The 72,089-nt window shown below is 36.6% G+C and overlaps 1 pseudogene; it reads left to right on the top strand.

Annotated features, from left to right (window-relative positions):
- The first annotated feature begins 37,434 nt into the window (after nt 1-37,434).
- On the top strand, nt 37,435-48,632 carry LOC105036535 (putative clathrin assembly protein At1g25240; annotated as a pseudogene).
- Nucleotides 48,633-72,089: the final 23,457 nt, after the last annotated feature.

Below are 72,089 nucleotides of genomic sequence, written 5' to 3'. Positions count from 1 at the left end.
TTTTCGAAAGTCATGGCCGCCGGGGATAGGCCAATGACCGAAGAAATCCGTGGAAAGGAGGCGGTCCCCTGTTTTTCATTTTTTTTCTAAATCTCCCGCCGGCCGAGCCTCACCGCCGACGTTCTGTTGCTCCCTGCTGTCGGCCGCCGCTGCCGGACCATCGACCGTGCCGCTGCATCCCGCCGGACCACGGGCGACGCCCCTCTGATCCCCTCCCGTTCGGCCAAAGAAGAGGAAAGAAGGAAGAAAAGAAGAAGAGAAGAAAAAAAAAGAAAAAGGAAAAAGAAAAAGAAAAGAAAAAGGAAAAAAAAAAGAAAAGAAAATGCAAAATAGAAAAATAATAAAATAGAAAAAAAAATAATAATAAGAAAAGAGAAAAATTCCCTCTCTTCTCTCTTTTTCCCTCTTTCTCTCTCTTTTTCTCTCTCTATTATCTCTCTCTAAGAAGAAAAAGAAAAAGAAAAAGAAAAAAAATATATATATATATAAAAATATATGTGAGAGAAAGTTTTTCTCATTTCTCTCTTAAGTCTTTCTCTCTCTAGAATTAGACTTTCTCTCTCTACCTTGTCTCTACATTTTCTCTCTCTAGATTTTCTTCTTATTTTCTCTCTCTAGACCTTTCTCTCTTTTTATGGATTTTGTCTCTCTAGAGTCATTCTCTCTCTGATTGCATCACAGACCCTAGGATAAACCTAAGATGAAAATATGATGATCTGAGACTGCTCCGAAATTCGTGCAATAGATTAGATCCTGATCCGATCCTTCTTCGAAATTGATAACATCGATCATGATTAATCCATATTAAGTCACCCTGATATGACCTCTGATGATCTCAACCATGATTGCCACTTTTAAAGGATACGAAGATTCTCTCTCCACTTTCTCTCTCTACTTTCTCTCTCATGACCGACTTTCTCTCTTTAAAAAAAAGGGGGTCTATGAATCCTGTATCAAGTCATGCCTTCATCTTTTAGAAGCTTATATTGACTCTAATAAGATGATCCAAAATTGCTTTGATATCCGTACTAAATGTCAACCTCATTTGGCCATATCAAGTATTTTTCAAAACCATTATTAAAGAACCCTATTGATTGAACTTGATCTTAATTCGGTCTGTGTTTCACGATTTCTTGATCAAGTCACTTGAATCTGACCCTCAGATCAGAGATCCTGAATTGCCCTGGTATCTAGATGGTCCGACACATCCGGATAACAGTCTTCTTTCCTTATGATTTAATCTTGTTATAATTATGGAATAGAATTTGATAATGATTTGATATTTTAAATAGGATTAGCTGATTCTTCTAACGAAGTCCGAAGATCTAAGATGAACGAGGTAAGTAGATCTTATGCTCCTTATTTATTTTTAAATGATCATGTTTTTATGCAAAGAATTGCTATTGATGAAATCATAATTTTTCATAAAATAAGGATCGGCATATGTGATATGAAAAAGCATGTTTTATTATGAGCATTGATTTTATGAATATGTCTTATGAAAATAGCATGATTATGAAGCATGAATTTCATTGTTTTTCCATCTATGTATATGTATGCTTTAAGAAAAAGATATAATGATTTCAAAGGCTCTCAGATGGCTATGAATGAATCCCTTCGGGAAGGTCGACATCCGGAGCTAGCATCCACATGAAACATGGCCCTGCCAGCGGGTATAAAGTTGGCACATGAATTAAGAACTCTATCGATTAAGAAACATGGCCCTGTCACGGGTATAATAGTGACCTTAGCACGAATATCTGTGAGCAATGTTTTGAAACATGACATGAATACATGATGAAAATGATTTACGATTCATGATTGTGAAATATACATGATTTATGCATGCATGATGAGTTTATAATTTGTTTTGTTATATGTTCTATGAAATGCTTTATTTTGTATTACCTGCTATTTTCTAAATATTGCATTATCATGAAAAACTTATGCTTGATCCGATAAGGAAGTGCAAGTTCTACTTACTGGGCTAGTGTAGCTCATATTCTTTTTGTTTGAACAGAAAAATAAGGTTAGGATCGGCAAAAAGGAATCCAAGCTTGAAGATCGGCATAGCAAGCTGAAAAATTAGGCAACAGAAGTTTAATTTATTTATAATCATGAATTTGTAGTTATTTATGAATGTTGAGATTCGGGTTAGTACTTGCTTTTGGATTTAGATGCTCTGAACCATTATTGGTTCAATTATTTGATGAATAATAGAATTGAATCTTTTTATTTGACAGATATTAGGTGATTATGATGGATTGGCTTCGTGTTATCGTGGGCTCCATCCCTCGGTAGCATGGCCGTGTTATGTCCCGGATTTGGGGCGTGACATTTTATGGTATCAGAGCTTAGGTTATAATCTTTGGAGATTATGATATAAATAATATAAATGATTAGGATATGATAGATTAATATCAGAGCTTAAGTTTAAGATCATTGAGATTATAAAGTGATATCAAAACTTTATGTATGATCAATAGGATGTGACCGAGTGGAGTATAATGGATAACATCAGAGCTTAAGATTATGATCATTAAGGACGTGATAGAATGATATAAAGTTTAGATTATGATCACTAGAGAATATGACTTAAGTGGTATTTGAGCTTAAGGTTATCATTATTCGGGATTGTGACTTTAGTGATATGTGAACTTAAGGCTAAGATCATGAGGAACATGATAGATATAAAAGAAAGGATTCAATAATTTGATTTTGAATCAATAGGTATTATGATGAAATTTATGCATAAGTGGCATATGATGTCTATAATAGAATTGATGAGTTATATCTTAGATTTCAATTAGCAAGGTTGATCTGAGTACGAGAAGTGTTGACCCTAGAATGAAGTGGGAGGTATTGATATATTATATTAGGTATATTTGATGATATTGGAATGCTAAACCTATATGGATAAAGGACATAATAACTTTGCTGATTTTGATGTTAATTTTTTTGCAAAGAAAAGTTGGTTTGGAAGTTGTCTAAATGATTGTAAGATAACTCGAAGGTTAACTCAAATTAATTCTAGATATATTGGATTCTTGAGGAGTGATAAAGCTTATGTAATAAGTTCAAATATAGAAGGGGGATGAAGATTTAATTTTGATGTGCTATGTCTAAGAGATAGTAATAATAAGAAAATCTTAAATTTTATCCTAAATTATATATGAAATCTGAAAGTTGAATCTATCTTTGGTTGATTTAATATACAAAGATATTTTTATTTTTTTTATAGATTTAGATAACTTGGTAAATTGAGATCAGAGTGCGCAGCAAAAGCGTGGTGGTCTGAATTGATTAGAAATATTAATCCTTTAAAGCAAAAGATATTATGAAATACGTAGTTGTAAATAAGAAAAGATTTTACTGATAATAAATGGACGCTAGAAAAAAAAAAATTTTTTTCCTCCGAATTATTGATCGAAAAGAGCAAGTTCTAAGACGGCGTATCATTCCATATGTAAAGATTCATTGGAGTAATCATGAAGAGAAAGAGGTTACTTGGGAGCTTGAAGACGATATGAAGACGAGATATCCACACTTATTTGAAAATGAAGGTATGTTAAATTTCGAGGACGAAATTTTTTTTAAGGGGGGTAGAATGTGATAATCCGGCCCAATTGGGCCCAAAATCAGCTCACAAAGCCCACCAGAGAAAAAAAAAAAACAGAGCAGGAAGACTCCCGATCGAAGTCTTCCTCTTCCCCGATCAAGAATCGAAGTCCTAGGGCCATTGAAAGACCCTAGGACGAGCTCTATAAGAACCCTTCCCCTCTCCTCTATGGGTAGACCCTGCAGCCACCGATGATTGCCGGAGATTTTTCTCCGATTTTTCCGTTGAAGCCGCGGCCTCCTATTCTTGTGCTCGCCGGAAAACAGAGGTCGAAGACGCCACCGGAGCTCAGGTAAGGCTCCAACCTTTCTTCCTCTCCTTCTTCCATTTCCCCTCTGGCCCCAAACATCATTGTCGGTCGCCGACTTTGCCGGAAATCGAGAAGAAAATGATGCCCTGTTTTTCCCCTGTTCGGCCGAGTCATCTTTCACCCTTTTCCGACCATCGACGCCGTCGTTTGCGGCATCTCACCCTTAGATTTGGACCCCCACCCCTCTATCTGTCATTTCCGAAAGTCATGGCCGCCGGTGATAGGCCAATGACCGGAGAAATCAGTGGAAAGGAGGCGGTCCCCTGTTTTTCATTTTTTTTCTAAATCTCCCACCGGCCGAGCCTCACCGTCGACGTTCTGTTGCTCCCTGCTGTCGGTCGCCGCTGTCGGACCATCGATCGTGCCACTGCAGCCCGCCGGACCACGGGCGACGCCCCTCTGATCCCCTCCCGTTCGGCCAAAGAAGAGGAAAGAAGGAAGAAAAGAAGAAGAGAAGAAAAAAAAAAGAAAAAGGAAAAAGAAAAAGAAAAGAAAAAGGAAAAAAAGAAAAGAAAAGAAAATGCAAAATAGAAAAATAATAAAATAGAAAAAAAAATAATAATAAGAAAAGAGAAAAATTCCCTCTCTTCCCTCTTTTTCCCTCTTTCTCTCTCTTTTTCTCTCTCTATTATCTCTCTCTAAAAAGAAAAAGAAAAAGAAAAAGAAAAAGAAAAAAAATATATATATAAATATATGTGAGAGAAAGTTTTTTTCATTTCTCTCTTAAGTCTTTCTCTCTCTAGAATTAGACTTTCTCTATCTTCTCTCTATATTTTCTCTCTCTAGATTTTCTTCCTATTTTCTCTCTCTAGACCTTTCTCTCTTTTTATGGATTTCGTCTCTCTAGAGTCATTCTCTCTCTGATTGCATCACAGACCCTAGGATAAACCTAAGATGAAAATATGATGATCTGAGACTGCTCCGAAATTCGTGCAATAGATTAGATCCTGATCCGATCCTTCTTCGAAATTGATAACATCGATCATGATTAATCCATATTAAGTCACCCTGATATGACCTCTGATGATCTCAACCATGATTGCCACTTTTAAAGGATACGAAGATTCTCTCTCCACTTTCTCTCTCTACTTTCTCTCTCATGACCGACTTTCTCTCTTTAAAAAAAAGGGGGTCTATGAATCCTGTATCAAGTCATGCCTTCATCTTTTAGAAGCTTATATTGACTCTAATAAGATGATCCGAAATTGCTTTGATATCCGTGCTGACTGTCAACCTCATTTGGCCATATCAAGTATTTTTCAAAACCATTATTAAAGAACCCTATTGATTGAACTTGATTTTAATTCGATCTATGTTTCACGATTTCTTGATCAAGTCACTTGAATCTGACCCTCAGATCAGAGATCCTGAATTGCCCTGGTATCTGGATGGTCCGACACATCCGGATAACAGTCTTCTTTCCTTATGATTTAATCTTGTTATAATTATGGAATAGAATTTGATAATGATTTGATATTTTAAATAGGATTAGCTGATTCTTCTAACGAAGTCCGAAGATCTAAGATGAACGAGGTAAGTAGATCTTATGCTCCTTATTTATTTTTAAATGATCATATTTTTATGCAAAGAATTGCTATTGATGAAATCATAATTTTTCATAAAATAAGGATCGGCATATGTGATATGAAAAAGCATATTTTATTATGAGCATTGATTTTATGAATATGTCTTATGAAAATAGCATGATTATGAAGCATGAATTTCATTGTTTTTCCATCTATGTATATGTATGCTTTAAGAAAAAGATATAATGATTTCAAAGGCTCTCAGATGGCTATGAATGAATCCCTTCGGGAAGGTCGACATCCGGAGCTAGCATCCACATGAAACATGGCCCTGCCAGCGGGTATAAAGTTGGCACATGAATTAAGAACTCTGTCGATTAAGAAACATGGCCCTGTCACGGGTATAATAGTGACCTTAGCACGAATATCTGTGAGCAATATTTTGAAACATGACATGAATACATGATGAAAATGATTTACGATTCATGATTGTGAAATATACATGATTTATGCATGCATGATGAGTTTATAATTTGTTTTGTTATATGTTCTATGAAATGCTTTATTTTGTATTACCTGCTATTTTCTAAATATTGTATTATCATGAAAAACTTTTGCTTGATCCGATAAGGAAGTGCAAGTTCTACTTACTGGACTAGTGTAGCTCATATTCTTTTTGTTTTCTTTTTGTTTGAACAGAAAAATAAGGTTAGGATCGGCAAAAAGGAATCCAAGCTTGAAGATCGGCATAGCAAGCTGAAAAATTAGGCAACAGAAGTTTAATTTATTTATAATCATGAATTTGTAGTTATTTATGAATATTGAGATTCGGGTTAGTACTTGCTTTTGGATTTAGATGCTCTGAACTATTATTGGTTCGATTATTTGATGAATAATAGAATTGAATCTTTTTATTTGACAGATATTAGGTGATTATGATGGATTGGCTTCGTGTTATCGTGGGCTCCATCCCTCGGTAGCATGGCCGTGTTATGTCCCGGATTTGGGACGTGATATTTATAATCGGTCATCTTTCTCAGATGTCAGATCCAGATAATGGATCATCATGGAGATAGTGCTTACTCCCGGGTGATGGATAACTATTTTTGAGACTAAATTAGTCAAATGACTTAATGACTTCAGATAGTTGATGACGTTTTTTAGCTTGATCTGTCCATGAGTTGGCTCCTCGGGAATGGAAAACTGAATGTGTTAGCCCCAAGGACATGTAAGTGTCATTGGTCATGATTGGTGGATGTGCTTACTTCACCAAAAAAATGGAGTCTCTAAGTGTTTTATGAATGTCTGTATTGCGTACTTGTAACCAAGTTTCTCTATACCAGTACATACTACACCACACCAGGCATATCGTACCTACTAATACTGAGCCCAGTTTCAATATGGGGAGTGTAGCTGGTCCCGATACATTGACCTATCTCATACCAGGTGTATCAACACTGTACTACCATGGTGCCAGTATGGCATTTGGTACCATAATGGCAAACCTTGCTTGTAATATTATAATTTAAACCTAAATTTTCGAAATCAACCATCAAGATATTTGAAGTACTCAGGACTGAAGAATGGTTTCTGAAAATTAATTGGCAATCTAAAATAAGATGTCAAGAGGGCATAATGACTGAGCAGGTGCAGATGTCTGTCTTTATCTATCTCAGCGTGAATTGCTTTCCATTTTGAATCCTAGCTAAGTCTCGGGATTGGGCAAAGGGCTGCTCTGCATTTCTAGTATGCACTTAGTTGTAAATTTGTCATATATCTTCTAGTGATAATGTAACGATGTTTATCCTTAAGTAGGAATCCAAAATGGTTCGTGGTTTGCCAGAATGTACATAAGGTTGTTTCTGCAGTACATTATTTCTGAGCATTACCACATTTGATCCTATCAATAGATCATAGTAGTTTCAGTTTTCAGCTTGCTTTAGTCCTATTTCATTAAGTTAATGGAGTTGAAAGTCTTGATGACTGGGCAAAAAGCTTATCGCTGCCATTGTCCTAGTCTGAGTTTGGCTGTGATGTCTGCTCTTGAACTTGAAAATTGTTGATGTATCTTTTCTATAATATTGCAGGAGTGTTCAAGGAGTTTATCCATAGATGGTGATGTAGTCAGTGAATTACAAGCCATGGTTATGCACAATTTTTTCCTGAAAATGCCTACATCACCAATCTTGATCCATATTATTAGTGTTGGCCAACTGCTAGAATTGGTATGTTTTCCTCTGAACAAATCTGTGTTTATGCTTCTCATTGTTCAATTCTGTAATCCTTGATATACGAATTTTGGCATGGTTTGACGTGGGTAAAGGACAATGTGTCATCTATAGCTGCATTCTTTATAAACCATGTTTCTCAGCATTGCATATCCTGTGGCGATATACTCATTTGTGTATTTTGATATAAGCATTATGGTCAGACTGATCAGAAAATCATCATTACTTAGTGTTTTTTATTAAATTGTTTTGCAAGCTAGTTTTTTCTTTTTAGTGATTGCTTTGGAAGTTAGTCACTCCAATTAATTATGCTAGAATTTGGCAACTCAATGGCAAATTGCATAAGCTAGTGGCACATCCATTTCCATTTAGACAGTGAACAGAGATATATAAACAAGCAACCCATAGGGTTATAGCTAGAATGCTTGCATAAGGAAAATCGTTCTCGTCATCTTTTTTGCCTTAATTTTCTTTGATCACCCACTTTTTTCTTTCCCATTTTACTAGGAACTCCATGAATCTGGGAACATCTATCTTGACCTCTTCCCTCCCACACGGGATGATGGCTTACTCAGTGCGAGGCCCTTGGCATGGGCACAAGGAAGGAGCCTTTGAGTTGGCCATTGGCGGTCGTGACTTGATACCAGTGTCATTGTAGTGTGCAATGATATGTGAGTAGGCCATGGACAAAGAATATTGGGGTATGGTCAAGGACTTCGAGGGCCATGGCCATGTGTTGTGATGTGCGAATCAGAAAAGAGGACATCTGCTATGCCATATGAAGGGTCAACCAGTTATAGTTCAGGTACTCGGTGCTTGGCGGATATTATGCATAAATGATCGACATTATTAGGTAATTTTTCCAAATAAACAAATTCTGGCGAACTCGTGCATTGGTTCCCCATAAAATATTGTGCACGGTCATGCATGAGGTCATGCATCTTGAACATTGATATGTTAAGATAGGTAATAACTTCTAACTTGCTAAGGATCCTAAAAGAATGATCGCCAAGCCAATTCATCAGAAATAGATTGGCTATCAATAGTTGGATCAATATATCCTTCCGTTGGTATGCTTCAAGCTCCCTAAGATCTTTACATCTAATGGCACTTCCCAACATTTTAAAAATCTCCTAGCCCAATTTAATCTGCTCTAGATTGATGCAAGCTATAAGGCCTGACATTAGCTTCAAAGACGCCTAAAGGAAGAATAAATTAACTATAAAATCATCAAATAAATTAAATTACTTTAATGATCTAAGGGCACAAAAACTAAATGAATCCAGGGAATAACTAATAGTCATGCCGTGTCCAGGAGTCCAGCAGTGTCAATGCTTCTAGAAACATGAAAATTGGACTGTTCCAATTAATATACGCTAGCTCAACTTTTTCTTGAGACCTATTTGTGGGTGATGTTGGAGACTTAGTTAATATCTATTAAGTCAAACTGATGAGAGACTAAATTCTATGTCACAAAATAATGTAAATTCCTTTTTGCCTAGTAGGTACATATGTGCGCTAGAACATTAGTTGATCCCCTCCAAAGCATGGTATATAAGTTGATCAACATCACTCTAAATGAACCATATGAAGGAGACATGTTGATGAAATTGAGAACAATAGTAAAGGCATTGCTTAATTTCATATATAGCAAAGTGCTCAAACCAAAGTTCGCAATGTCATTGGACTCCATAGCAATACCATCTCGATACACTATCTATACCCCTATATGTGGGTAGGTTTGACATATTGATACCTTGTATGCCATCATACCACATACCGGCTCAGTATTGGTATTGTATGGTACATCAAGTACTCACTGAAATGCACTGATACAACATACCATGGTTCAAATCATAGGGCTTATTTTTATAAATAAAACCCTGCAAGTTCTTTTCAAGCAATCTAGATCAAACCCCAATTAGAAAAGCTGTTCTCAACATTTGTTAGTCAAGAATTAAGTCATATCCTTATATGGTTCTTGGATGGGAGAGAAGATCTTGAGGTAACAAGCAACTTTCATGTGAACATTTTGTAAAAGACTGCTCTTATGTTGTTCAACCTTAGCACTGGAGATTTTTTTGGTTTTGTAGTCTTATTTGCAATTAACATTTGTTTCCTTAGGAAGGAGTTCAACTAAATCTCCGATATTCATTGAGCCAAGTGGTGCAATGCGCCAAGCTGTAACATTAATAGCCTGCCCAGGCTCAGTTTGTTGCATAAAACAGTTAATAAAACTTATATTTACTGACTCAATAAAGAAAAAATTGTTGCACTCTTCATCAAGTATATCACAATGATTATAGGACCCAGCTATATAAGTTTGAATATCCAAACAAGAATAGAAATGAAGAAGTACAATGATCCAATTTAAATAAAAAAAATTATCTATAGGTCCTTAGATTAACTTGGACTTACTTTTAAGTCCCTGGACTTCTCAGGTGGAATAAAACTTCCTTGAACTGCTTAACTAGTTATTTTTAGATCTCTATCGTCCAATTATATAACCGAATAATAAAACTATGAGACCAGATAAGACAACGGTATAACCAAGGTATATATCTGTGTAACCAGAATATAAATCTGCATCACCAATTATTGAAACTAGGTAACCAGAGAATTGTGTAACCTGTGTAACCTGAACATAAACTTGTGTAACCTGAACATAAACCTGTGGATGGTAGGGATCTAAAAATAACTCCTTAAGTAGTTCAAGGAGGTTCTATTCCACCTTAGAAGTCCAGGGACGTAAAAGTAAATCTAGGTCAATCTAGAGACTTATAGATAATTTTTTCTTTTAAATATATGTTATGAAATGGTGACAATGACAAGAGATTTATGTCCTTTATAAAAGATATCTTTCTTCTGCTTTGCATGTCTCTAGTTTTTTCACTAATCTATCGTCTATCTCTTCCATTACAAATGATCTAAATTGTAAAGTTATATTCTTTCCTACTTATTGTGTTTTTTAGCAACTGACAATAGGGAAGATGATTGGGTATGGTAAAATGCACAATGGGCTCTACTACCTGGATGAAGGGGAGCTGAAGAACTACTATCGGAAAGCTGGTATAGTTGTTTCATCATCTAATGATGCCATGCATAAACTTCAGTTACAGCATCGCAGGCTTGGACGTATCTTCTTTTCTATTTTATTAAGATTACTTTCCAGTTTATATCATTCTTGTGCTAAAGAATAGTTAGTTTGTGATGCGTGTGAATATGCTAAGCACATGCGCAATACTTATCCGACTTCAAAAACTTGTGGTGATAAACCAATTAAGGTTATTCACTCTGATGTGTGGGGACCCTGTAGTACTGTCTTCACTTCTGAGCATCATTATTTTGTGACTTTTATTGACTATTACAGTAGAGTAACTTGGGTATATCTTTTGAAGGCTAAAGATGAGGTTGTATGTTGTTTCAAAGAGTTTTATAAATTAGTTGATATCCAGTTTAGTGCCAAAATTAAAGTGTTGAGATCCGATAATGGCACAGAATATATGCATAGGGAGTTTCATGAGTATCTAACTACTCATGAAATTATCTACCAAATTACTTGTGTTAACACCCTAGCCCAGAATGGTGTTGCTGAATGAAAAAATCGACATCTTTTGAAAGTTGCTAGATCCTTGTTATTTGCTATGTGAGTTCCAAAAATCTTGTGGGGCGAGACAGTTCTCACTGCAGCTTATCTGATTAACTGCATGCCTTTTCGAATTTTGGAGTACAAGGCATCACTTAAATACCTACAGGGGTTGTCTTCTTTTATTGTACCTTCTCGAGTATTCAGATGTGTGCTTTGTCCGGGACCATCATCCTATGATCGGTAAGCTTTATCCAAAAGCTCTGAAGTATGTCTTTGTGGGCTATCCTGCTACTCAAAAAGGACTATAAATGCTATTATCCTCCTGAAAGGTAGATATTTGTCAGTATGGATGTCACTTTTCAAGAGACTGAAGTCTTTTTTGATAGTGTTTTAATAATTAAGCTAGCTACTCAACTACCTTTAGCCCAACAGTTTATTTGCTCTCCTAGTATCCTTTTTAGAGCTACTGGTCGAGAGGGGAAGATTATGGTGACTGAGGAGCAAGAGGAAACTGATGAACAGCTAGACAGTGACTCTAATCGATAGGAGTCTTCAACTGAACCCATTATGCATTCTATCACTACCCAATAGTCTTCCTTTGACTCAGTTTTGGCATCCTTATTTGACAATGGTGATATTTCTCTTCTTGAGCCTATCTTGAATCTACCTATTGCTAATAGAAAAGCTTCTCATCCTAATTTTGTTTCCTATGAGTCTATTTCACCTGCATATAGGTCATTTATTGCATCATTAGAATCTATTTCAATACCATCGCACTGGAAGGATGCTATCACAGATCCTAAGTGGAGGGGAGCGGTGCTTGAAGAAATGCGAGTCTTGGCCAAAAATCAGACTTGGAAACTAGTTGCCTTACTTGTTGGAAAACAAACAGTTGGTTACAAATGGGTCTGTACTGTGAAACAAACCCCTGAGGATGAAGTTAATCACTACAAAGCTCGTCTAGTTGTCGAAGGTTATATACAGACATATGGCACTTATTATGATGAGACTTTCACTCCTGTAGCAAAAATCAACATAGTTCGGACCCTCATATTTTGTGCAGCAAATCTCAGCTGGAGTTTATTCTAACTAGATGTGAAGAATGTATTTTTACATGGCGATCTTCAAGAGAAGGTGAATATCGAGATTCCTTCTGAATTCACTAGTACAGAGACTGCTAGCAAGGTCTGCCGTCTGCGTCGGTCACTCTATGGATTGAAGCAGTCATCTAGAGCATGGTTTGATCACTTTTGCCGTGCCATACTCGAAATAAGTTATCACCAAAGTAATACAGATCATACCATATTCTTCTATCACAATAAAGGCATGGTTGCTACCCTAATTTTTTATGTTGATAACATCATTCTTTCTGGTGATGATCTCCTAGAGTTGGCCCATTTGAAGACTCAATTGGCACAATCTTTTGAAGTCAAAGATTTGGATAACTTATGGTACTTCCTTGGGATTGGAGTGGCCAGGTCGTCTCATGGTATCTTTCTTTCTCAATGAAAATACGTCCTAGATTTATTGACTGAGACAGAAATATTGGAATGTCAATCTATGACTACACCTATCGAGCAGAATCATCATCTTACTACTGATAGTAGTGAGCCAGTTGACCGTGAGCGATATCAGCATCTTATTTGCAGACTGATCTATCTCTCCCACATAAGACCTGATGTAGCCTTTGCAGTCAATGTTGTGAGTCAGTACATGCATGATCCCCATGAGCGCCATCAGAAAGTTGTATATAGAATTCTTCGATATCTTAAGAGTTGGCCAGGTCGTGGTCTTCTTTTCTCTCATCATGAACATCTCAAGGTTGAAGATTATTCTGATGCTGATTGGGCAGGCTCCATAGATGATCATCGATCCACCTCAGGCTATTGTACTTTTGTTAATGAAAATCTTGTGACTTGGCACAGTAAGAAACAAGATGTTGTCACTCGATCTAGTACAGAGACTGAATACCGAGCTATAGCTTAAGGCATTTGTGAGATCTTATGGTTGAAATGACTGTTTGTTGAGTTATATCTTTTTTAGTCTTTTTCTCTGTTTCTATTCTGTGATAATAAGGCGGCCATTAACATTGCCAATAACCTTATTCAACATGACAGAACTAAGCACATAGAGATTGACCGTCATTTCATCAAGGAGAAGCTGGATCAAAAAGTTATCTATTTGTCATTTATTAAGTCTTTAGAACAAGTGGCAGATATACTGACGAAGGGTCTTAGTGGTTATATATTTTTTTCGATTTATAGTAAGATGAGACTTCGTGATATCTTCGCCTCATCTTAAGGAGTGTTGACAACCTAGCCTGCCCTGATTTTTGTCCATGGTCTTTCCCAATTTAAGTAATAGCCAAAAATGGTCTTTCCTAGTTTAGGGAATAACCAAGAATGAGTTGTCACCTTCCTTTGTAAAGAATGAAAATCATGTATAAAAAGGGGAGGATCCCTAAGGCTAAAAGTAAGAAAAAAAAAAGAAAAAAAATCTTGTTCTACTTTCTCTCATATATCTCTTCTTCTTTTTCAACTTCTTCAATAATGGTTAGAGGATATTAACTGTGCACCAGGTCATATTAACTATGTGCCTTGCTTGTTAACTAAGAACTAAGTATTAAGGAGAAGAATGACCTTTGAGATTGCTATTCTCTTTGTGGATAACTTCTAAGACTATCTTTTTGCACTATAATTTGAAAGGTTGGGGTGGACAAAGATCTTTCCATCATGGCCAATGTAGACTTCAAGAAAATATCCTTGGGCGAGAAGGTAAATTAGAAACCTAATTGGTATCTTCGATAGAGCTTCTCTAATGAGTTTCTTATTTTACATGTCTCAGATCAATAAAGTAACAGAAATGAATGTAGCTGTAATAACCCAGATTAAAAAATAATAATAATAATAAAAAAAAAGAAGAGAATGGAAGAGGACTCCTGATAGAGTCCGTCTTCCCTCTTTGAATCAAAATAGGATTGGGACTCTAGGAGCCCTAGATCCCATCTATAAATCCCCTTCTCTCCTCCCTCCAAAGGATCCCAGAGTCCGGCCTCCTCTCTTCTTCCTCCCTCTTTCTTTCTCGTTTTACCGATTTTCTTAGACCCGTGCTCACTGAAAATTGAAAACGGAGACTGCCGGAGCTCGAGGTAAGCCCCTCCTCTTCTTCCTCTCCCTCTTCCCTTTCTCCCCTGGCCCAAGGCCTCGCCGTCGGCCACCGACTTTGTCGAAAATCAGTCGCAAAAGAAATCTCCTGTTTTTCTGAATTTTCCCTTGATTTTGCCGTCGTTTTCCTCTTCGCTGCCGGCCGTCCGCTGCTGGCCACCGCCGGCCGAACCCCATCGTCGGCCATTGTCGGATCTCCGACCAAGCCGCCACCCCGTCGGAGCTGAGCCATCGAGGGGGGGGGACCTCACGGTCTTCCCCTATTTCAGCCAAGGGAGGCTGCGGGAAGAAAAGAAAAGAAGAAGAAAAGAAGAAGAAGAAAAAGAAAAGAAAAGAAAAAGGAAAAAGAAAAAGAAAAGAAAAAGGAAAAAGAAAAAAAAAGAAAAAGAGAAAGAGAAAAATAAAAATAAAATAAAATAAAAAGAAGAAGAAGAGAGAAAAATTTTCTCTCTCCTCTCTCTACCTTCTCTCTCCAATTTCTCTCTTTAGATTCTCTCTCTATTTTCTCTCTCTTTACGGATTTTATCTCTCTAGGATCTTTTCTTCCTCTGTGATTGCATCATGAATCCTAGGATAAAACTTAAGATGAAAATAAGATAATCTGAGATTGCTCCGAAATTCGTGTAGTAGATATGATCCCAGTCTGATCCTATTCGAAATTTGTAACACTTGATTCATCCTTATAGGATCTCTGATGATCTCGACCATGATTGCCTCATCGAAAGGATACAAAGATTTCTCTCTCCACTTTCTCTCTCTACTTTCTCTCTCTAAAATTTTTTTTCTCTTCATGGATTTTCTCTCTCTAGAAGTCTTATGGATCAGTGAAGGATCCAGATACTTAGGTAAATCCTAATTTTGGTTGATCCTAAGAGAGATCCTCGATCTGTGTTATTAGGATCGATTATCAGTAATTTTTTCCATATATAATTTTTATATTTGATCAGGGTTATGAAGAGATGATTGTCTGCAAATGATATTGAGTGGAATATTTTGTTAAAAAAATTCATAAATCAAAGAAGAACATTGATTTCTGTGCTTGGATCAATCACCGGTAAAGGTAAGAATCCCTGTACATGATCACTATTATATATATGCTATTTTACTGTTGGTCTTGCATTGTTGGTTTTGCATCGTCGGATTTGAGATCGATAAATTTATCATACCTGAAATACTGTTATTTGATTTTGAGCATGAGTATGTTATGTCAATATATATGTATCAGAGATTGATGGCATGATTATATAGATATGACATATCTGAGTTGATCATAATGCAAGTCGGAATTGATTTGATGAAATCAATACATAATGATTAAATGAAAAAAAAGAGATATATGGTATGGACTAGCCTTGTCATGTGGAACAGCTCACCAGGAGCTTATACCTGGGACAGCCCCCACTGGCTTACAGGTGGATCAGCCGGCCAGGAGCTCATACCTGGGACAGCCCGCCAGGAGCTTATGCCTGGGACAGCCTCTCACGGGCTTTCGTACATGGGACAGCCGGCTAGGAGCTCATCCTGGGACAGTCTTGAAAGACTTTTTAAGTGGATTCGATCCGGATGATGACTGAGGTATAGACTTGGATAGTCCAGAGCCAGAAAGAAAATATTAAAAATCATGTGATTATGAAAAGAGAAATGAAAGATAAGGCATGAAACAATTGTTGAACAAAAGCGTTTCACCTGTTAACGTATGATGATGCATCTATTTTGACAAGACAGAAAATTTATGAATGTTTGCATTATTCTGGACATTGAACATGAGATTTTATATTTTATTGCTTATCCTTATTTTCAAACTATATTACTATATCAGTGTGATATGGAAATTTTTACTGGGCTGTAAAGCTCACACCCCTTCATCTTTCTTTTTCTTCTCAGAGTTACAGGACGTTCATGATTGGCTATGGCTTGGATTTACGGGTGAGCAGAAGAATAAATAGAGTGTCATAGTATTTGATCAGAGAATTGAAAAAATTTAAATTATAATTATGTAAGATTTTATGAATTATTGTTGAAATTAATTGTTATGGATGTTAAGGTTGTAGTGATTTAATTTGGCCTTGCATATTCTTTAGGACTTGCTCTAAGGAGTGTGCGGCCATCACGTATCCGACCCGGGTGTTGGGTTCGGGGCGTGACAGAATGATATCAGAGCATAGGTTATGATCATTAGGGATTATGATATAAGTGATCAGAATATTACAGAGTGATATTAGAACTTAGGTTATGATCATTGGAGATTACAATATAAATGAATAGGATGAGATAGAATAATATCAGAGCTTAGGTTTAAGATCACTAGAGATTATGAAGAGATATTAAAACTTTATGTAAGATCAATAAGATGTGACAGAGTGTATCTGAGCTTAGAGCTTAGGTTATGTTCATTTGGAGACAATGATACAAGTGATTAGGATATGACAGAAAGTTTAAGGTCACTAGGGATTGTCATATAAATGATATCAAAACTTTGGGATTATAATCAATAGAGTATGATTGATAATATCAGAGTTTAAGATTATGATCATTAAAGGTATGATAGAATGATATTAGAGTTTAGGTTATGATCACTAGAAAATATGATTTAAGTAGTATTTGAGTTTAAGGTTATAATTATTCAGAATTATAATTTTAGTAATATCTGAACTTAGGTTATGATCATAAGGAACATAATAGATATAAAAGAGAAGATTCAATATTTAGATTTCGAATCAATAGATATTAAGATGAAATTTATGTATAGGTGGCATATGATATCTATAATAGAATTGATGAGTTATATCTTAGATTTCAATTAGTAAGGTTGACCTAAGTATGAAAAGAGTTGACCTTGGAATGAAGTGGGAGGTATTGATAAATTATGTTGAGTATACTAGATGATTTTAGAATGTAAAACTTATATGATTGAAGATCATGATATTTTTTTATTTCGATGATAATAGTCTAATGCATTATAAATTTTGGATTTATCAAAAGAAAGTTAATTAGGGTATGGTTTAAAAAAAAATTTCATCATATGAGAGAGAAATATATATATATTTTTTTGAACAATGAATCTATAAGAGGATCATATATGAAACTCAATCTTAGATGAAAAATATATTTGAATTTTATTATGAGAATATGAGATACATATCTTGGTAAAATCTTTGGTCACTCAAAATATCATATTCTGAATATGATTCCTTGATCTTTCAAGTTGCATTGAATTTCAAGTTACAAGCTTACTTTTCTAAGTGGTTCAAAAGTATTTTGTTATTATTGTTAAATTAAAGAAGAAAATTTATTGTGTCAGAGAATGATATACAGATTATGATGAAATTTTTTTAATAATTCATATTACTATCTTTGGATTAGATTTTTTTTATGATTATTGAAGATGGTGAAGTGTATTAATTATTCAAGTCGAAGTTTGGATTATTTTTTTAAATTGAACTAAGACATCTTGTTAATGTTAAATTTTGAATGACTTATACAAGGGACAAGATTTTGTATGGATTTATCGATTAATATTAAGGGTTGTGATGAAGAGAGCTCTATAAGAAATAATCAAGTTGATTCTACTCATAAGGATGTTGGCTTGAGTTCTTCTAGTTCGTCAAGTTAGAATTAATTCTTTTAAAAAAAGAAAGATTGATTTAAAAATTATCTGAATGATTGTAAGGTAAATCTAAGGTTAACTCCAATTGATTCTAGATATGTTGGATTCTTGAAGAGTGATGAAACTTATATAATGATTTCAAATATAAGAAGTAGATCAAGATTTAATTTTTATATGCTATACCCAAAGGTAGTAAAGATAAAGAAACTTAAAATTTTACCGTAAGTCTTATATGGAATTTGAAGGTTGGATCTATCCTGAATTGATCTAACATATAAGGATATTTTTTTTATCTTTGATAGACTTATATAATTTGATAAATTAAGATCAGAGTACGCAGCAAAAGCGTGGGGGATTAGATTGATTTGAAATATTAATCTTTTAAATCAAAAGATATTATGATAGAATATATTAGTTGTAAATAAGAAAAGATTTTATTGATAATGAAAGGATACTATAAATTTTGATCTAATCTGATCATAGCCAGATAATTGTAGATAATACCAAGAAATTCTAGATGTCTCAAGTTTATTAACAGCTTGATAGTTCTGATATTAGTTCAAACTTAGAATGTCCTGACATAGATCTCATATTTTTTTTAAAAAAAAATTAATATTATTACTTGGACTGATATAGAAGATTGAGGTTTTCTTAAGATGAGAGTCTACATATAAAATTTGTTGGAAGGTCAAGAGAAGAAAGAAATCGAAGATTGTGAAGAGTGCCCGATGTTTGACCTTTATTTATTTTTCTTTCAAGGGTAGTCTGAGATAATTATGAAATTCGAGTGAAATGTATTAGACAAATAACGGTGGTATAGTAATACAAGTCCAAAATATTACAGTTCTTCAAAAAGTTAAGAAATCAATAAGAAGGGATGAGTTTGAGATTTCAAATAATTTTTATTATAACAAGATCATGAGAAATAAATAATATATAAGACATTATCGTAAGCTTAAGAATGATATGAAAAATGTATATTTTGAAATATGTATCTCGAACGACATAACTTAAATTTCGAGGATGAAATTATTTTAAGGAGGGAAGAATATAATAATCCAGATTAAAAAATAATAATAATAATAATAATAAAAGAAGAGAACGGAAGAGGACTCCTGATAGAGTCCGTCTTCCCTCTTTGAATCAAAATGGGATTGGGACTCTAGGAGCCCTAGATCCCATTTATAAATCTCCTTCTCCCCTCCCTCCAAAGGATCCCAAAGCTCGGCCTCCTCTCTTCTTCCTCCCTCTTTCTTTCTCATTTTATCGATTTTCTTAGACCCATGCTCACTGAAAATTGAAAACAGAGACTGCAGGAGCTCGAGGTAAGCCCCTCCTCTTCTTCCTCTCCCTCTTCCCTTTCTCTCCTGGCCCAAGGCCTCGCCGCCGGCCACCGACTTTGTCGAAAATCAGTCGCAAAAGAAATCTCCTATTTTTCTGAATTTTCCCTTGATTTTGCCGCCGTTCTCCTCTTCGCTGCCGGCCGTCCGCTGCTGGCCACCGCCAGCCGAACCCCATCGCCGGCCGTTGTCGGATCTCCGGCCAAGCCGCCACCCCGTCGGAGCCGAGCCATCGAGGGGGGGGGACCTCACAGTCTTTCCCTGTTTCAGCCAAGGGAGGCTGCGGGAAGAAAAGAAAAGAAGAAGAAAAGAAGAAGAAGAAAAAGAAAAGAAAAGAAAAAGGAAAAAGAAAAAGAAAAGAAAAAAGAAAAAAAAAGAAAAAGAGAAAGAGAAAAATAAAAATAAAATAAAATAAGAAGAAGAAGAAGAGAGAAAAATTTTCTCTCTCCTCTCTCTATCTTCTCTCTCCAATTTCTCTCTCTAGATTCTCTCTCTATTTTCTCTCTCTTTACGGATTTTGTCTCTCTAGGATCTTTTCTTTCTCTCTGATTGCATCATGAACCCTAGGATAAAACTTAAGATGAAAGTAAGATAATTTGAGATTGCTCCGAAATTCGTGCAGTAGACATAATCCCAGTCCGATCCTATTCAAAATTTGTAACACTTGATTCACCCTGATAGGATCTCTTATGATCTCGACCATGATTGCCTCATCGAAAGGATACGAAGATTTTTCTCTCCACTTTCTCTCTCTACTTTCTCTCTCTAGAATTTTCTCTCTCTTCATGGATTTTCTCTCTCTAAAAGTCTTATGGATCAGTGAAGGATCCAGATACTTAGGTAAATCCTAATTTTGGTTAATCCTAAGAGAGATCCTCGATCTGTGTTATTAGGATCGATTATCAGTAATTTTCTCCATATATGATTTTTATATTTGATCAGAGTTATGAAGAGATGATTGTCTGCAAATGATATCGAGTAGAATATTTTGTTAAAGAAATTCATAAATCAAAGAAGAACATTGATTTCTGTACTTGGATCAGTCACCGATAAAGGTAAGAATCCCTGTACATGATCACTATTATATATATGCTATTTTACTGTTGGTCTTGCATCGTTGGTTTTGCATCGTCGGATTTGAGATCGATGAATTTATTATACCTGAGATACTGTTATTTGATTTTGAGCATGAGTATGTTATGTCAATATATATGCATCAGAGATTGATGGCATGATTATATAGATATGACATATCTGAGTTGATCATAATGCAAGTCGGAATTGATTTGATGAAATCGATACATAATGATTAAATGAAAAGAAAGAGATATATGGTATGGACTAGCCTTGTCATGTGGAACAGCCCGCCAGGAGCTTATGCCTGGGACAGCTCCCACTGGCTTACAGGTGGATCAGCCGGCCAGGAGCTCATGCCTGGGACAACCCGCCAGGAGCTTATGCCTGGGACAGCCTCTCACGGGCTTTCGTACATTGGACAGCCGGCCAGGAGCTCATCCTGGGACAGTCTTGAAAGATTTTTTAAGTGGATTTGATCCGGATGATGACTGAGGTATAGACTTGGATAGTCCAGAGCCAGAAAGAAAATGTTAAAAATCATGTGATTATGAAAAGAGAAATGAAAGATAAGGCATGAAACAATTGTTGAACAAAAGCATTTCACCTGTTAACGTATGATGATGCATCTATTTTGACAAGACAGAAAATTTATGATTGTTTGCATTATTCTGGACATTGAACATGAGATTTTATATTTTATTGCTTATCCTTATTTTCAGATTATATTACTATATCAGTGTGATATGAAAATTTTTACTGGGCTGTAAAGCTCACACCCCTTCATCTTTCTTTTTCTTCTCAGAGTTACAGGACGTTCATGATTGGCTATGGCTTGGATTTATGGGTGAGCAGAAGGATAAATAGAGTGTCATAGTATTTGATCAGAGAATTGAAAAAATTTAAATTGTAATTATGTAAGATTTTACGAATTATTGTTGAAATTAATTATTATGGATGTTAAGGTTGTAGTGATTTAATTTGGCCTTGCATATTCTTTAGAGCTTGCTCTAAGGAGTGTGCGGCCATCATGTATCCGACCCGGGTGTTGGGTTCGGGGCGTGACAGTAGCTGCAAATCAAGAGGGGACTGCAATGCAGAAAAGAGGCTGAAATGGAGATCTGAGGGCTCGAGGGAAGAAACTATAGTCAGGGGAGGGCCTCTAGATCCTTCAAAGCTGGTGTTGGAGTTAGGTCCAATGGAAATTCACACATTTGCTATTAATTTTGAGCATGACCACCCCAACAATTGATCTGTAAAGTGAATTACATTGCAGCATTTAATTTCATTAACATTACCAACACTTCTTTCTTTATCTACATACAATTGCCATAAGCATTGGTGCTTTGAGACAACCTATTACAGGTAACTTGCTCGAATATGTCCAGTAGTAAATTGATTTTTTCCCAATCATTTTTCTTATAAATATTGTATGTGTGTTCATTCAAGCAAGGGAATCTTTCATACTATATTATGGTGTACCTTAAAAATTAGAGACTTCAACTAACAGAAGAAACTTATCCCTGCACCATCTTCCTGCTTTTGAAATGTTTTTTTTTTTTATTTATTTATTGATCTGAAAGGATTTTTTTTCATGAAAGACTGTTTTCTTATATTTAAATGCTTAAATGTACCCTGCATCTGTCATGCTTCTGGGTCTAAACCATTGTGCTTTCTCAGTCCATTGCTTTCTTTTTCATCAGCAAAGTTCTATGATAACTTACAAACTATCAGCATTGATCGAGATGCTAGTTCAGGTTGAATTTTCACAGACATTTATAGGTGAACAGCTATTGATCTGTCAACTTGTTTATTTCAATGGCATAAGTCACTGTTAGCAAGTGATCAAGGCATCATATTGGTTAGCAATTTTGTCAACCCAGAAGATCCTTTGCTCTTATGCCCTTTGTATCAATGAGCAAAGGAATCTGAGCATAACCATCTCAATAAGTTGTCGGCCCCCATATATCTCTTGATCTTCTCTTTGCTTTACGTATCTAGCATCTAAACAGAGACTCAAAATTAGCAAACAGGAAAGGTTCTATCCTTGTATCGAAAAAATCACTTCTCTACCATCTAGACCGAGCCTCAAAAGTTTAAAAAAGAAAAGAGATTATTCGGAGATGATATCAATATTTGATAGAAAATGATAATCTCTTCCATTTATATAGCAAGAATTGATATATGTTTACCTTTTATCATTTACAATGGAAAAATAAATAAATATATATATATATATATATATATATATATATATATATATATATATATATATATATATAACTTGCAAGTATTGTGGCTGTTGTACAACATTTTTTCTTCTAATGCAAGGTAATCACTTCTAGCACAAATGGGACCTATAGATTCTAGAACACATGGAAGAACCTTATCTTAAACAAGCCTAGGGAGCTTGGAGATTTCTTCTCATTGATGCAAGGAGAGGTTACTTGATTTCTCAGTCTCTTTGTACTGTTCACAACCCTACTCACCGTAACTTACTTTCTTGCATCTTTCAACCATATAAGCAATCCTGCTGAACAAAACAATATCAAAGAAAAGGAGATTGATGTATTCAAAGGAGCAGTGGATCAGATGGCTAACAGGATTTTCCCTACAACAATCATAATTGATAGGACCAAGCAACAAGAATAAGCAAGCTAACATGTGTCACATCCCAAACCAAGACTGTAATAGATGCCGCATGCCCACAAGATATATTAGATTCGAACCGCCCGGAGAGAACCGGCGAGTGCAATGAACCGGTCGCGGGTGGGGGAGTCTGGCGGAGTGTCCCCGGTACTGATGTCACGTGTCTTAGGATACCACGGCATCACATCAAAATCATTTCGGTTGGGACCACCTGTTCGATAATAGAGATGGTCATATTTAATCATTTAATTTATTTAATTTATTTTAATCTATTATAAATAAGATTCAATTATCTACGCAATTAAAAAAAAAAAAAAGACACATCCGAATTTAGATATTTAATCCACTCAATAAATATGTATGATTTGCACCAGTATACTTTTGATCTATCGTATATTCGATTTGATCTATATTTAATCTAATCCAACTTAATTATCATCTCTAATTGATATCTCCTCATGCGGTAGCAATTGGATAATGCATCTTTTCATGTGCATTAACACTTAGGAGGTCATTTGGCTAATTTTATTAAACAAATATCATTTGACATCTTTCACATCTATTTATAATATGGGATAAATATGGCGCACCTTTAGTTAAATAATTATTTTTTTGAATCTTTATGATATAAAAGGCAATAGTGATTCTACTTTACCATCCAACAAATTCTTCTTCCTCTTAGATGTATTCGTGAATTAAAAAGCTTGTTTAGAAAATCTTATTTGTTTAATAAGATCTTTGAGAAGTTCGAAAATTGGAGGAATATGAAACGTAAAATATGTGAAAACAATCCAACTACCCGTTAATAGAAATACAGTGGAAGGAACAAAAGTATGGGAAGGAATAAAAATTAAGCAAGTTTTAATTATATAGTTTTGTGGACAGAATCTAAAATGATATATTACTATCTCTCATTTAATAATATATATCATTTTTAAATTTAAAGGTGCCAACAAAAATACAGTAGCAATTCTGATAGACAACAATTGACAAAGATGTCTCAACAATATGTCAAAAGGAAGCATAAGTCAAACATAATCAATATATCATCCATAACATAACAAAATCAGATCTTGGGTTTCAGCTCAGTTTCATGGCATGAGATATGGTTCAGCTGGATCTTCTCCTTCGACTTATGTATCTGTATATCAAGCAAGATCCTAACTCAAACGGGACTCTATCCGGTCAATTCTAGCAATAAGTCCTTTCTGTCTCCTTATGGGCATCAGAACCAACGGAAAAGGGCCGAAGGCTCGAAATCTCATGGGCGATGGGTGCCCACTCCTCTACCAAAGCGGAGGAAATCTTGATCGCATCTTTCTTAATCGAATCTCCATCGCACGTTTCTTAATCTCACCACCACATCCTGCCTTATGGCAATGCCTTTCCTTAACGCTTGGATCCCAACCGTCCATTTGCATAAGTGTAAATTAATAACTTCGAATTAAGCCAAACCTAAGGAAGTTAACCCGGCACTACCGCTGTTTAAACTCCGAACAAAATTCATACGGGGCGGACACTATAGAATATCACGTGGGATGGATTTTTTCTATTTTGCCGCATTTCTTTTAATTAATATCAGTTTTAAAGAAGAAACATAAAAGTCAACGGTTCCTCCTATAAATGGAGCTATTAATCTCATATTTTTTAAAAAAATATATTATTAAGATATATTTTTTAACGATATATATTATATGACTATATGATATATACTAAGCAAATTAATCATAAAACAAGTCAATACATATCTATAAATAAATCGACACATAATTTTTAGAATATAGAGTTCACCAATACACAGTATACAGATAGATAATAAATACTTAGTAAATTAGTTATCTAGCAATCTAATATATACCTCCAAGTAAATTGATATATAGTTTTAAAATATTATATTCACTAGTACACACTACATAGTATGGTGATGCACACTCATTGATTTTTTGATACATATTGTGATATTGTGGGCATGCGGCATCATTGAAGATAAGAATGAAATGAAAGAACGCCTAAATGTGGATATCATTATGTATTTTAAATTTTAAGGAAACAAAAAAATTACACTGTTCGTATTGCATATGTTTCAAGTCTTTCATGTTGTTCGGGGCTGCACCAATGCACAGCCAACCCAATCATAATGTTTGGTAGTTGGTGAATAAACTGATCGTTGTGATTGGCATCATCATTCAGTCATATCAGCTTCATAACCATAATGAAACATCGATCATGTTTGGTGTTAGCCATCAAAAGCTAGTGTGACACCCTCACTTCATGATTAGTTGTCAATTAGCATTGCAATGGTTGTCAAATAGTCATAAATGTATGCAGCACTCTCAAATGGAAGTCAATCATGAAAAATATAATGTAAAATGTCATAACAGCCATTAATCTGGTTGAGATATTGTCCATGCAAATAAAAACTTATAAAATGACCCATTAAAGAAATGTGGTAATCATCCCAATAAAACTTCATGAAATATTGAACCAAGTTCCAACAAGAAATCAATATCGATCTTTAAAGAAATCAATTTACTAGAATAATGACCATGATGACAGAATAATGCAAGGCGTTGAAAACTCTGTAGACAATCATCCTTTAATACTTAACAATGAAGACTGACTGATACTGCTCTCTGAGATGCAATAGAAACTAAAGCAAAAGCCATAAATCATGCAACATCCATAATATAAAAGGGACATATGGCCAGAATTGGAAAAAAATCACTGCTGAAGCCAATAATAACCAAAATCATCACCAGTCCATTGCATTCAAAGTAAAATAGCCATCAGAGGGCTATATAGAATAAGATACCATATATCACAGATAGTTGGCTCAGACCTATTTGGATCATTTTACAAGAATAAGTTGCTGACCACATATATTTTACCTCCTACCTGAAAGCAGTCGGTTTCACTGTTTGTCATCATCCCCACCCCTGCCACTCCTATTTTTGTTGACTCCAACATTTGCATAGCCCTAATGTGAGGGCAAGCCTCCTTGTTATTGTGCATAGATCAAGTGCAGTACGCATTTCACAATCATCAATTCATGATGTTTTTGTCTATAGAATCTTTGTACCACAACTTGTGTTTACTAACTGATTTACAGTTTAGAAACTAGAAGATATAAAGCTATGATAGATTTAGGAATAAAAAAAATATATATGGATGGTGTATGTTCATATGGACATATGATATCATGATAAAGATGCCTATGAGGAAACCTGAATAAAGGTGGTTCATAGATGATTACAATAAATAATAAAGTGTGCTAGGAAACAATTAAGCAAAATAAAATATATAAAATTAACGATGACAAAACAAGGCGCACTACAAGGAGCAAGATTATAGTTAGTACAGCTATGAGTAGAGTCAAACACTATACCCATACTTAATACAATCCATTATTACATTTGAAGCCTTGATCAGACGCTAATGCTAAAAAGTGATAGGAACATGGATTCTGGTCAGATACCATATCCCACATCATATAATTAGATGGTCAGGCCTGTATGAGTTTTCCAAACTCAAATTCTCCTAGCTGTGAAGTAGTGTGTAGTCGATACAATCCAGGTGTAACCTTTGAATGTTTGGTACTACATGTCATAACTAGCTGGTGAGACATTCTCTTTTCAATAGTCAATTATTCATATCTGAAGTAATAGCTTGGTTTTCAACACTGGTGGAATTATTAGTTCATAAAGCATTACTAAATACTGGCTGGATTCACATGCAGATAACATTCTTCCTTTTTCTTAGGAATCTGACTCTTCTGGAATGGAGGCTAAATATCTGTTTCAGTTTCAATCAGATTAGCAGCCCTCCATTTTGCAGGGTTTTGCTACATGACTGAGATCGAACAGAGCACCAGTGGCATGTGAGGGCATGGCTCTTGGTCTCTACAGTGAAATGCCAAGTTAAGTGTCTTATTGGTCCCTTGTCCAAAGTCATGCAATTTCTTGAAGCTGACAATGTGCAGGATAAAATTTTTCACCCTGATACAATATGAAAAGAGTTGATAAAACTTACGTACTAAATCAATAAAGAAAAAGGTGTTACATTCTTCATCAAGTACATCACAACAATTATGGGACTTAGCAATAGCAGCTTAAATATCTAAACAAGAATAGAATTGGAAAAACATAAGGACCCGGATCATGAAAATATATGCTATGAAAGAGTCACAAGTACAGGAGATTTATTCTTTGTGTACGCGATATTGTACCCGAAGAAAAGAGGGATGCTAGCAACAAAAACCTGGAGCCTCTTATCAATGCATAGGCTCTACTTTTAAGATGGCATATCAGTTTTGTTATCATCTGGTTTTGAATAGAGAGCACCAAAATTACTAGTCTAGTGATTACCTTCTGAGATGGTTTTGGCAATTGCATTACAGATTGGACCACTTATCACAAACCTTCGGATGCTAGCAACTTGGCAATGTCGTTCAGTAGGAAAGAGGCTGTGTTTTCTAAATTCTACAAGAATAAATTAAGAAAAAGACACCAAATCAAAAAAATAAAACCATAATTCCCTGATGAACAAATGAAAAAGGAGAATAAAAAAAAAAATGTCATTCTTTTAGAATTGCAAACATGAATGCATTGGGGAATCCATGATTAATTGCATATACGGCAGCAGCACTCAATGTTTGTAAATCCATCATTCTCTCGAGACTTCTTGGTTCGTATTTCAAATAATTCATTATCTCATGTTACTTTAAATGGGAATTTAATTCTCGATCCCCTTTTTGACAACACTCTAATAAAAAATCCCTGTTGACCAAAAGTCAAACTCCCAGTCCCTCCTTTTAGACCTACCATGATAGGATATCTTTTTGACATCATTTTACTTTAAAAAATATTGAGTATACCCTTTAGCTAGGTCTAACTATTTTCAAAGTAAAGGGAGAGGGAAGCGGAGACGAAGGGTAATGAGGCACTAGAGATCATGTCAGTGGAGCACTTCCCGATGGAGACATTGCCGGAGGCCACGAACGATGATGGCAGGTCGTCAAGGTTGGCGATGGAGGAGGATAGGGAGCACATGATCATAGTGGTGGTGGTGACGGTTGTGGCAGGAGGTACTGGGTCTAGAGGCTAAGAGGGAGAGGTGGGAGGGGGAGAGGGATTTGTCGAGGGAGTAGTGATCATCGAGGAGCTGGTGGCCGAGAGAGAGACGGGGGGTCGAGCCACCGTAGAGAGCGGTGGTGCGCCACTAGGAGGTTGTGGAGGGGGGTGACGGTAGAGAAGTGGCCGGGAGGGAGAGGAGGATGTCGGCAACGATCGAATGCTGGGTGGTGGATAAATAGCCGTACCAGAGGAGGTTGATGGTGAGGTTATTAGTGAGGAGGGGGCCTTGTGGTACTTAAGGATTAGGGCCACTGCTAGACTTGGATAAGCTTTCTGGGGGCGACTGCAGAGGAGTGGAACAAGAGAAGGAGAGAGAGGGTGAGGGTGGCAAGTGATAAAGAGGGAGCAGGCAAGGTGGCCATGGCTTTGGTTCAAAGCTTTAGAAGCTTATAATTCAAGCAATGAAAGTTTAGAAGTGATGACTGTCAGCAAGGAAGAGCCGAGTGGAGGGATATATATAGGTGTTTGGTGGGAAATCGAGTGTTTGAGAACAGCTGTGGGTGGTGGGGTAGGAAGGAAGAAATGGAAGGATGGGAATGAAGGAGATGTGGTGGGAAAAGGGGTTTTTTTTTGACTCGCGGTGTGTTGGTTTGGACGGTAGATTAGGTCAATAATATCTCATCACATCAGCTATGATTTTTACTAATTAAAATAATAATAATAATAATATGAGAATTTAATTCTTGATCCCCTTTTGACACCACTCTAACGAAAAATTCATGTTGACTAAAACTCAAATGTGTCCAGATTGCAGAGGGTTGGGTTTGTCTTGCAACGGATGTCATTGGAGCTTTGAACTGCCATTAAGACATCGATGGGCTATTGGATTGCTTATTATACTGCTTTGAGTATTTATATCATTATTTGATGCATGCCGTATCATACAAATATATATATATATATAGTGTCCATCTTCTAATGATAGGGTCCAATAATATGGATCTTTGCATTTTGCTGAAAAATAAAAAAAATATTATAGAAATAGCCATGTATATATATATAAGTAAAAAAAGATATTCATCGTAAATTTGCTTTTATTTATGGTTATATATACATGAAACATAGTTAAATTAATATGGTACACAGTTAACTAGCCACTGTATACAGTTAAACTAATATGGTATACAGTAAATTTGCCACTGCATACTGTTAAATTAATCTGACATACAGTTAATTTATCACTGTATATAGTTAAATTAATATGGCATATAGTTAAATTAATATTGCATATAGTTAAGTTATCACTGTATAGTTAAATTAATATGATACACAATTAAATTATTAGTACACATAGTTAAATTAAAATCATATACAGTTAATTTACCACTGCATACAGTTAAATTAATATGGTACACAGTTAAATTAATACTACACGCAGTTAAATTAATATAGTACATAATTAATTTGTTATTATACATAGTTATATATACATGATATATAGTTAAATTGCTATTGCACATAATTAAATTAACATGATACATAGTAAACTAAACATGGCACAATTAATTTACCACTATATATAGTTAAATATATATGATGCATAATTAATTTTCTATTATACACACTTATATATATAGTATATAATTAAATTGCTATAGCACATAGTTAAATTAACATGGTGGATAGTTAGCAGGCACAAAGTTAATTTATCACTATATACAGTTAAATAAATATGATACATAGTTAATTTGCTATTATACATAGTTATATATATATGGTATACAATATAATTAATATGATATATAGTTAAATTAATATAGTACATAGTTAATATCACATCCCAAATCTGGGACATAACACGGCCATGCTATCAAGGGGTGCAGCCCTCGATAACGCAAGGCCAAACAATCATAATCAATTGAAATCTATCATAAATAAGATATAATAAAAGATTTAATTTCATTATTCATCAAATTGATAAACAAAGATTGGTTCAGAGCATCTAAATCCAAAACCAAAACCAACCTATATCTCATACTTTGTAAATAGTTAAGTAAAAATCTTTGATCATCCAATAATCTAAGATTTAGATGCAAAATCTCCAAACTCGCTATGCAAATCCCCAAACCTGAATTCTTCATCGATCTTAATCTTATTCTTTTATAAAAGAAAAAAATAAAATAAAAATATGAGCTACACTAGCTCAGTAAGTAAACCTTATACTATCTTATCCAAATCAAGTATAAGTTTATACATGCATCAATAAATCATTTAGAAAAGATGATTATCATTAAAATATAAAATTTTTATAATAACAATACATCATAAATCAATAATGCTCTTGCATATGCATAAATCATACAATTTTCAAAAACATAGCTTCTAATGTCATTTTACCATCAATCATAAATTTATAATCATGTTAACTTTATCAATAAAGTCATAAATCATTTGTCTTTTTGTCATATCATGTTTCTTAATAATTTTCTCAAACTAAATGCTAAGGTCATTATTATATCCATGATAGGGCCATAATCATATATCAACTACTATTATTCATTGGTAGGATCGTATGCCAACTACTATTAATCGTTAGCAAGGTCGTATGCCAATTACTATTATCCACTGATAGGATCATATGCCAATTACTATTATCTACTGGCAGGGTCATATGTCAATTATTATTATCCATTGGCAGGATCATACATAGCTATCCGAGATTTTTTTTTATATTTTGTAAAATAAATATTCTTAAATCATATTTCATCGAATCATATTCCCTTAAATCAAGCATAAATAAGATACTAGATAATTTTATAAAGTTCATAATCTATAAATAATCTTTTACAATAAAACAATCATAAAATCATTCTTTTTATAACAAGGCATACATTTCATAAATATGAAGTTTATATTTATAAAAAAATCATTCATATTAAAATATTTATAAATCATTATTTTATGATAAATCATGAATTTCATAATGCTTATGTTCGATCCTTATTTTATGAAAACATAGAATAATTTTTTCATAATAAAATAGTCAATAATTAAAAAGTAAGTAAGAGGTGTCGGGATTACTTACCTTTTTTGTCGTAGCTCTTCAAGCTTTGAGAGATGAATTCATCAAACCTATTTAACATATTAAAAGCTTCATTAATTTTTATTTATTAATTCAATTATAAAGAAAGAAGTTTGTAGATCAGGTGGTAAGTTCGACAGGCAGTCCGGATATTGGGATAATTCAGAATTTTTCAGATGAAGATCAAATCTAGATGACTCAATCAAGAAATCATGAAGCATAGACTGAAATTAAGGCCAAGATCAATCAACGTGGTTCATCAATAGAAAATTTTAAAGATATTTGACATAGCCGAGATGGGGTCTGAGATCTTGCATGGATATCAAAGTGATGCTGGGCCTCTTTAGAAAAATCATTTTGAGTTTATATTAAGGTCCATGGATCAAGTAGAGAGAGATAGATGGTGTAGAGAGAAAGTTCCTACAGAAGAGAGAGATCCCTTTCTCTCTCTTTCCTTTTTCTTTTCTTTCCTTTACTTTTCTTCTCTTCTTCTTTTCTTTTCTTCTTCTTTTTCTTGGCCGAGCAGAGGAGGGACATGGGTGGTGGTTCTTGGTCGAAAGATCGACAGCAGGCCATGACAGCAAGTGGCCGATGGTGGCGGAGCAAAGGAAGGTCGACGGCAAGCAATCGACCAACAAAAGAAAACCATAAAGTTTCAAAAAAATAGGGGACTGCCCCTTTCTTTGAATTTTCTCTAGTTATTGGCCGATCATCGGTGGCCATGACCTTCAAAGAAGATAGGCATGAAGGTGGGGGTCCAGACCTAGGGGTGAGGCGCTACAAATGACAGCGTCAGTGGCCAAAAAAGAGAGAAAAATATTCAGTCAAATAGGAAAAAAATAAGATTCTTGCTTTTTATGGGTTTTTCGACAAATTCAATGGCCGACGGGGGTGAACGATGCCATAAAAAGAAGGGACAAAAAAGAGAGAAAGGAGGGCTGAGGCTTACCTCAGGCTCTGATGAGGTCTCCGATGAGAATTTGAGGCAAACACAAGGAGGGCGTCCATGGCATCAATGGAAAAATCCAAGGAGAACGGAGAGGAAGAAGGCCGATGTTCATCATGGATGGCTTTGAAGGAGGGAGGAGGGGATCTATAGGGTGGAGAGGAGGCCGAATCCTTCCTGGATTCGTCTTCCTCTTCGATGGGCTCACATGGAAGAAGACTTCCAGTGGGAGTCTTTAACATTCTTTTTTTTTTGTTTTGTTTTTTCTTTTTTCTTGTTTTCTTTTTTATGCCCTAAGATTCATGTAAGGAGATGTGATTTTAGGGCTGAATATCACATTCTATCTTCTTTAAAAATAGTTTCATTCTCGAAACTTGATATACCTTCATTTTCATATAAGTGAGGATACTTTGTCTTCATATTATCTTTATCATACTTTAGATTAGTTTCCGTCAATTCTAGTTTTCTTATGATGCAATTATTAAATAAAGCATCAGTGAGAATAACTTTTCTTAAGTGAAGGGATCACATATAATAATTTATTCAATTCTTTGAATATGTAGTTAAACTTAGAAGACACAAAAGAATAAAAAAAAAATTGTAATCAAACAACATATGGGCATCTATGAGTTGACTAAAATCGTACTTGTAATGACTTGATCATCTATTTTGACATCCTATTTAATCAAAGCAAATATTTGTGTATTCTCTTTTTGATTCTAATTAATGAGTTTGGCAGACTTAGAGTCATTCTTTTTATTAAGACAATTCCATGCCAAATATCCCTTCTTGCCGCACTCAAAGCACATTCTAAATTTCTTATAGCAGGGCCCACTATGATTTCTACTACGGTATGCACAAGTCTCGATTCTTCTTTTCTTATTAGAGTGATTCTCTAAGTTGTCATGCTGGTCATTTCGAGTCCCAATTGGTCTAGACCTGTTCCTTTTTTTTTTTCTTATTCTAATTTTTTAATATCTGATTCAACTTTCAAAGCTCATTCTAGTATATCGTTATAGTTGTTAAAAAGATGAGAAGATAAATGAGACCAAATTTTATATTCTAAACTATGCTCAAATCTATTTGCTTTGCTTCTTTCAGACTTTATAAGCTGGGGGCAAAATCGACCTAACTCATTGAATATATTTGTATACTCCAGTATCGTTATATCATCTTTTTATCTTAAATCTAAGAACTCATTTTCTTTCACTAATCTCATCAATTTAGGAAAATGCCGATTATAAAATCTCTTTTTGAACTCCTCCCTTGTCAATTGATTATCATTATTTTCATATGCAGCCTTTATTGCAACCCACTAAAACTAAATATTTTCTTTTAGTATAGGAATGGCTAGCTTAATCTTCACATCCTCAAGATACTGTAGTACATCAAATATCTTTTTTATTTTTTGAATTCATGTCCTTGCAGCCAGAGGATCAGGTCCACTCTCAAATAGTGGTAAATTAAGCCTTCTAAACCTCTCATAATATGACTCTAAAGATGGTGCAAGTTGAGGAGCGACTTGTGTTTGCTGTTGTTGAATAAGCTAGGCCACTACTTGGCATACTCTAGCAATGTCTACCTGAGTGGCTGGTGCATTAGGGGCTTGCTCAATCGATTGACTGATATTTTCTCCTGTAATCCTTCTTGCTCCTCTCTTTCTATTGGCAGGATTCATCGAGACTTCATTTTCTCTGTTGCTCATTGTCACCTAGATAAAAAAAATACTAGCATTAATTAACTTCGTTAACTAAGCAACAAAAACTCCAAGAAAAACTTGTCTATTCTTATTTAATTAAACATGATCTAGGTAAATGAGATCTATCAATCCATTGTTAGACTTTAAGTCTATCCATGATCAAACCTATTACTCTGATACAATTTCTGTCATATCCAAAATTCGGGACATAATATGGTCATGCTATCGAGAGGTGCAGCTCTTTATAATATGAAGTCAAACAATCATAATCAGCTGAAATCCATCATAAATAAGACATAATAAAAGATTTAATTTTATTATTCATCAAATTAATAAAGCAAGATTGGTTCAGAGCATCTAAATCTAAAACCAAATGCCAACCTATATCTCATACTTTGTAAATAGTTAAGTACAAATCTATGGTCATCCAATAATCTAAGATTCAGGTGCAAAATCTCCAAGCTTGCTATGCAAATCCCCAAGTCTTGATTCTTTATCGGTCTTAACCTTATTCTCTTGTAAGAAGAAAAATAAAAAAAATATGAGCTACACTAGCTCAGTAAGTAAACCTTACACTATCTTATCCAAATTAAGCATAAGTTTATACATGCATCAGTAAATCATTTAGAGAAGATGATTATCATAGAACATAAATTTTTTATAATAAAAATATATCATAAATCAATAATGCTTTTGCATATGTATAAATCATGCAATTTTCATAAACATAGTTTCTAATATTATTTTACTTTCAATCATAAATTATAAATCATGTTTACTTTATCAATAGAGTCATAAATTATTTATCCTTTTATCATATCATATTTTTTAATAATTCTCTCAGACTAGATGCTAAGGTCACTATTATACCCATGATAGGGCCTTAATCATGTACCAACTATTATTATCCATTGGCAGGATTGTATATCAACTACTATTACCTATTGACAGAGATCGTATGCCAATTACTATTATCCACTAGTAAGGTCATATGTCAATTACTATTATCCACTAGCAGGGTCATATGTCAATTACTATTACCTATTGGCAGAGTCGTACATAGCTATCTGAGAGTCTTTTTTTATATTTCTTAAAATAAATATTCTTAAATCATATTTTATCAAATCATATTCTCTTAAATCATGCATAAATAAGATATTAGATAATTTTATAAAGTTCAAAATCCATAAATAATCTTTAACAGTAAAATAATCATAAAATCATTCTTTTTATAACAAGGCATACATTTCATAAATATGGAGTTCATATTTCACAAAAAAATTTATTCATATTAAAATATTCATAAATCATTATTTTATGATAAATCATAAATTTCACAATGCATATGTTCCATCCTTATTTTATAAAAATATAGAATAATTTTTTTTCATGATAAAATAGTCAATAATTTCAAAAGTAAGTAAGAGGTGTTAGAATTACTTATCTTTTTCATCCTAGCCCTTCAAGCTTTGATTGATGAATTCATCAAACCTATTTTATATATTAAAAGCTTCATTAATTTTTATTTATTAATTCAATCATAAAGAAAGAAGATTGTAGATCGGGTGGTCAATTCGATAAGCAGTTCGGATGTTGGGATAATTCAGGATTTTCTAGACAAGGATCAAATCTAGATGACTCAATCAAGAAATCATGAAGTATGGATTGAAATTAAGGCTAAGATCAATCAACATGATTCATCAATAGAGAATTTTAAAGATATTTGACATGGTTGGGATGGGGTTTGACATCTTGTACGGATATCGAAGTGATGCTGGGCTTGTTTAGAAAAATAATTTTGTGTTTATATTGGGGTCCATGGATCAAGTAGAGAGAGACAGATGGTGTAGAGAGAAAAATCCTATAGAAGAGAGAGAGACAAGAGAGAGATCCCTTCTCTCTCTTTCCTTTTTCTTTTCTTTCCCTTCCTTTTCTCATCTTCTTCTTTTTTTTTCTTTTTCTTTTTCTTAGGCGAGCAGAGGAGGGATATGGGTGGTGGTTCCTGGCCAAAAGATCAGTAGTAGGTCGTGATAGCAAGTAGCTGATGGTGGTAGAGCAAAGGAGGGCTAGTGGCAAGCAGTCGGCTCATAAAAGAAAATCATAAAACTTTGGAAAAACAAAGGACCATCCTTTTCTTTGAATTTTCTTCAGTCATTGGCTGCACATCAGTGGCCATGACCTTTAGAGAAGATAGGCAAGAAGGTGGGGTTTCAGACCTAGTGGTGAGGCACTGCAAATGATGGTGCCTGTGGTCGAAAAAGGGAGAACAATTTTTGGTCAAACAGGGGAAAAATAGGATTCTTGCTTTTTGTAGATTTTCCAGCAAACCCAACGATCGGTGGGGGTGTACGATACCATGAAAAAAGGAAAAAGAAGAGAGGAAGGAGGGCCAGGGCTTACCTCAAGCTCCAGTGAGGTCTTCGACGAAGATTTAAGGCAAACATGATGAGAGCGTCCATGGCTTCAATGGAAGAATCTAAGGAGAACAGAGATGGAGAAGGCTGGTGTTCATCATGGACGTGTTTGAAGAAGGGAGAAGCAGACTTATAGGGTGGAGAGGAGGCCGAATCCTTCCCAGATTCGCCTTCCTCTTCGATGGACTCGCATGGAAGAAGACTCCCAACGGGAGTCTTCAACATTCCATTTTTTTTATTTTGTTTCTTCTTTTTTTGTTTTCTTTTTCATGCCCTAAGATTCATGCAAAGAGATGGGATTTTAGGGCTGGATATCATTGTTAATTTACTACTGCATAATTAAATTAATATGGTATATGATTAATTTTTCACCCCACATAATTAAATTAACATGATGCATAGTTAATTTTTCTGCACACAATTAAATTAACAAGATACGCAGTTAAATTAATAATGTATATAGTTAAATAAATATGGTATGTAGCTAATTTTTATTTTATACAATTAATAGTATACAGTTAAATTGGCACTATATACAGTTAAATTAATATGATACACAATTAAATTAACACTGCACACAGCTAAGTAAATATGGTACACAGCTAATTTACTATTGTACACAGTATATATATATGGTACATAGTTACATTATCATTACACATAGTTAAATTGATATAGTATACTGTTAAATAAATATAGTACATGGTTAATTTACAATTACACATAGTTAAATAAATATGGTACATAATTAATTTGCTATTATATATAGTTATATCTATATGATACACAGTTAAATTAATAAAGTACATAGTTAATTTACCACTGTATACCATTAAATTAATATAGTACGTAGTTAATTTGCCATTATATATAGTTAAATTCATATGGTGCATAGTAATTTGTCACTGTATCCTTGAGCAGCTCCTTGATGTACCCCTCCGATTCCTTCAGCACCATCACCTTAGATATGTAGTCTTATCAATGATGGGATCCTTTCCGACCATTTTCTCTAAGTCCTCCGTTGATTGGGATACATCAAGAATGTCATCCACCACTTGGAATAGTAATCCTTGAATAGCATCTTTCAACTTCCCCAAAAGATCACACCTTTCCACATGATGTTGCCGTGACAGTGGTGGCACCGCACAGCCTCAGTCGCCAAGGACAAGCACAACCTCTACATCTTCTGCATCATCGGTGGCTGCCACCACCATACCCTTGTCAGTCTCAAAGGCCTCCAAAGTGCCACTCTATAGGAGGTGGTGATCCACTCGATAAGCCATGACAAGCAGTCCATCAACTATAAGAACACTGGCCTCATCCTCGCCTGGGCCCACACCTCACCATCCCTCCTAGACCCCCTGATGTGGGCCCTCGCTCTCCGTGCAAGCTGCATCAGCTCCTAGCCCGTTGCCCTCAAGGCTTTCATACTTGCCCATGGCGTCCTCCTCTACTCCAATGAATTCCCCCTACCTTCTGCCTTGGTTGCCTCCCTTTTGAGCTCTCCAACTTTTGAGACCTCTCCTCCCTCCCCTCCCAAGCCTTCACCTTCTCCGCTTTCGTCCACACCTACTTCCACTTCCTCAACCTCTACTCCTGCCTCCCATCATATGAAATAAGGGACCACGATAGGAGCTCCGAAGACTCTGACTATGACCTCTAGTAGCTCGAGAGGCTCCAAGCCCTCCTCCACATCTTGATGCAAATCTGCCTCTATGCCGGTGGCGTGGAGGTGGGCCTCATCCTCAAAGCCATGCATTATGTCTCGATCAAGATCTTTGAAATTTATAGCGGGATCTGCAACAGCATTGCATGCTTTCTTGTGGGGCTTCTTAGACCGTCCGTGTTGGGGAAGGGCGGTGAGGAGTAGGAGCGATGCGACGGTGGCAGGGGGCGGTTGGGATGAGGATTTGGAGGAGGATAGTGAAGCAAAGCTCCCAACTTTTGGCCTATGTCGAGAGGGAGAGCCCGTATGGGAGGGGGAGAAGAAATACGGAGGGTATTCTTGTCCTTCAGGGACTAAAAGCTACAAGGGTATTTACTCGGGGATCGGTTCCTATAAAATTGATCCACAAAGATTAAAAGTTAAAGCGTGGCCAACATATGGACTGGTCATTAATTTCCCCTACTTTAAAATCTTAAAAAAATAGATGGTCAAAGACACATACAACAAGATTTATATATGTTGAGATATAGGCAGTTGCGCTCTATACTACATAGAAGTATCAGACTTGAGTGGAATATTTGTAAAATAGTGGCTATAGCTTATTTGTCATTATTTTCAGCTCTTTGATGTTTCTGTTCAATGGCATGGTCCTACAGTCTCATTTTTAAAAAATATGTTAAAGATAAATCGAGTGTTTTTGGGATCTAAAGTGTTTGTACATGCATGCGAAACACATGTATCTAACACATACGAAAGAAATATTACTAAAGTCAATTGGCTGGAAATGTAGTTGGACATATAAGAAAGTTCACCCATTTTTCACTTAGTGGAGTCGCTTGGCCTTGCATAACAATTTCTTCTATGTCATATTTAAGATAATCAATAAAGGATTGATAATATGGAAGTTAGCAAGTAGCTCTCATATGATCCAAAGAAGAGTTATAATTTATAAATCATCGATACCTATTGAAGTACCACTTTTAGCACTTTGACATTATCCAATGGTACCACATATGATCCACAGTGAGAATGCAATCATAATCTGAATGTAATTTATCAAGAAACCACCTATAACTCTGTTGGAGTTTATCTCTGTATGCTGAATGAATGTGAGTTCATGATATGTGACTTGATAACAGTGTCATTGTAGTGTGCGATGATATGTGAGTAGGCCATGGACAAAGAATATTGGGGTATGGTCAAGGACTTTGAGGGGCCACGGCCATGTGTTGTGATGTGCGAATCAGAAAAGAGGACATCTGCTATGCCATATGAACGGTCCATAGTTGTAGTTCAGGTACTTGGTGCTTGGTGGATATTATGAATAAATGATCGACATTATCAGGTAATTCTTCCAAATAAACAAATTCTAGCGAACTAGTGCATTGGTTCCCCATAAAAGATTGTGCACGGTCATGCATGAGGTCATGCATCTTGAACATTGTTATGTTCGGATAGGTAATAACTTCTAACTTGCTAAAGATCCTGAAAGAATGATCGCCAGGCCAGTTCATCAGAAATAGATTGGCTATCAATAGTTGGATCAATATATCCTTCCGTTGGTATGCTTCAAGCTCCCTAAGATCTTTACATCTAATGGCACTTCCCAACATTTTAAAAATCTCCTAGCCAAATTTAATCTGCTCTAGATTGATGCAAGCTATAAGGCCTGACATTAACTATCAAATCACCAAATAAATTAAATTACTTTAAAAATTTAAGGGCACAAAAACTAAATGAATCCAAGGAATACCTAATAGTCATGCCATGTCCAGGAGTCCAGTAGTGTCAATGCTTCTAGAAACATGAAAATTGGACTGTTCCAATTAATATACGCTAGCTCAATTTTTTCTTGAGACCTATTTGTGGGTGATGTTGGAGACTTAGTTAACATCTATTAAGTCAAACTGATAAGAGACTAAATTCTATGTCACAAAATATTGTAAATTCCTTGTTGCCAGGGAGGTACATACGTGAGCTTGAACATTAGTTGATCCCCTCTAAAGCAAGGTATATAAGTTGATCAACATCACTCTAAATGAACCATATGAAGGAGACGTGTTGATGAAATTGAGAACAATAGTAAAGAAATTGCTTAATTTCATATATATAGCAATGTGCTTAAACCAAAGTTCGCAATCTCATTGGACCCCTTAGCAATACCATCTCGATACACTATCAGTACCCTCGTATGTGGGTAGGTTTGACATATTGATACCTTGTATGCCATCATACCACATACTGGCTCAGTATTGGTATGGTATAGTACATCAGGTTCTCACTGAAATGCACTGATACAGCATACCATGGTTCAAATCATAGGGCTTATTTTTCTAAACAAAACCCTACAAGTTATTTTCATGCAATCTAGATCAAACCCCAATTAGAAAAGCTATTCTCAACATTTGTTAGTCAAGAATTAAGTCATATCCTTATATGGTTCTTGGATGGGAGAGAAGATCTTGAGGTAATAAGCAACTATCATGGGAACATTTTGTAAAAAGCTGCTCTTATGTTGTTCGACCTTAGCATTGCAAATTTTTCTGATTTTGTGGTCCTATTTGCAATTAACATTTGCATCCTTAGGAAGTAGTTCAACTAAATCTCGGATATTCATTGAGCCAAGTGGTGCAATGCACCAAGCTGTAACATTAATAACCTGCCAAGGCTTAGTTTGTTGCATAAAATAGTTGATAAAACTTACATTTATTGAGTCAATAAAGAAAAAGCTGTTGCACTCTTCATCAAGTATATCACAATGATTACAGGACCCAACTATATAAGTTTGAACATCCAAACAAGAATAGAAATGAAGAAGTGCAATGACTCAATTTAAATAGAAAAAATTATCTATAGGTCCCTAGATTGACCTAAACTTATTTTTAAGTCCCTGGACTTTTCAGGTGGAATAAAACCTCCTTGAACTACTTAAGGAGTTATTTTTAGATCTCTGTCATCCAATTATATAACCGAAAAATAAAACGATGTAACCAGATAAGACAACGATATAACCAAGGCATATATTTGTATAACCTGAACATAAATCTACGTAACCAATTATTGAAACTAAGTAATTAGAGAACTGTGTAACTTGTATAATCCGAACATAAACCTGTGTAACCTGAACATAAATCTGTAGACGGCAGGGACCTAAAAATAACTCTTTAAGCAGTTTGAGGTTTTATTCCACCTAAAATATCTAAGGACTTAAAAGTAAGTTCAGATCAATCTAGAGACCTATAGATAATTTTTTCTTTTAAATATATGTTATGAAAAGGTGACAAGGACAAGAGATTTATTTCCTTTATAAAAGATATCTTGACCCCAAGAAAACAAGGCAGCTAGCAAAAGAAAACCTGAAACCTCTTATCACAGCATTGGTTCTACCTATAAGATGGCGCATCAACTTTCTTATTATCTACTTCTTAATAAAGAGCACCAGAATTACTAGTCGAGCGGTTGCCTTTCTGAGATGGTTTTCTCATCGGCCAGCTACATAACTCTTCCCTGTCTGTAGTTCTGTCTCTCACAGCAGAGTAGTGCCCTGTTCTTCTAAGATCTCTATAACTCTTCCTTGCCGTGTGAATCACGTGTAAGAGCTCTAGACCACTTGGTTTCTGTCACGCCCCAAATCCGGGACATAACACAGCCATGCTACCGAGGGATGGAGCCCACGATAACACGAAGCCAATCCATCATAATCACCTAATATCTATCAAATAAAAAGATTCAATTCTATTATTCATCAAATAATCGAACCAATATTGGTTCAGAGCATCTAAATCCAAAAGCAAGTACTAACCCGAATCTCAACATTCATAAATAACTACAAATTCATGATTATAAAATAAATTAAACTTCTGCTGTCAAATTTTCAAGCTTGCTATGCCGATCTTCAAGCTTGGATTCCTTTTGCCGATCCTAACCTTATTTCTCTGTTTAAACAAAAAGAAAATAAAAAAAATATGAGCTACACTAGACCAGTAAGTAGAACTTGCGCTTCCTTATGGGATCAAACATAAGTTTTTCATGATAATGCAATATTTAGAAAATAGTAGGTAATACAAAATAAAGTATTTCATAGAACATATAACAAAACAAGTTATAAACTCATCATGCATGCATAAATCATGTATATTTCACAATCATGAATCGTAAATCATTTTCATCATGTATTCATGTCATGTTTCAAAACATTGCTCACAGATATTCGTGCTAAGATCACTATTATACCCGTGATAGGGCCATGTTTCTTAATCGACAGAGTTCTTAATTCATGTGCCAACTTTATACCCGCTGGCAGGGCCATATTTCATGTGGATGCTAGCTCCGGATGTCGACCTTCCCGAAGGGATTCATTCATAGCCATCGAGAGCCTTTGAAATCATTATATCTTTTTCTTAAAGCATACATATACATAGATGAAAAAACAATAAAATTCATGCTTCATCATCATGCTATTTTCATAAAACATATTCATGAAATCAATGCTCATAATAAAACATGCTTTTTCATATCACATATGCCGATCCTTATTTTATGAAAAATTATGATTTCATCAATAGCAATTCTTTGCATAAAAACATGATCATTTAAAAATAAATAAGGAGCATAAGATCCACTTACCTCGTTCATCTTAGATCTTCAGACTTCATTAGAAGAATCAGTTAATTCTATTTAAAATATCAAATCATCATCAATTTCTATTCCATGAATATAATAAGATTAAATCATAAGGAAAGAGGACTGTTGACCGGATGTGTCGGACCATCCAGATACCAGGGCAATTTAGGATCTTTTATCTGAGAGTCAGATTCAAGTGACTTGATCAAGAAATCGTGAGGCACAGATCGAATTAAAATCAAGATCAATCAATAGGGTTCTTTAATAATGAATTTGAAAGATCTTTGATACGATCAAATGAGGTTGACATACAGCACGGATATCAAAGCAATTTCGGATCATCTTGTTAGAGTCAATATGAACCCCTAAAAGATGAAGGCATGACTCGATACAGGATCCATAGACCTTTTTTAGAGAGAGAAAGTCAGTCATGAGAGAGAAAGTAGAGAGAGAAAGTGGAGAGAGAATCTTCGTATCCTTCAAAAGTGACAATCATGATTGAGATCATCAGAGGTTATATCAGGATGACTTAATATGGATTAACCATGATCGATGTTATCAATTTCGAAGAAGGATCGAATCAGGATCTAATCTACTGCACGAATTTCGGTGCAGTCTCAGATCATCATATTTTCATTTCAAGTTTATCCTAGGGTCTGTAATGCAATCAGAGAGAGAATGACCCTAGAGAGACAAAATCCATAAAAAGAGATAAAAGGTCTAGAGAGAGAAAATAGGAAGAAAATCTAGAGAGAGAAAATGGAGAGAGAAGGTAGAGAGAGAAAGTTCAATTCTAGAGAGAGAAAGACTTAAGAGAGAGATGAAAAAAACTTTCTCTCACATGTATTTTTTATTATTATATTTTTCTTTTCTTTTTTTTTTCTTTTTCTTTTTCTTTTTCTTTTTCTTTTTAGAGAGAGACAATAGAGAGAGAGAAAGAGAGAGAAAGAGGGAAGAGAAGAAATTTTTCTCTTTTCATATTATTATTTTTTTTCTATTTTATTATTTTTTTTATTTTGTATTTTCTTTTCTTTTCTTTTTCTTTTTCCTTTTTCTTTTCTTTTTCTTTTTCTTTTCCCTCCCGTGGCCTTCTTTGGCCGGAACAGGGGACCTAGAGGTCCCCGTTCCTTAAACCGGCCGTTCAAGGCCGCACCTTGCCCGGTGGTGGCCGGCGGCAAGGGACAACTCCCCTCGAATTTGGAAGGCCATAGCCGGCGATCGGTGTTAGCCGTCGGTGCCAGAAAATCAAGGAAAGGAACCAGTGAGAACAGAGGTTTTCTTTTCCAACAAATCTGGCGACACCCGTCGCCGGCCATCGTGCCCACAGGCACGGGGAAGAAGGGGAAGAAGAGGGGAAGAGGAAGGAGATCTTACCACAACCTCCGATGACCCCCACCGGTATGAAATCGCGGCGAGCACAGGTCGAAGCGCCGCGGCTGCAATCGAGAAAATCGGAGAAAAACTCCGGCGATCGTCGGTGGCTGATGGCTCTACACTTAGAGGGGAGGAGGCGGATTCTTATAGAGCTCGTCCTAAGGTCTTTTAATGGTCCTAGGACTCCGATTTTTGATCGAAAACGGGGAAGAGGAAGACTCCGATCGGGAGTCTTCCTGCTCTATTTTTTTTTTTTTTGGTTTACTGGGCTTAGTGGGCCGGGTTTTCACATTCTACCCCCCTTAAAAAAAAATTTCGTCCTCAAAATTTAACATACCTTCATTTTCAAATAAGTGTGGATATCTCGTCTTCATATCATCTTCAAGCTCCCAAGTGGCCTCTTTCTCTTCATGATTACTCCAATGAATCTTTACATACGGAAAGATATGCCGTCTTAGAACTTGCTCTTTTCGATCAATAATTCGGAGGGAAAATTTTTTTTTTTTTCTAGCATCCATTTATTATCAGTAAAATCCTTCCTTATTTTCAACTAACGTATTTCATAATATCTTTTGATTTAAAGGATTAATATTTCTAATCAATTCAGACCATCACGCTTTTGCTGCGCACTCTGATCTCAACTTACCAAATTATCTAAGTTTATCTAAAATAAAAATATCTTTGTATATTAGATCAACCAAAGATAGATTCAACTTTCAGATTTCATATATAATTTAGGATAAAATTTAAGATTTCCTTGTCATTACTATCTCTTAGGCATAACTCATCAAAATTAAATCTTCATCCACCTTCTATATTTGAACTTATTACATAAGTTTCACTACTCCTCGAGAATCCAATATGTCTAGAATTAATTTGAGTTAACCTTCGATTTACTTTACAATCATTTAGACAACTTCCAAACCAACTTTTCTTTGCAAAGAAATCAAAATCAGCAAAGTTATCATGTTCTTTATCCATATAGATTTAGCATTCCAATATCATCAAATATACCTAACATAAAATATCAGTACCTCCCACTTCATTCTAGGGTCAGCACTTCTCGTACTCAGGTCAACCTTGCTAATTGAAATCTAAGATATAACTCGTCAATTCTATTATAGACATCATATGCCATTTATACATAAATTTCATCATAATACCTATTGATTCGAAATCAAATTATTGAATCCTTTCTTTTATATCTATCATGTTCCTCATGATCTTAGCCTCAAGTTCAAATATCATTAAAGTCACAATCTCGAATAATGATAATCTTAAGCTCAAATACCACTTAAGTCATATTCTCTAGTGATCATAATCTAAACTTTATATCATTCTATCACGTCCTTAATGATCATAATCTTAAGCTCTGATGTTATCCATTATACTCTACTCGGTCACATCCTATTGATCATACATAAAATTTTGATATCACTTTATAATCTCAATGATCTTAAACCTAAGCTCTGATATTATTCTATCATATCCTAATCATTTATATCATTTATATCATAATCCCCTATGATTATAACCTAAGCTCTGATACCATAAAATGTCACGCTCCAAATCCGGGACATAACACGGCCATGCTACCGAGGGATGGAGCCCACGATAACACGAAGCCAATCCATCATAATCACCTAATATCTGTCAAATAAAAAGATTCAATTCTATTATTCATCAAATAATTGAACCAATATTGATTTAGAGCATCTAAATCCAAAAGCAAGTACTAACCCGAATCTCAACATTCATAAATAACTACAAATTCATGATTATAAAATAAATTAAACTTCTGCTGTCAAATTTTCAAGCTTGTTATGTCGATCTTCAAGCTTGGATTCCTTTTGCCGATCCTAACCTTATTTCTCTGTTTAAACAAAAAGAAAACAAAAAGAATATGAGCTACACTAGCCCAGTAAGTAGAACTTACGCTTTCTTATGGGATCAAATATAAATTTTTCATGATAATGTAATATTTAGAAAATAGCAGGTAATACAAAATAAAGCATTTCATAGAACATATAACAAAACAAGTTATAAACTCATCATGCATGCATAAATCATGTATATTTCACAATCATGAATCGTAAATCATTTTCATCATGTATTCATGTCATGTTTCAAAACATTGCTCACAGATATTCGTGCTAAGGTCACTATTATACCCATGACAGGGCCATGTTTCTTAATCGACATAGTTCTTAATTCATGTGCCAACTTTATATCCGCTGGTAGGGCCATGTTTCGTGTGGATGCTAGCTCCGGATGTCGACCTTCCCAAAGGGATTCATTCATAGCCATCGAGAGCCTTTGAAATCATTATATCTTTTTCTTAAAGCATACATATACATAGATGAAAAAATAATAAAATTCATGCTTCATAATCATGCTATTTTCATAAAACATATTCATGAAATCAATGCTCATAATAAAACATGCTTTTTCATATCACATATGCCGATCCTTATTTTATGAAAAATTATGATTTCATCAATAGCAATTCTTTGCATAAAAATATTATCATTTAAAAATAAATAAGGAGCATAAGATTCACTTACCTCGTTCATCTTAGATCTTCAGACTTCGTTAGAAGAATCAGTTAATCCTATTTAAAATATCAAATCATCGTCAATTTCTATTCCATGAATATAATAAGATTAAATCATAAAGAAAGAGGACTATTGACCGGATGTGTCGGACCATCCAGATACCAGGGCAATTTAGGATCTTTTATCTGAGAGTCAGATTCAAGTGACTTGATCAAGAAATCGTGAGGCACAGATCGAATTAAAGTCAAGATCAATCAATAGGGTTCTTTAATAATGAATTTGAAAGATCTTTGATACGATCAAATGAGGTTGACATACAGCACGGATATCAAAGCAATTTCGGATCATCTTGTTAGAGTCAATATGAACCCCTAAAAGATGAAGGCATGTCTCGATACAGGATCCATAGACCTTTTTTAGAGAGAGAAAGTCAGTCATTAGAGAGAAAGTAGAGAGAGAAAGTGGAGAGAGAATCTTCGTATCCTTCAAAAGTGACAATCATGATTGAGATCATCAGAGGTTATATCAGGATGACTTAATATGGATTAACCATGATCGATGTTATCAATTTCGAAGAAGGATCGAATCAGGATCTAATCTACTGCACGAATTTCGGTGCAGTCTCAGATCATCATATTTTCATTTCAAGTTTATCCTAGGGTCTGTAATGCAATCAGAGAGAGAATGACCCTAGAGAGACAAAATCCATAAAAAGAGATAAAAGGTCTAGAGAGAGAAAATAGGAAGAAAATCTAGAGAGAGAAAATGGAGAGAGAAGGTAGAGAGAGAAAGTTCAATTCTAGAGAGAGAAAGACTTAAGAGAGAGATGAAAAAAACTTTCTCTCACATGTATTTTTTATTATTATATTTTTCTTTTCTTTTTTTTTCTTTTTCTTTTTCTTTTTTTTTCTTTTTAGAGAGAGACAATAGAGAGAGAGAAAGAGAGAGAAAGAGGGAAGAGAAGAAATTTTTCTCTTTTCTTATTATTATTTTTTTTTTATTTTATTATTTTTCTATTTTGCATTTTCTTTTCTTTTCTTTTTCTTTTTCTTTTTTCTTTTCTTTTTCTTTTTCCTTTTTCTTTTCTTTTTCTTTTTCTTTTCCCTCCCGTGGCCTTCTTTGGCCGGAACAGGGGACCTAGAGGTCCCCGTTCCTTAAACCGGCCGTTCAAGACCGCACCTTGCCCAGCGGTGGCCGGCGGCAAGGGACAACTCCCCTCGAATTCGGAAGGCCATAGCCGGCGATCGGTGTTAGCCGTCGGTGCCGGAAAATCAAGGAAAGGAACCGGTGAAAACAGAGGTTTTCTTTTCCAACAAATCCGGTGACACCCGTCGCCGGCCATCGTGCCCACAGGCACGGGGAAGAAGGGGAAGAAGAGGGGAAGAGGAAGGAGGTCTTACCACAACCTCCGATGACCCCCACCGACATGAAATCGTGGCGAGCACAGGTCGAAGCGTCGCGGCTGCAATCGAAAAAATCGGAGAAAAACTCCGGCGATCGTCGGTGGCTGATAGCTCTACACTTAGAGGGGAGGAGGGAGATTCTTATAGAGCTCGTCCTAGGGTCTTTTAATGGCCCTAGTACTCCGATTTTTGATCGGAAACGGGGAAGAGGAAGACTCCGATCGGGAGTCTTTCTGCTCTTTTTTTTTTTTTTTGGTTTACTGGGCTTAGTGGGCCGGGTTTTCACAGTTTCTTTCTAACAAACCGTTGGTGTTACATTAATTGTTCTTGGAAAAAAAAATTTACGGTTGAGCTTGAGCATCCAAGGGACAGCTAACCAGATCCAAATTTGACCGTTGGATTTCCCAAAATGTTATCTTATCCTGATTCGAATTACAAATCCCAAATCGAACCCAACAACCCGTAATTGGAACTCCGATCGGGTTCAGGAAACCCATAAAATTTGACCGTTGACTCCCACTGCTACGAAATCGGATAGAAAACAACAATACATTCAAAAATCCGATAGAAAAGAGAGTCTCTGACCCTTGGCTCCTGATTCTTCCAAACAGAGAGGTTCTCAGAGCAATTCAGAGGGAAGAAAACAAGAAACAGAGAGCGACACAAGGAAGATAGAAGAGAGTGATCTCTGAGATTTCGGAGAGGAGAAAAGAAGAAAGAGAGACAGAGGGAGAGATGGCAAATCCTGAGACTCACCATCTTGGTGATACCGTCATCCAGCTTCAAGCCCGTGGAGTTCAGCAAGCCCGACCTCTGGTGGTCGTCCATCTTCGTGTCACCGAGTTCGACGACCTGTCCATCACTCCGGAGATCATCTCCCGTCGCTTCCATCTGGGCCAACTCTCGTTGCCCCGAGCTGTGCCGAGGATCATCTCGTTCGTGGCATCCAACCTCGATGCCGAGATTCGGCGACTCTGCGAGCATCACCTGCTGCGCTTTGCTTCGCAATCCGCAGTAGAGTTGGCGGCCGGATCGTCGCTCGAGCTGCTTGTCGACATCGGCACGTTCTTAGCACCCGGCTGCGCTGCCCCAGACACCGAACTGATCTACGAGTGGATGCTTCATATGCCTCTGCAGGAGCAGGAGATGGTCTTCGTGCAGGATTACAACCTACAAGAAAACGGTGGATTTGGCGGCGTGCCGGCGAGCAAATCTTTCATCGAGAGCCTGGGGCGGTCGCCGTATGGTCAAGGAGAGGGCGTTCGGGAGAAGCAGTGCGTGATATGCCTGGAGGACTTCGTTGCCGGAGCGGAAGTTAGTACGATCCCGTGCTCCCACTCCTTCCACAGCCGGTGCATCACCCAGTGGCTGGAAAAAAGCCATCTTTGCCCCATCTGCAGATACCACATGCCCACTGCCAACTCCAATCCACAGGGCCAGCATAACATGTAGTTTCTTTTTTTCTTGTGTATTTGATTTCTTTATCTTTCTACCTGGTTGTATATATGAACATTATTTATACAAGATTTACCAAGAAAACAATATGCCCCATAGCAGGTGTTATAGGGTAGTACAGCAGACCATGCCTAGGATATACAGTGTCATGGGGTCATGATTGGTGGATGTGTTTACTTAAAAAAACTAGTCTCTCTAAGTGTTATGAATATTTATATGGTGTACCTGCAACCAAGATTTGCTGTATCGGTATGTAGCCACAATCGGGTATATAATGCCTACTAGGATTGAAGTCATACAAGATTGGTACATTGAACCTACCACGTACTAGGTGTATTGACACTATACTATATGGTATTGGTATGGGATTTGGTACCATGACGGCGAACCTTACTTATAACATTAATACTTAAATCTAAATTTTTGAAGTCAAGCATCAGTATGATTTGAAGTACCATGGCCAGATGATTGATTTCTAAAAATTAATTAGAAAAATGAAAGAAGATGTCAAGAGGGAATAATTACTGAGCCGGTGTATATTTGTCGCAGCATGAATTGCTTTCCATTTTGAATATCCCAGCTAAGTCTCATGATGGGGCAAAGGACTGCTCTACAGTTCCAGTATGCATCTACATATAAATTTGTCATAGATCTTCTCTTGATAATATAACAATGCTTATTCTCGAGTAGCAATCCAAAATGGTCAGTGGTTTGCAGGAGAGTATACGATATTGTACCATAGCACATTATCTCTAAGCATTACCATAATTTATCTTATCAGTAGATCACAGTAGTTTCAGTTTTCAACTAGCTTTACACCTTTTTCTATTAAGAAATTTAATGGGGTTGAAAGTCCTGATGACTGAGCAAAAAGCTTATTGCTGCTACTGTCCTAGCCTGGTTTGGCTGTGATATCTATAGATCTTGAACTTGAAAATTATTGATGTGTCTTTTCTATGATATTGCACAAGTGTTCAAGAAGTGGATCAATAGATGGTGAAGTAGTCAGTGATTTCCAGCGTTGGTTATTCACAAATTTTTCCCCAAGATGCCTACATCACCAACCTTGCCCGATATTATTTGTGTTGGCCAATTGCTAGAATTGGTATGTTTTCCTCTGAACAAATCTGTGTATATGCTTCTCATTGCACAATTCTGCAATCCTTGATATATTAATTTTGGCATGGTTTGACATGGGTAAAGGACAGTGTATCATCTGTAATTGCACCATTTATAAACCATGTTTCTCAGCATTGAGTGTATCATGGTGATATACTCGATTGCATATTTTGACATGAGAAATATAGTCAGATGAATCATAAATCAACATTACTTAGGTTTGTAATTAATTTGTTTTATAGGCACTTCTGCAAACTAGTGTTTTTTTAGTGATCGCATTGGAAGTTGCACTTTCCAATTAAAAATGCTAAAATTTTTCATTTCAATGGCAAATTACATAAGCTAGTGGCACATCCACTTAGAAGGCGAACAACCATAAATAAATAAATAAGCAATCCATTTAGACAGCTTACATAAGGAACATCATTCTCATCATCTTTTTTTCTTTAATTTTCTTTTATCACCCACTTATTCTTTTTTTTTTTAACATATTACCAGGCACTCCATGCAGCTGGTCAGGTGGCAGGAACATCTGTCTCGTCCTCTCCCCTCCCATATGGGACTAATGGCTAGTCAGTGTGAAACCTTGCATGGGCATGAGGAAGAAGCTTTCAAGTTGTGTGGTTGGGGGTCATGACTTGATACCAGACAGTCCAATGCCAATTTTCCTAATAGGCAAGCAGTTGGCAATTGCGCTATAAGCCAACAAAATGATGCTGCCTCTTGAATTACCTTGTTGCAAACTTGCAATCATAATTCATCTGCTGCACCTTTGCAGGCATTTTAGGCTGTTGCACTGAATGGAGATGTGATGACTTCGATTGGCAATAGTTTAATGTGTGATCATGCAAGCAAGAGGACAGAAAACACGTCCATGAAACCTGATACCATCTGGATTCATACCTTTTCAGCTGTTATTATGTCCGGAAGGATTGATTGCCTGAGTCACACACGTAGATGTGTTTGGAATTAACTATACTCATGTTTCTCTTTCTTAATTTGGTAATCGTTCGTCTTACTTTTAGCAGCAAGTTAGTAGCTGAGAGTAGGAAGGTCGTAATCACATAATATAATTGGATGGTCAGACCTGTCAATGAGTTTCCCAAACTCAAGTTTTCCAAGCTATGAAGCAGTGTCTAGTCAACATAATCCTGGTGTTACCTCTTTCTTTATTTGTACAATGGTGTTACCTTTCAATGTTTGGTACTAGGATGTTATAACTAGCTGGATGGGCATTCCCTTTGCGATAGTCAGATATTCATATCTGGAGTGATAGCTGGGGTTGCACACTGATGGAATTATTAGTTCATAAAGCATTACTAAGTACTGGCTGGATTCATATGCAGATAACATTGTTCCTTTTTCTTAGGAATCTGACTCTTCTGGAATGGAGGCTAAATATCTGTATCAGTTTGAATCAAATTAACAGCCCACCTATTTGCAAGGTGCTGCTACAAGAATGAGATGGAATAGAGCACCAGTGGCATGTGAGTACATGGCTCTTCGTCTCTATAGTAAAATGCCAAGTGTCTTACTGATCCCTTGTCCCAAGTCATACAATTTCTCAAAGCTGATAAGATTCAGGATGAGATTTTCACACCAATACAATATGAAAACAGTTGATAAAACTTACATTTACTGAGTCAATAAAGAAAAAATTGCGACACTCTTCATCAAGTATATCACAACGATTACAGGACCCAGCTATATAAGTTTAAATATCCAAACAAGAATAGAATTGAAAAAGTGCAAGGACCCATTTTAAATATATGTTATGAAAAAGTGACAAGGATGAGATTTATTCCCTTTGCAAAGATATCTTAACCCCAACAAAACAGGGCAGCTAGCAAAAGAAAACCTGAAACCTCTTATCACTGCATTGGTTCTACCTATAAGATGGCGCATCAACTTTCTTATTATCTACTTCTTAATAAAGAGCACCGGAATTACTAGTCGAGCGGTTGTCTTTCTGAGATGGTTTTCTCATCGGCCAGCTACATAACTCTTCCCTGTCTGTAGTTCTGTCTCTCACAGCAGAGTAGTGCCCTGTTCTTCTTAGATCTCCATAACTCTTCCTTGCCGTGTGAATCACCTGTAAGAGCTCCTAGACCACTTGGTTTCTTTCTAACAAACCATATTTGACCGTTGGAGTCACATTAATTCTTCTTGGAAAAAAAATTTACGGTTGAGCTTGAGGATCCGAGGGACAGCTAACCAGATCCAAATTTGACCGTTGGATTTCCCAAAATGTCATCTTATCCTGATTGGAATTACAACTCCCAAATCGAACCCAACAACCCGTAATTAGAACTCCGATCGGGTTCAGGAAACCCATAATTAGAACCGTTAAAATTCGACCGTTGGCTCCTGCTGCTACGAAATCGGAAAGAAAACAAGAATACATTCAAAAAAACGATAGAAAAGAGAGTCTATGACCTTTGGCTCCTGATTCTGCCAAACAGAGAGGTTCTCAGAGCAATTCAGAGAGGAGAAAACAAGAAACAGAGAGCGACACAAGGAAGATAGAAGAGAGTGATCTCTGAGATTTCGGAGAGGAGAAAAGAAGAAAGAGAGACAGAGGGAGAGATGGCAAATCCTGAGACTCACCATCTTGGTGATACCGTCATCCAGCTTCAAGCCCGTGGAGTTCAGCAAGCCCGACCTCTGGTGGTCGTCCATCTTCGTGTCACCGAGTTCGACGACCTGTCCATCACTCCGGAGATCATCTCCCGTCGCTTCCATCTGGGCCAACTCTCGTTGCCCCGAGCTGTGCCGAGGATCATCTCGTTCGTGGCATCCAACCTCGATGCCGAGATTCGGCGACTCTGCGAGCATCACCTGCTGCGCTTTGCTTCGCAATCCGCAGTAGAGTTGGCGGCCGGATCGTCGCTCGAGCTGCTTGTCGACATCGGCACGTTCTTAGCACCCGGCTGCGCTGCCCCAGACACCGAACTGATCTACGAGTGGATGCTTCATATGCCTCTGCAGGAGCAGGAGATGGTCTTCGTGCAGGATTACAACCTACAAGAAAACGGTGGATTTGGCGGCGTGCCGGCGAGCAAATCTTTCATCGAGAGCCTGGGGCGGTCGCCGTATGGTCAAGGAGAGGGCGTTCGGGAGAAGCAGTGCGTGATATGCCTGGAGGACTTCGTTGCCGGAGCGGAAGTTAGTACGATCCCGTGCTCCCACTCCTTCCACAGCCGGTGCATCACCCAGTGGCTGGAAAAAAGCCATCTTTGCCCCATCTGCAGATACCACATGCCCACTGCCAACTCCAATCCACAGGGCCAGCATAACATGTAGTTTCTTTTTTTCTTTTGTATTTGATTTCTTTATCTTTCTACCTGGTTGTATATATGAACATTATTTATACAAGATTTACCAAGAAAACAATATGTATATAAGTATGGTGATTTGATCTTGAATTAATCAATGAAAAGGTCAGATTCATTTCCATCCGTGTAATCCGCAGATGTCTTTTATGTTCAAATTGAGCACCATCTAATGTTCCAAGAAGATGGGGAACTTTGGAAAATAATTTGGTTGACAATATTTTAAAGGACGACTATGCAACCAGGGGGGCAGAAAACACGTCCATGAATCTTGATACAAGCTGAATTCATGCCTTTTCGGCTGTTACTATGTCTGAAAAACACCCCTGATATGCCAAGTTTTGACCAGGCTCCAACTGCCTGTTCACCCAAGTTCAAACCAACCTTTCATCCACAACGACAGCAGCAGCAATGCCAACAAGTTTTTTGTTCAACAGATCTCACAAACAGAGTCCTTGTTATGCCAACTGAGAATGGTCTGAAATGCCAGTGCACCGTCAATAGTTGCTTAGAAGACAGCCAAACTTTCCTCAATCAGCAACCAGTTTGATAGTCTTCAATACAATTTGTTAGGCCACCCTTTCTTCAGTCAGCAATCGCTATGGAACTTTTAACTTGAAGTTGCAGTGACCTCGCAGATATCAGCTGAATAAAGGATTTCAAAACATAGCATGAAAGGAATAAGAAGAACATGAAAGCTTTAAAATTTAGTGGTATGGGCCCTTATTTTGTATAGTTTTATATGGTCTAAAGAACACATGTTTAGAGAGAGAATTGTGGGTTCAGATGATGTCAAAAGAAGATGCCATTGACCATAAATTGGGAAAACTACAAAATTCTTGAAGGCAATGTAATGGCTCAGTCAAATTAGTGGGTTTTGTACATATTATATGTGGTTTGAAATCAAAACTTGAGTTGTCATCTTGTTCAATAATGGTCAGAGGATACTATGGAAATTAAAATCTATCCACACATCGAATTGTATGTGATATACCTTTTGTCATCATTTGATGGGTCACTAAAGCATTGTACAATAAATGTACCTCTATTGGATGTATGTCCCAGAAGCCAATCTTAGCTAACACATTTCATATTTCTAAGATATAGTTTTGTACTTATTAGGTATTTATATTACTATTCATGTTTATGTATCTATGAATCATCCAAGGGATTAACAAGATGATGACACATATTCTCAAAGAGTTCAAAATTTGAGACATGTGTCATTGATAGTTAATTCTTAAATTGCTCCTAATCATAGGATCATCATGGGGATGGTGATTGATCCGGATAGATCAATGCACGGATCGCTTTCTTCGGACAGCTGGGTCTCGAGTCTGCGGTGTAGTGACATTGGAGCGAGAGTGCAGGTGGTTGTTAGAGAACAACTAGCACTGAGCGTGACCAACACGAGAAGTTACATGGATGTTTGCTCACTCGTTAGTGACTTTCTCAATACTGCAGTTGTATGACTGATCTTTTAACCTGAGATGGCACTACTGCTCGTAGTGAGGCTGCTGGAGTTTGACTGACACATCAACATAAATCTCAATGAGCACTTGTAGTGGATGTTTGCGATAATTGATCCACTATATGAGTAGGGTATGCATCAAGATGGGATCTATCGACCCTAGCAGAAGGGAGCAATCTTATGGGATTTAAGAGGCTGAGTCCTTAAGTCTATGGCTATAACAGTATGATTGATGGAAAAGAGTTTTCACAGAATCATATATGGACTCTAGCTGATTGAATCTATCATATGACCGATGTTGAGGTTTGACGATTCATCTATGACCCGCCATCTGGTTGGAACTCACGATAGAGGAACTGTATCATATGTTAACTGCACCTAGAGCTTCATCACTTTTTATTTTACTGAGTTACCACTACATACTGCTAGATGTCACTGGTGGATTGTGATACCCACGAGCATCATCTTGATGATCGATGATCCTTGATGGGCAGAGTTGGAATGGTTCCAACCCATTGAAAAGAGTTTCAATAATATTGTGACAGAGATCACAATATATCTCACTACCAGACAGAATAGAACCTATGAGGTCACACACAAAAGAGGCTTTTGACTGATCAGATGGTTGAATTGCGATTATGAATCATAACAGAATTTGATTATCAATTTGATTAATGATTGATCCAATGCAAAAGTTGCAATCAAATAACTCTCTAAAGAGTTAGTGAGTTAAAAGAGGATTAATTAGCAATTGGATTGCTAATTGGCTCAATTTGATTGAGCTATGGGGCTTGCATCAAGTCTAATTAAATAAAATTTAATTTGACTTGATATGGGTTTGATTTGATCAACCCTAATTAGGTTATAAGATAACTGAATTGGATCAGAGGATAAGTCCTAATTGAATTAGAATTTGGGTTTGACTCAATTCTTAATTAGACTAGGATGTATGAGTTCTTATTTAGACTAAAAATTTTTATTTTCATGGGTGCACCAAATTCTAATTGGATTAGGATTAAATTGAGTTTGACTCAAGCACCAAGACAGAGTCCAAAAGGACTAGGACTTCTTCTCCAATTAGGTGACATCTAATCTAAATAGTTTGGGCTCCAAATTAGATTAGATTTTTTATTTATTTGGGTCTAATCTGGTCCTAATATGATTAGGATTAATTGGAGTTTTATTAGGTTTAAAACAGCCACCTAAACAAGAGTCCCATGAGATTGAAAGTCTTCCTCTCCTTGCGCCATGAAAGGTCCCACGCCCAATCTGTTTTGTGATGCCAAACATCCCACGTTTTCTTCCCTATTTAGTGTGTAAGAATCTTTATGAAACTCTCTTTTTCTTGTGTAACATCTGGGCAAAATTGAAAGGGTGTTGGTGGCACAAAATCTCCTAGAGTCCTAAGGTGTTAGGACACTCATCTCCGATCCTAATTCAAACTTCTCTTATGCCTATTTAAACATGGGATATATGAGATGGTTTGTGGGAGATAAGGATCAGGTTTGACGTCAAAATAAGAGGGCTTTGTGTGTGAAAATAATTAAGGGAGAGAGAAGGACGGCGTGAAAGGCTATGGGTGCAAGGTATGGTTGCTTCATATCCCTTCTTTCTTACACAACCAAGGGTTGGTTGTTAGGACATTTCCTCTTCTCTCTTTTGTCCTTGTTTGGACATGGGTGTCTCCTCTCTTCTTTATCCAAAAGTTGGATAAAATTCTTACATCTCTATTATAAAGATTTGATGCATGGATTTTAAGAAGAAAAGAGAAGAAAGGGTTCTTCTCATGATCTCTAGCGTAGAGATCAAGATCCTCCTATGTTCTTCTTCTTCTCCAAGAGTGTCATGAGAGAAAAAAAAATTTTCAACCATCAATATGCGATCTCTGTAAGGGAGCTAGCACCTCGATGAGATCCAAATGCTTCTGATCAGATCAGAGTCTCGTGTGGATATCCGTAAAGGTCGGATATTTATGCAGCTACAAGAGACCTTCGGAAGATATCCATGATGATCAATTCGCGGTGAAGATTGATCCATGTCAAAGAATATTCTTTATTTATTTTTCTCTATTTGATTTCTGTATCTGAATCTTATCTCATATATGATGATCCTGTTTATGGTTTGAAGATTTGATCTTACGCATGCTATGATTAAATTAGATTTAATCTGTAAATTTTAATTCTGCTGCATAATTATTTTGAAAATTTTTACATGCATGAAACCATGAAACTCCAACAACCTCATGGGAAGTTTGCCAATCCTTGTCTAGAAGGATACTATTACATGGGTCTTCCTTTGGAATCATTGGAAGATGGGAATAGGTTCACATAACTTGGTAGGAGAAAAGAAAAGATTCGCACTTTTGGATCGATTCACATGCCTCAATATGGATCGGTTTGTCTTGGTATAGATCGGAACACACTTTTGGCGCACCTTGGTACAGGGATGGTATACATTGGTACGTGTCAATACAAGGCTTGTACCAACCCAAACTTGAGTTTGGTACTAGTTTCTCCTGATTTGCTATGGTAGCTCTGTACCAATCTATATGGGGCCGTACAACAAATCATTATAGTAAAATTCTGTATAAGAGAAAAAAGGATGCATAAATAAGTTAAGATAAAGTTTTGACTAAAATTTCTAAGAATGTCAAACTAATGTGATAACATGTAATTTGAGGGACTGTATCATAACAAAAAGTCTACGAAGGCACATCTAGTTTACCAGTTCTATTGATGAGGGTGGATGAGTTGGATTATTTGATAATGTTTTTCGGATGGTTAACTTTATGGCTTGCTAACCTAGTCTAGCTTCCTCATTAGAATCAATATTTGTAATTCTTAGGTAGTGGAAGTTCTCTTCTTGCTATCAATACAATAAGTACCTAGTCAGAAGAAATAGAAGCCTTTTCTTGCAATGAGCAAAGGGTTTGAAACAATCAAGAAGCTAAGAATGATGTCACAGACCTTGTAATCTTTGACTATTAATTGGCAGCACAGAATATTATAATCAAATTCAATTTATATAATATTTCTTAGACCTAGCAAAACAATGATGAATAGTCCCATACATAAGTCATCTAAGAATGATGCGCCCAAGTGACATAGGTCCCACCAAGGACTGATTGGTGTCCTAAGCCACATACATAGATCTGATTGATTGATGTTAGTAAACGGGGGCATACTGTGTAGCAGTTCCCTAAGGTGCATCTATGCTATGCCCGATACGGACTGATACAATCTAGCACCTGAAACCTTGATTTATTTACCTAATATTCATTGCATTTTTGAGATCTAGTTGCTTGTATTACTTGTATAAATTATTTTTGATTTTTTCTTTACTTCTAACTGCTATAAATATACTTTTTTAATTTCCTTTTTGCAACAGATTTTATGTGTCGAAACTAAGGTATGCTGCATTCACGCTTGCTGCTTAGGGTTCATCTTAGTCCTCTACTATATCCCTTGTTAAGTAACTTCAGATATCTCCATTTAATTTTGCTCTTATTTTGTGCCTATGAAAGGTTTGTTTTTCATTATTCATAAAGTTGATCCTTCTTTGTAGGTAGGACAAGTTTGTTCATTATGAATTACTCAATGTACATATCTAGTCACATACACTGTTTTAAGGATAATGAGAATGTATGATATAACCTTCAATAGAAAAAAAACTTTTAAAGGTGTTTGCTCACAAAATATCAGGATATCTTACATGATGCAACTTGGCTGCATAGTGTGAACCAGGTAGAAATTTTCCTTTTGCAGATTGATCCATAACTGAGGATAGGGGATCACTTGCAAATTTATGTGAAGTCTCAAGCAGATTTGAATATATTTGGTTCTGATGTTGACCAAGGGGCAGCTATATTGACTCTAGCTGACTTGAGAAAAATGGTGGCAATTCTGTCCTGAATTTACTTCACATCATTATTCAAGAGCTTTCAAAAATAACTGATGTAGGTTCATAGCTGAGTGAGTTGCTTTAAAATATCTGCTGCAATTAACAGATTTGCTGATTTTAACATGAGTGCATCATTGTTGCATCTTTCCTTGTTTCTTCGGCTGGAAAAAGATGTCTTAGCCAAAAAAATTTACTTAAACTTTCATGCCCGAAGATGTGCCCTTATTCAGTTCAAACCCAGCCCTTGACTAGGTCAGAGTACATGCTCTTGCAGTTTCTGAAGAATCACTCTCTTTTGATGAGGTATGCTATTTAAATTTCAGTTCATCTTCCATAATAACTTGGGTGGTCTTAATTATTCTTATGAAAAATGACACAATTCCAATTGCTGTCCAGTCCCAGTTTGGGGCTTGTTGATGTTCCTTACAGATCCGTATATTGATATTTTTTTTATGAAAATAATAGGTAGTTATTCCCACATTGTTACAAAACTAATAATGAAAACAATCATTTCAAATAAAAGGGATATGTTATGAAGTGTTTCTAACAGCACAAGTTTTGTTATTTGTGATGCCTTATCGAAAGGGCCTGATCTTTAATCGCATGACTGCTATAGCATAGAGAGTAATATTATGATTCTTCAATGTTTGCAAATTCTACAATCTCATATAGAAAACTTGTAGCCCTTCAAATGCATTAATTAAAGTGAAAAGATTATTCAATTAGTACAACTGCATTCTATATATGATTTGTACAAGAATTGACCTATTGGATGGTTTACATATGAATGATATTATGTGATTTGGTAGGTTAGTTCTATTTGCATAAGAGTTATGGAGCTTGTTTTTGGAGTAGGGACCTATCTTATTTTATTACTAATCACTGAGAAAACTTGTCAAATGCTCCAGCATTTTTAATCGGTCATCTTTCTCAGATGTTAGATCCAGGTAATGGATCATCATGGAGATAGTGCTTACTCCCGGGTGATGGATAACTATTTTTGAGACTAAATTTGTCACGCCCCAAACCCAATACCTGAGTTGGGCACATGACACGGCTACACAAACCCTAGAGCAGCACCCTAGGATCATGTAAGGCCTAAAATTTTAACACTTCAAAATTTTAAATTACCAATTAAATACCAAATCAATCAACCAATGTCACAACTTCATATCAAATGCAACTTGTTCAATACAATTATTCAAATATTCTTTAGCATCAGAGAATTTTAAACTAACTAAATTACTAAAGACTTCAGTCCTCATTTGCTCTCGCCCAAACCATCCAATCTAAGTTTCCTGTTAGTCTGAAAAAAAAAAATAAGAAAAAAAATATGAGCTTCTCCAACTCAGTAAGAATCACTGCACATGTACATCAAGCCAGTAAATAGAATTAATATTTCTAAAACCAATGCAATTGAGAAAACTCCTAGGTATACAATAACTGGAATAATGTCACAAATATGCATATGTATCATCATACATCATCAGGTGAAAATCTTCATTCATTGTTAAATTTTATATTAAATATTATATCTTCTCACATTTTCGATTTGTCAATGTTTTATTCCTTTTTGGCTTTGGACTAACCCAGACCATACCTCAATCTCTTTCCAATCCAATTATTCTTTCATAAAAGCCTTTCAAGGCTGTCCCAGGATGAGCTCCTGGCCGGCTGTCCCACGTACGAAAGCCAGTGAGAGGCAGGCTGTCCCAGGCATAAGCTCCTGGCGGACTGTCCCAGGCATGAGCTCCTGGCCGGCTGATCCACCTGTAAGCCAGTGGGGGCTGTCCCAGGCATAAGCTCCTGGCCGGCTGATTCATATGTCGAGGTTAGTCCAAAACATACCCTTTTCATTCAATTCTGAATTTTATCGAATTATTTCAAATTATAGAATGAATAAGTTGATAAATCATGTCCATAAGATTCATACCATCAATCATAAAAATTCTTTCATAATATACTCATATAAAAAAAAATATTCATATAAGCCATATCTCAATGTCTCAAACATAAAAAATTCATCGATTATAATTTCAATATTGCAAATTCAACATATAAAACTAACAAATAAATAACATAAATTTAGCGATGATCATGTACAGGATTCTTACCTCGATAATTGGGAATTCAAATTCACAACCTTATAGTCCGAAAATCAAGCCCTACTCGTTGTCTCCCTGATCGTTAGACGGTTCTCCTATCAAACAAAAATAAATTGATTTAACCAAATAAATTTTCTATATATTTTGAGGTCATCTAACTCATACCCATGTTCCCCCACCTTTTATATATATATATATATATATATATTATTTATTTATAAATTTTTTTTTAATTAAAGAAGAGAGAAGATGCTTCTTCTTCTTCTCTCCTCACGTTTGAAAACAGGGACCCGAGCCCCCATCCGAACCTCTCCCCACATCCCGACACAGAGAGCACCCCCAGCCACCTTCCCCGGCAACGTCCCGACGCCGGCAATGCTACCGTGTCGGCGGCAGTGTCACCCTCCTTGTTGCCGGCGGCAGGGAAGGAAGAAAATCACAAAAATAGGGTATCCCTGTTGAGCCCGAACCGGCACCTCGCCGGCTTCCAAAAACATCGGTGACCGGAGAATAACAAGGAGAAGAGGAAATACCTTGTTCCGCCGTCCAAAGAAAGCTCCGACGACTCCCCTTTCTTCCGATCAACCCCCCACGGTAACCTTTGAGAAAGTTTCTTAAAACCCTCGATTTTCCTCAAAATTTTTGGTTGTAATTTCCTAAGAGAGGACGGAGAATCTTTATACAGGAGGTTTCCTACCCTAGCCGGACTCTTTGAGTCCGATTTTGTCGGAATCGTGAAGGAAGAAGACTCCGGCTAGGAGTCTTCCTCCTTCTCTGTTTTTTTTTTTTTTTTTTTTTGTGATGTAGGGCCGTCTGGGCTACAGGCCCAAGTAACCGGGCTGCTACAATCTCCCCCCCTTAAAAAAATTTCATCCTCGAAATTTACATACCTGAGTTTTTAAAGAGTTGTGGATACTTGATCTTCATTTCTGTCTCGAGTTCCCATGTAGCCTCTCTCTCGCTATGATTGCTCCATTGGATCTTCACATAAGGAATAATTCGATGTCGTAACACCTGATCTTTCTTGTCAACAATCCGTACTGGATATTCTTCATAAGTCATATCCTTCTGAAGATGCAAAGGTTCATAGCTCACCACATGACTTGGATCTGGAATATACTTCCTCAACATCGATACATGAAACACATCATGAACACCAGATAAAGCCGGCGGTAATGCTAATTGATATGCAACCTCTCCAATTCTGTCTAAAATTTCAAAAGGGCCAATATACCTTGGACTCAACTTACCACGAACTCCAAATCTCATTACACCTTTAGTGGGAGAAATTCTCAGAAAAATATGATCGCCTACCTGAAATTCCAGCTCTCTTCTTCTATTATCAACATAACTCTTTTGCCTGCTCTGAGCCGTACGAAGTCGTTCCTGGATCATATGTACTTTTTCCACTGTCTGCTGCACTATTTCTAGCCCCAACAGTATTCTTTCTCCCACCTCATCCCAACAAATGGGCGATCTACATTTTCTTCCATATAATGCCTCGAAAGGAGCCATCTGAATGCTTGCTTGGTAACTATTATTATAAGCGAACTCAACCAATGATAAGTGATTATCCCATGCTTCGCCTAAGTCCATGACACAAGCCCTTAACATATCCTCTAGGATCTGTATGGTTCGTTCTGATTGTCCGTCAGTTTGAAGATGAAAAGCTGTACTGAAATTTAACTTGGTTCCAAGAGCTTTATGAAGACTCTTCCAAAACTGCGAAACAAATCTACTATCTCGATCTGACACAATAGTAACTGGTACTCCATGCAGTCGTACAATCTGCTCTATATACAAACCCGCCAATCTTTCTAAGGAGAGACCAATCCGAAAGGGTAAGAAATGTGCTGATTTCGTCAATCGATCAACAATTACCCATACAGCATTATTATTTCGAAACGTTTTAGGTAATCCAGTCACAAAATCCATAGTAATATGCTCCCATTTCCACTGAGGAATAAGAAGAGACTGCAGTGGTCCTGCTGGTCTTTGATGTTCAGCTTTTACTTGTTGACATACCAAACATTGGGCTACAAATTGTGCAATATCCCTTTTCATACCAGACCACCAAAAATTTCTTTTCAAATCTTGATACATTTTTGTGCTTCCAGGATGCATAGTGTAAGCCGAACAGTGAGCTTCCTCTAGGATCTCGTCTCTTAATCCTGAAATCTTGAGAACACATAATCTGTTATCAAATCTCAATGACCCATCCTTATGTATCCAAAATTTTGTCTGTATACCGGATTCCACTGCATTTATGACCTTTTGTAACTCTAAATCCTCCTTTTGAGCTGCTTTAATCTTTTCAATCAAAGTAGACTGTAGTACAAGATTTGCAAGCTGAACTTGAGAATCATGTGGTCGTATTTCAATTCCTGATTTCTCCAAATCCAGCAATATAGATTTTTGTGAGGTAATTAGAGCAGCCAATTCACCAGAAAATTTTCTACTTAGAGCATCGGCTACAACATTTGCTTTCCCGGGATGATAATTTATTGTCACGTCATAGTCCTTCAATAGTTCCAGCCACCTTCTTTGTCTCATATTTAACTCCTTCTGAGTAAAGATATATTTTAAACTTTTATGATCTGTGAAAATCTCGCAATGCTCCCCATATAAGTAATGCCTCCATATTTTTAAAGCAAAAACTACAGCTGCTAATTCTAGGTCATGAGTAGGATAATTCCGCTCATATAACTTCAGTTGTCGAGAGGCATAAGCTATCACCTTTCCTTTTTGCATCAAAACACAACCGAGACCTTTACGAGAAGCATCGCTATAGATAGTGAAACCCTCTGTCCCAGATGGAATGGTTAAGATTGGAGCAGTCACCAATCATCTTTTTAACTCTTGAAAGTTTTGCTCGCATTATTCTGTCCATTCAAATTTTACTTGTTTCTGTGTTAGACGAGATAGAGGCATAGCAATACTAGAGAAACCTTCCACAAACCTTCGATAATAGCCAGCTAATCCCAAAAAGCTGCGTATCTCTGATACGTTAGTGGGTCGGCTCCAGTCAACTACTGCCTCCACTTTCCTTGGGTCAACTGAGACACCCTCCTTGGAGATGACATGCCCGAGAAAAGTAACACTGCTCATCCAAAATTCACATTTTTGTAGCTTTGCATACAGCTTCTTTTCCCTCAGAGTTTCTAATACAGTCCTCAAATGTTCTTCATGCTCGAGTGAGCTTTTCGAGTAAATCAAAATGTCATCAATAAATACAACTACAAATCGATCCAAGTATGATGCAAATACTCGATTCATAAGATCCATAAAGGCTACCGGTGCATTGGTCAGACCAAATGGCATGACCAAAAACTCATAATGCCCATATCTAGTCCGAAAGGCTGTTTTTGATATGTCTCCCGGCTGTATCTTCAACTGATGGTAACCAGAACGAAGATCAATTTTTGAGAAGACCTGAGCCCCTTGCAACTGATCAAACAGATCATCGATTCGTGGTAAAGGATATTTGTTTCGCACTGTTACCTTGTTTAATTCTCGGTAGTCTATGCAAAGCCGAAGGCTACCATCTTTCTACTTTACAAAAAGTACTGGAGCTCCCCAAGGTGACACACTGGGTCTAATGAATCCTTTGTCCAACAACTCTTGCAATTATTTTTGTAATTCCTTCAATTCTGCTGGAGCCATTCGATAAGGAGCTTTAGAAACTGAACTCGTACCAGAGATCAGGTCAATAGAAAATTCAATCTCTCGATCAGGAGGTAGTCCAGGCAGGTCATCAGTAAAAACATCAAAAAATTCTTTCACAATAGGGATATCCTCTAACTTGAGTTTTTTATTCTGAGTTTCTAATACAGTGGCTAGAAATCCTTCACATCCTTTTCTAAGAAATTTCTGAGCATGAATAGCTGATATGAACTTCTGGTGAAAGAAAGATTTAGTACTCTTAAAACTAAACTCTGACTGATCTGAAATTTGAAACATTATTGTCTTTTGGAAGCAGTCAACTGTAGCATGATATGCTGCTAACCAATCCATCCCTAAGATTAGATCAAAGTCCTTCATCTCTAAAACTAATAAGTCTGCTTTCATCTCCCTATCCTCGATACTTAGTACACAATCTTTGCAAATTGAATTTACCAAGATCACCTCTCCACTTGGTGTACAGACACAGAGATTATTTTGTAAAGGTGTAGGAGACATCTCTTTATTCTTCTTAATAAAACTAGTTGCTATAAAAGAGTGGGTAGCTCCAGGATCAAATAGAGCATAGACATTGTTGGATGCAATTTTAATCATACCTGTCAGATATTCATTTATCATTCAGTGCTATATGTCCTTATATATCTAAGCATATAATAATTCATGACATATATATAAAAGAATTTTTAAGAGATCGATTCAGTACCTGTCACCACTGAGTTAGAAGCATTAGCATCCTGTTGTGTAAGTACATAGACTCGTCCTTGGATCTTTGATTTTTGTTGTCCCGCATCTTGTCTTTGTACATCTTGGGGTGCTCGATTAGAGGGGGTATTTTGATAATTTCGAGGCATCTGCTGTCTCTGAGATTCTCCTCCATTGCGGCATACAACTGCTTTGTGGCCATCTCGTCCACATTTGTAACATTGTCCCCCAGGCCATGTGCAATCTCGTTTAAGATGGGGTCCTCCACATCTATAACATATAATGCTCCCCTGATATTGAGTTTTACTTTCAACTGCAGACTGGCTTGGTTTTGGGGTTTTTGGCTTGAAGGCTCTGCTACTTTGACCTTGAGAATCAGTTGCTCGATCCCTTTTCTTCATACTTTTCTCTCTTGCTGCTTGAGCATCATTGAGTCCTTTTTCTATTATTAAGCATTTGTTTACTACTTCTTTATAAGTGGGCAGCTCAAAAACAGTCACCAACTGTTGGATTCTATCCCTTAATCCATTCTCAAATTTTTTAGCTCGAACATTTTCCTCAGCTATCAATGCAGGGGCATATCTCGATAATTCTTCAAATTTGGCTGCATATTGAGCAATTGTCATGTGGCCCTGCACCAGACGATCGAACTCTCGAAATTTCTGGAGTCGGATACTCTGGAGAAAGTACTTCTCATAGAAAACTTTTCTAAATTCTTTCCATGTAAAAGGTACATCATTTGGCCCTAGCTTTCCAATTTCCATCTCCCACCAATCGGCTGCCTCACCTTGTAACATAAACGTGGCAAAAGTGACCTTGTCTTCAGCAGGACATCTCAAAGCATGGAAAACTTTCTCTATTGCTTTTAGCCAGCTTTCAGCTTCCATAGGATCTGAGGTCCCTGAGAATGCCGGTGGTGCATATTTTTTGAAGTCTAATAAATTGATCTGACGTTCATACTGATTTTCAGCTCTTTGTTGCTGCTGGGACTGTCGCTCCTGAAATATTTGTTGTATGAACTGTTGTTGTTGTCCCTGTTGCACCTCCAATATCCTCCTCATATCTTCCCTTGCAGCCACTTGTTGTTGAACCAGTACTTGCATTAACTGAGCTGCAGTAATTTGTTCCCCAGGTTGAATTTCAGGTTCTCCTGGAGTTTCTTCCCCGGGAGTGACCTCTGCAGGCTCAGTAGGATGTTCTTGTTGTGGTGCTTCATTATCCGATGAGGGTGGAGGCATTTTCTTGTGGTGTAGCTGGCTCCCAAGCACTAGAGCCATCCGCAAAATGAGTAGGTCTCCGATTTCGCCCACGCTCAGTCCCTCTTGCCATGACAACCTACACAGTTTCACTTGAGTCAAAAATTTAAGAATAGTATTTCATATTAGTCAATTTCCATCTAAAGGTCTACCCATAAACTCTCTCTCTAAAATAAACCTTAGGATTCCTAAACCTAGGCTCTGATACCACTCTGTCACGCCCCAAACCCAATACCTGAGTTGGGCACATGACACGGCCACACAAACCCTAGAGCAGCACCCTAGGATCATGTAAGGCCTAAAATTTTAACACTTCAAAATTTTAAATAACCAATTAAATACCAAATCAATCAACCAATGTCACAACTTCATATCAAATGCAACTTGTTCAATACAATTATTCAAATGTTCTTTAGCATCAGAGAATTTTAAACTAACTAAATTACTAAAGACTTCAGTCCTCATTTGCTCTCGCCCAAACCATCCAATCTAAGTTTCCTGTGAGTCTGAAAAAAAAAATAAGAAGAAAAATATGAGCTTCTCCAACTCAGTAAGAATCACTGCACATGTACATCAAGCCAGTAAATAGAATTAATATTTCTAAAACCAATGCAATTGAGAAAACTCCTAGGTATACAATAACTGGAATAATGTCACAAATATGCATATGTATCATCATACATCATCAGGTGAAAATCTTCATTCATTGTTAAATTTTATATTAAATATTATATCTTCTCACATTTTCGATTTGTCAATGTTTTATCCCTTTTTGGCTTTGGACTAACCCAGACCATACCTCAATCTCTTTCCAATCGAATTATTCTTTCATAAAATCCTTTCAAGGCTGTCACAGGATGAGCTCCTGGCCAGCTGTCCCACGTACGAAAGCCAGTGAGAGGCTGTCCCAGGCATAAGCTCCTGGTGGGCTGTCCCAAGCATGAGCTCCTGGCCGGCTGATCCACCTGTAAGCCAGTGGGGGCTGTCCCAGGCATAAGCTCCTGGCCGGCTGATTCATATGTCGAGGTTAGTCCAAAACATACCCTTTTCATTCAATTCTGAATTTTATCGAATTATTTCAAATTATAGAATGAATAAGTTGATAAATCATGTCCATAAGATTCATACCATCAATCATAAAAATTCTTTCATAATATACTCATATAAAAAAAAATATTCATATAAGCCATATCTCAATGTCTCAAACATAGAAAATTCATCGATTATAATTTCAATATTGCAAATTCAACATATAAAACTAACAAATAAATAACATAAATTTAGCGATGATCATGTACAGGATTCTTACCTCGATAATTGGGAATTCAAATTCACAACCTTATAGTCCGAAAATCAAGCCCTACTCGTTGTCTCCCTGATCGTTAGACGGTTCTCCTATCAAACAAAAATAAATTGATTTAACCAAATAAATTTTTTATATATTTTGAGGTCATCTGACTCATACCCATGTTCCCCCACCTTTTATATATATATATATATATTATTTATTTATTTATATATTTTTTTTTAATTAAAGAAGAGAGAAGATGCTTCTTCTTCTTCTCTCCTCATGTTCGAAAACAGGGACCCGAGCCCCCATCCGAACCTCTCCCCACATCCCGACCCAGAGAGCACCCCCAGCCACCTTCCCCGGCAACGTCCCGACGCCGGCAATGCTACCGTGTCGGTGGCAGTGTCACCCTCCTTGTTGCCGGCGGTAGGGAAGGAAGAAAATCACAAAAACAGGGTATCCCTGTTGAGCCCGAACCGGCACCTCGCCGGCTTCCAGAAACACCGGTGACCAGAGAATAACAAGGAGAAGAGGAAATACCTTGTTCTGCCATCCAAAGAAAGCTCCGACGACTCCCCTTTCTTCCGATCAACCCCCCCACGGTAACCTTTGAGAAAGTTTCTCAAAACCCTCGATTTTCCTCAAAATTTTTGGTTATAATTTCCTAAGAGAGGATGGGGAATCTTTATACAGGAGGTTTCCTACCCTAGCCGGACTCTTTGAGTCCGATTTTGCCGGAATCGTGAAGGAAGAAGACTCCGGCTAGGAGTCTTCCTCCTTCTCTGTTTTTTTTTTTTTTTTTTTTGTGATGTAGGGCCGTCTGGGCTACAGGCCCAAGTAACCGGGCTGCTACAATCTCCCCCCCTTAAAAAAATTTCATCCTCGAAATTTACATACCTGAGTTTTTAAAGAGTTGTGGATACTTGATCTTCATTTCTGTCTCGAGTTCCCATGTAGCCTCTCTCTCGCTATGATTGCTCCATTGGATCTTCACATAAGGAATAATTCGATGTCGTAACACCTGATCTTTCTTGTCAACAATCCGTACTGGATATTCTTCATAAGTCATATCCTTCTGAAGATGCAAAGGTTCATAGCTCACCACATGACTTGGATCTGGAATATACTTCCTCAACATCGATACATGAAACACATCATGAACACCAGATAAAGCCGGCGGTAATGCTAATTGATATGCAACCTCTCCAATTCTGTCTAAAATTTCAAAAGGGCCAATATACCTTGGACTCAACTTACCACGAACTCCAAATCTCATTACACCTTTAGTGGGAGAAATTCTCAGAAAAATATGATCGCCTACCTGAAATTCCAGCTCTCTTCTTCTATTATCAACATAACTCTTTTGCCTGCTCTGAGCCGTACGAAGTCGTTCCTGGATCATATGTACTTTTTCCACTGTCTGCTGCACTATTTCTAGCCCCAACAGTATTCTTTCTCCCACCTCATCCCAACAAATGGGCGATCTACATTTTCTTCCATATAATGCCTCGAAAGGAGCCATCTGAATGCTTGCTTGGTAACTATTATTATAAGCGAACTCAACCAATGATAAGTGATTATCCCATGCTTCGCCTAAGTCCATGACACAAGCCCTTAACATATCCTCTAGGATCTGTATGGTTCGTTCTGATTGTCCGTCAGTTTGAAGATGAAAAGCTGTACTGAAATTTAACTTGGTTCCAAGAGCTTTATGAAGACTCTTCCAAAACTGCGAAACAAATCTACTATCTCGATCTGACACAATAGTAACTGGTACTCCATGCAGTCGTACAATCTGCTCTATATACAAACCCGCCAATCTTTCTAAGGAGAGACCAATCCGAAAGGGTAAGAAATGTGCTGATTTCGTCAATCGATCAACAATTACCCATACAGCATTATTATTTCGAAACGTTTTAGGTAATCCAGTCACAAAATCCATAGTAATATGCTCCCATTTCCACTGAGGAATAAGAAGAGACTGCAGTGGTCCTGCTGGTCTTTGATGTTCAGCTTTTACTTGTTGACATACCAAACATTGGGCTACAAATTGTGCAATATCCCTTTTCATACCAGACCACCAAAAATTTCTTTTCAAATCTTGATACATTTTTGTGCTTCCAGGATGCATAGTGTAAGCCGAACAGTGAGCTTCCTCTAGGATCTCGTCTCTTAATCCTGAAATCTTGAGAACACATAATCTGTTATCAAATCTCAATGACCCATCCTTATGTATCCAAAATTTTGTCTGTATACCGGATTCCACTGCATTTATGACCTTTTGTAACTCTAAATCCTCCTTTTGAGCTGCTTTAATCTTTTCAATCAAAGTAGACTGTAGTACAAGATTTGCAAGCTGAACTTGAGAATCATGTGGTCGTATTTCAATTCCTGATTTCTCCAAATCCAGCAATATAGATTTTTGTGAGGTAATTAGAGCAGCCAATTCACCAGAAAATTTTCTACTTAGAGCATCGGCTACAACATTTGCTTTCCCGGGATGATAATTTATTGTCACGTCATAGTCCTTCAATAGTTCCAGCCACCTTCTTTGTCTCATATTTAACTCCTTCTGAGTAAAGATATATTTTAAACTTTTATGATCTGTGAAAATCTCGCAATGCTCCCCATATAAGTAATGCCTCCATATTTTTAAAGCAAAAACTACAGCTACTAATTCTAGGTCATGAGTAGGATAATTCCGCTCATATAACTTCAGTTGTCGAGAGGCATAAGCTATCACCTTTCCTTTTTGCATCAAAACACAACCGAGACCTTTACGAGAAGCATCGCTATAGATAGTGAAACCCTCTGTCCCAGATGGAATGGTTAAGATTGGAGCAGTCACCAATCATCTTTTTAACTCTTGAAAGTTTTGCTCGCATTCGTCTGTCCATTCAAATTTTACTTGTTTCTGTGTTAGACGAGATAGAGGCATAGCAATACTAGAGAAACCTTCCACAAACCTTCGATAATAGCCAGCTAATCCCAAAAAGCTGCGTATCTCTGATACGTTAGTGGGTCGGCTCCAGTCAACTACTGCCTCCACTTTCCTTGGGTCAACTGAGACACCCTCCTTGGAGATGACATGCCCGAGAAAAATAACACTGCTCATCCAAAATTCACATTTTTGTAGCTTTGCATACAGCTTCTTTTCCCTCAGAGTTTCTAATACAGTCCTCAAATGTTCTTCATGCTCGAGTGAGCTTTTCGAGTAAATCAAAATGTCATCAATAAATACAACTACAAATCGATCCAAGTATGATGCAAATACTCGATTCATAAGATCCATAAAGGCTACCGGTGCATTGGTCAGACCAAATGGCATGACCAAAAACTCATAATGCCCATATCTAGTCCGAAAGGCTGTTTTTGATATGTCTCCCGGCTGTATCTTCAACTGATGGTAACCAGAACGAAGATCAATTTTTTAGAAGACCTGAGCCCCTTGCAACTGATCAAACAGATCATCGATTCGTGGTAAAGGATATTTGTTTCGTACTGTTACCTTGTTTAATTCTCGGTAGTCTATGCAAATCCGAAGGCTACCATCTTTCTACTTTACAAAAAGTACTGGAGCTCCCCAAGGTGACACACTGGGTCTAATGAATCCTTTGTCCAACAACTCTTGCAATTGTTTTTGTAATTCCTTCAATTCTGCTGGAGCCATTCGATAAGGAGCTTTAGAAACTGAACTCGTACCAGAGATCAGGTCAATAGAAAATTCAATCTCTCGATCAGGAGGTAGTCCAGGCAGGTCATCAGTAAAAACATCAGAAAATTCTTTCACAATAGGGATATCCTCTAACTTGAGTTTTTTATTCTGAGTTTCTAATA

The sequence above is a fragment of the Elaeis guineensis genome, chromosome 14, assembly GCF_000442705.2.
Source record: "Elaeis guineensis isolate ETL-2024a chromosome 14, EG11, whole genome shotgun sequence".
Classification (NCBI taxonomy): domain Eukaryota; kingdom Viridiplantae; phylum Streptophyta; class Magnoliopsida; order Arecales; family Arecaceae; genus Elaeis; species Elaeis guineensis.
Note: the sequence above shows the minus strand (reverse complement) of the source record. Positions and strands in the feature narration are given on the sequence as shown.